Consider the following 64,016-nt stretch of genomic DNA (forward strand, 5'->3'; position numbering starts at 1 on the left):
AATCGATGAAAACACGAGGATTTTATGAAGGAATAGACTATCAGGCAATTTTATAGTCTAATTCAACAAAAGAGCTCGGACGACAAGGCATAATACAATATCAGGATCCCTGTATTAAAACAACCAAAATCTTGAACTCGAATGCCTAATATAATTGCTTGATCATAAGTTTTAACCAGAAGGAATCAGCTATCAGGCATCTTTATAGTCTAATTCAACAAAAGAGCTCGGACAACACAACATAATACAATATATGAAAAGCACCTGAATTTTTAAGAATGACTTAAAATATATGTATAGCTACTTGCCTGGTGACACCAAGTCCAACATTGTGAGGGAAGATTGTAGCTTTGTAGACATTATTATGGCCATGAACTGCATCAATGCCATAAATCATGGGAATGCCAAGGCGAGTCTTAAGAGCGCCCTTTTGAAACTCATTTACCATATTCACCCAATCCTCCGCGGAGGCATTAGGTTTTGGTACACTCCCTCCACCACTCAATAAGCTCCCTGCCAAAAAAGAATAATCGACGATGAAAAATGAATTCTCTTACTTATGAGCAGAAGTTATTTTCCTTACGACTATCTTAACTTTTAATTTCGTATTATTTGCTCCAACTAACACATAAACATTACTATTAATCTTCGGTACCAAAACGTTTCATTGAAGCATTCTTGGATAACTTATACTTTTCTCAAAGAAAATATTTTCTACTCACAACATAAGCACCAAAAACATTCTTCAAGGAAAATATTTTCTCCGAAAATCAAATTTTCAAGAAAACATTTTCCATGAGAGAGACGACTTCTGTCATATTAAACATTTTCAAACAAGTCACCCTCTTCCCTCTACCTTATTTCCTCTAAATGCAAATGTTGTTAGAAAGGGATTGCTCTTGTGTTGTGACTGTGCGTGCATGAGCCGAGGGTGTCTTGGAAACAGTCTCTCTAACTGCATAAGATAGGGGTAAGGTCTACGTATACACTACCCTCCCCAGATCTCACATATGGGAATATACTGAATATGTTGCTCAGACTCTTTAAAAATGCCAACAGGCACGTGTCGAATCCTCCAAAAGTAGTACATTTTTGGAAGATTTAACACGGATGCAACAACATTTTCGGAGAGTCTGAGCCACATAAACCAAAGACACAAATTATGAACAAATGTGGCCATTCTCAAACATACAATGCACAAGGTTTTAACATCAATTATCTACAAAAAATAATTCAAGAATGGCCAATTCAATCTTAGAAACTAAAAAAAAATAAAAAAAAATCATAAACATACCAATGAAATATTTCCTCATAACATCAGCTGAGGCAACTTTCCTCTCAATTTGAGTCATCTGACCAATTTTCTCCTCAAGTGTCATTCTTTTCATCAAATCTTTAATTCTAACACCTAATTTCTGTTTTGGATCCTTATATTTCATGTGTTCTGCCTCTGTAACAACAGCCAAGAGGGAAAATAGCATAAATCCCATAATTAAAAATCTCTCCATTTTTTCTTACAATCTCAAAATCCTTCTTCTAAAACAATATGGTACAAATCAATAGACACAAAAAAGAAGTATACAAAATATGAATTAACAAACAATAAAAGTTAGTTAAAAAGTAGGAAAGGAAAAGAAAACAAATGATCAAGAAGTCAATGTAGCAAATTTTTTGAGATTTTCTATTTTTCTATTTTTATTTTTTTGATAATGGGATAGAATTTAGTTGGAAAAAAAAATATATAGAGCTCTTAGTGATGGTTCACATATTATGTATATGAATTATATACAGAATATACACACATATATATACACAAAGAAAGTTACATGGTAATGGTATAGCGAGGTTAACGGGGAGGGAGTGGTTTTGAATGGATAATTTAATTTGAAAGAAAACTTTGTTAGTTACATTTTCCAAAGGGATTTTAATCTGACACTAAATTGTTTTGTCGTTGACATCCGATAAAATTAGAACGATACCAAAAATAAATTATTTGACTTAAAATTTTTTGTTGATCTCTAAGGATTATTTGGTATGATGGATAAATAAAAATAGTAATGGGATAAAAATTTAGTATCACCTTATCGTTCTTTATCCTTTGTTTGGTTACTAATCCTGGAATAAGTTATCTCAGATTTAAAATGGTACCGGTATAAGTTATACTTACCAGATGATAGAATAATAATCCCAGGATAAATCAGTGAAACTGACAATCCCAGAATTAATACAACATATCAAACAATCAATAAGAAATAATAATAGGATAACTAAATACATTATAACTAATCCCAACATAACTTGTTTTCAAAACGACCCCTTAGAGTTGTATTTATATTAATATTATGCCAAATCATGTCTTGATCTATTTTGTTGGATGAAATTAGGTTTAGTATGAATTCTACTCACAACACAAGCACCAAAAGATATTCTTCAAGGAAAATACTTTCTTCGAAAAAATAATTTTTCAAGAAAATATTTTTCATGTTAAAGACGACTTCTGTCATATCAAACATATTTCTTCTAAATGCAAATGCAGTTAGAAAGGAATTCTTCCTAATATTCCATGACAAGTAATCAAAGACGGTGTTGCTCGGATACTTTAAAAATGTCAACGGGTACATGCCTAATTTTTCAAAAGTAGTGCATTTTTGGAGGATCTGACAAAGTGCAATAACATTTTCAGGGAGTCCGAGCAACATAGTTTTTGGTTACTTGTCATAGAATATTAAATTTAGTATCGCCTTATCCTTGTTTGGTTACTAATCCTATAATAAGTTATCTCAGGATTAAAATAGTACCAGTATAAGTTATAATACATGTCAGAGGGTGAAATAATAATTCCAAGATAAAGCAATAAAACTGACAATTCAAGGATTAACACAACATACAAAACAGTCAATAAGAAATAATATCAGAATAACCAATCCCAGTATAACTAATTCTAGTATAATTAATCCCAACATAAATAATCTCAACATAACTTATCTTCAAACCAAAAGACCCTTAAAATTGTATTTAAATTAATATTATGTCAAATCATGTCTTGATCTATTTTGTTGGATGAAATTAGGATTAATATGAATTCCACTTTTACATTGATAAGATTAAAATTAGTAAAAATTCCAATTTTAGTATTTTTTTTAAGAAATATTGGAGAGATGTCTATTCAGCAAATAGTACTGTAATATGTACCTTCATGCGAGGGTGAAGTGGAAAGTTGGGAAGACACATATACTGAGATTCATTAATGTTGCAAGTTAGGAATATAGTGAAAAATAGAAACTCGTGAATAATAAAAGCTAGCTTAAGCATGCACGTTTTGGCATGAATATAGTGACTCTGCATTTGCGGCGGAGACAGGATTCTCGCTAAGGGGTTCAAAAAGTTAAAAAAAAAATAAAAGCGACTACAATCGATGGAAAATGAACCAACGATCTAACAAAGGTTTTGAAATCTGGTCGTTGAGCTATGTTTGTAAACTATGTCAAGGAGATTCAAAATTTAATATATAAAGGCACAAAATGAATTTTGTTTTACCTGTATAATGTAATTTTCCAGCAAAAGGAGTTTGGGTGAAACCCCTTTTCGCTCCCCTAAATCCGCCTCTGCTATGCATATGGTAGTGCCTCATAGGGATATAATTATAATAAAATAACCAAGTATCATTTGAAAGCTAACAACAATGAAGAAAAATATACAAAAAAACAAATAATTTAATAATCTTTAAAAACACAAACAATCTTTATTATAAAAGAGCGTACGGAAATATACAAACAGTAAATTTCTTTCCTAAAAAAGATTTTTTGATTTTCTGTTTTTTTGTTTTTCTGCCTCACATAAAACGAATAAAAAACCTTCCCCTCCCCTCTCCCCCCCCCCCCACACCACATAAAACGTCTAGAACCTTCCCCTCCCCCCTCCCCACCCCAAAAAAAAAAAAGAATTAACCAAATCTGAAAGATTTATATCTATATATATTTGTTAGGAAAGATAAAAATTATTAAGTAATCAGGCAAATACCTAATATTTAGAATCGTTACATGCGATGCAGACAAATTAAGAGATGAGGATATATATTGCATCATATTATCATAGAAAATAAAAAAAAAATTACATTAACCTGGATCATTTAGTTAGCGAACAAGTTCTGATAGGATTATGATTGTAAAAATTGCACGGGGCACCCTATTTGGTCGCCCCCATTTAACCTATACTTATTTTTTTTAAAGTTTTAATTTGTACTCACTTTTTAAATAACTTCAACTTCATTTCTCCTCCTTTGTTTTCTTCTTCTTCTTCTTGTGCTGTTGGTGCTGCTATGAAACTTCAGTTCATGGGATGATTGACATAAATATGTTTATCAGATTATTTAAAAATAAATTATAAATAATTATGTAAGTTAGTAGATAATAATTTGTGAATATTTTCACGTACATAAGTTAGTAGACAATGATAATATGTTCTTTTCACGTTTATTGTTTCCAAAATTTATGATTTAGATATTGTTGGTAATCTGATTATCTATATATCTATATTAAAGCAAGAAAGTTACCATATATAATTGACATTATAGTTAAGCCAAGTGGCAAACTAATAAATGTCAATAATATATGGTAACTTTATTCTATATTTGACTATTTTAGTTCAATACAAATATAATATAATACATACATACATACATACATATATATATATATATATATATATATATATATATATAGAATTTGAATTAAAAGATAAAAATTATAGATAAAGTTCTAAAATTCGAATTTAAATTAAAAATAAAATTTATCTTTTTTTTAATCATGTTATCATACATAATTCGGTTAATAATCATATGCAATCATGTAAGGAACTTTTGTTATTTTTTATAATTATTTAAATACTACTTCGCCTCTAGCAAAAGAAAAAAAACTACTCCATATAACGATAAAACTCTTTCACATTTAAAATTCTATAAGTATAGTTCTTTGAAACACTATAGCTAGATTTGAATAAAATAAAATTCTTTTAAAATAAATGTAATATATAGGGTACATGTCTATGTTTATCTAAATAACAAAAAAGATTTTAAAAAAACAAATAAAATTTTACTTACATATATAATAAAGTAAACATACATGCTGGAGAAAGAAACATCACAAAATTAGTCAATATTAAAAAAAAAAATTGTTTCTTTTTTCTTCTTGAAGAATATTTGTTTGAAGAGTCAATTTGCATAAATGGACATCAAACAAATAACAAAACTTTGGTTATACAATTGCTATCATTAATTCATTTTAGCACATTCAAGGAATTGAAGGGTACAAGCTGAAACCCCTTCATTTAGCTGTAGTCAAACCAATATTGCAAGGGTATACTATTTTTTTGGTTGAAAAATATTAGTTTTGAATCATTAGATTACGTGAAAGGTTTTTTTTTCAAACTCTACAAGAGAAAAATTGATTTCTAATTGATAGTTTCTATAGCGACTTTTAAGTGTAACAAAGATTATATATAAAGAAAAAATTTGTATGACGTGAAATATTTTTTTTAAAATGTAAACAAATTATTTCGAAAAAACTCTTTACTTTTTTTAATTTAAAGATAATAAAAAGGTAAGATATTTTTGAACATTAATAGAGAGTTTTAAAATTATTATAATAGAAGTTATATCATGAATAAACTCAAAAAATCAAAATCTTATGAAATATTTATATAATATCTGGCCATATTTATTGTTTACTTTTTATAGCTAATATAAATAGATGATATACCGACAACACAGGATTATACACATATTATATATTGATTATATATAAATTACACATTATTCAGTTTTTTAATTTAAATGGTCCGGTGAGCACCTATTTAGGCTGATTAGATAAAGCCAAAAGAAAAATATGAAATAATTTCAACCAAAGACTAAAAATATAATTAAAGCTCATATGTAGATAATTTTTTATTAAAACTCATCCTTTTCTAGTGAAATAAATTAATTTTTTGTAACAAAATAAATAATGACATAAAAAAAAGATAAAAATAAATAAATATTGAAAAAAATGTTAGAAAGATCTAAAAACGAGAAATAAAAGATGACAACAAATTTATTCTTATGTTTCATCTTTGTTGAGTATAAAAAATTTGAAAGTTAATCTCATCGATTTCAATTTTTTTTTTTCAACTCAAATACATAGATTATAAGATAAGGATATCTTCGAATATTTTTTTAGTTTACATTATGTGTCGTTTTTAAAAAATCAATATTACTAACAAACTGATATGATATTCAAATTTGAATTGGAATACAATTTGAGTAGTTTGCATTTAGGTTAAACCAAGTTTCGTGTCGAAAAATAAACTACTTGATAATTTTAAGATAATATATGCAATTTTTGATAATAATCAATTAATTTACATTTAATGATTCAAAGAACAAATTTTTTGTATATATAATGTATTAAAAATTCAAATTCTGAGGATAGAGATATCGATAAACTTAAAGTGGAGACATACTGGAATAAATCCGGCCAAAGAATCATTTAAATTTTTAGATAGCCGATTAAAGTGAATTTTAAATTAAGGATAATATCTTCACTTGCATCATTATAAAGATAATCATTATTATAATATATATAAAGTTTTAGAAATTGCAATTTCAAAATAGAAATATTTTTTGAAAGATAAAATCATACCAAATAAGAGTTCAAGTCGTAGTATAAGAGTCACGTCGTAATCAAAGAATCGTTTATATCGTGTCAACCTTTGTGCTTTGCCATAAATATGAGTTAAAAATTCACGTTGTGGCTATTTTTAAGTTTCACTGATACCTATGAGAATAGTGCAAAAATAAAATTATCACTACGAGAATTGAGAAAATGTTAGTCTTTTTTCATTAGTGTTTCTTAATTAATATCTGACGATTATATAAAATTATTTAGAAGGTCTAAATGTTAAGGTTATTTACATATAATTCAAATAAATCAGATATTTGACATGGTTAAAGTCAAATATCAAAATGGAGTAAGAGAATTCACTAGCTAAAGAATTTTTTATATTTTTAGATAGCCAACTAAAATGAATTTTTAATTAAGAATAATATTTTCAATTACATTATTATAAAAATAATTATTATTGAAAAATAATGTTTTAGAAACTGAAATTTTAAGAAAGAAATATTTTTTAAGAGATATCAACACACCAAATAAGAGTTCAAGTAGTAGTAAAAGAATTAAGTCTTATCCAAAAAGTCATTCATTGTCTCAACATTTGATTGTTTTGCCATAAATATGAATTATTATTTTGCTTTCTGACTATTTTTAGGATCCAATGACACCGGCAAAAATGATATCAAAAAAGAAAAATAGAAGAAATGGTTAATTTTTTTCATGTAGTTAATATCCAATGATTATCTATATTTAATGAAAAAGTGTAATTCTAAGATTATTTATATACAATCCAAATAACTTAAATATTAAATATGATTAGTGTCCGCGCATCCGCGCAGGCACTAATACTAGTTTATCTAGTATGTTAGAAATCTTTTTCAAAAACTTCAACTTATATAGTGCTAAAGTTTTTACAAATGAACTAAATAACTTCAGCATCTTCTGCAGAAGTTTTTGAAAAAGCTTATCCAGGACAAAAAAAACTTCAGCTTTTAGTGCTGAAATTTTTACAAATGAACTAAATAACTTCAACATCTTCTGCTGAAGTTGAAGTTTTTACAAATGAACTAAATAACTTCAACATCTTCTGCTGAAGTTTTTGAAAAAGATTATCTAGGACAAAAAAAAATTAGCTTTTAGTGCTGAAGTTTTTACAAATGAACTAAATAACTTCAGCATCTTCTGCTAAAGTTTTTGAATCCAGGACAAAAAAACTTCAGCTTATTTAGTGTAATTACAAACAAAAAGTTCAGCAAATAGAGAACAAAACTTCAGCTACTATGCTTAAGTTCAGCAATTACAAACAAAAACTTCAGCAAATAGAGAACAAAACTTCAGCTACTATGCTTAAGTTCATCAATTACAAATAAAAACTTCAGCACACTTGGTTCAGCACACTTGCTACTTCAGGCCCGTCTACTAGAATGCTGAAGTTTTACGTGATTGTCTTTGCTACTTCAGCCCCGAATGCTGAAGTTACGCGAAAAAATGGGTACACTTGCAATTATTTTTGCAAAGCGGGCACAAGTTAAAACGTGACTCAAAAAGCGAATATAAATGTAAATGCCCCATTATGATGTGTGGGATACACTATTAAATAATGGAATCCGAAACCTTTTTAATCATTTTTTGGACAAAAAACACTTTTGTACTACTTTAAAAAAAGTTACATAAATGAGTAAAACGCAGTATTATACTGTGAATTACGTTAACGGAAATTTTGCCATTAAAGTAATTCGCAGTATAGTACTGCGTTTTACTTTTAAAAAAAAATTTGGAAATCGCAGTACTATACTGCGTTTTACTAAGATGTTGGGCACAACTATATTTTATTAAAGCTGTTCGCAGTATTATACTGCGTTTTACTTAAAACGCAATATAATACTGCGAATAGCTTCAATAAAATATAGCCCTTCTTCTTCCTTGGACCACTGAACCGAAGGACCTCAAAAACCTTCGATTCTGCTGGTCCCCCCCCCTCGTGTCAAACTTCAAAAAAAAAAAAAATTGGGCCCCACCCGTCACCTAAAGAGCAAGGAGTGTAGGTCCCACCTACAAGACAAGCTTTGGATTCCTTCTTTCGGGCGCAAAAATTCGATTTCAATCAAATTTAAAAAATTTAAATCGAGGTATTTCAGTTTTGTTTATGTCGAAACTCGTATAGTACATGCATATTTGTATTGTTTAATGTTTTTCCATATTAATTTGTGTTATGTTTGTGTTTAAATTTATATCTTATTTATACCCGGATTGATTTATTAGTTTTAGTACAAAAAATTGTTAAAATTTGATAAATTATTTGTATTGTTAAAAAATTAATATTATTTATTTTGTTTGTTGTTCATATTTGTATTTTATGTTAGTTGTTTTTATATGTAATAGTGACCTTTTAGCGTAGTAAAATAAATAGCCTTTTAGTGTAGTAAAATATAGAGCCTTTTACTGTAGTAAAATATAGAGCCTGTACTTGTAAAAAAAATAGAGCCTTTTAGCGTAGAGTCTATGTAGTTTAAGTATGCAGTAACTGCAAACTCTATCCAATTACACTTTACAAAATTAATTATTTAATTATAACAATAAACTTACAAAAGTAACAAATTCCTATATGTTGTAAAATTAACTCAAATATCGAGCCTGGAACCCATACATAATTATTCTGTCCAATTTTAAATATAATTAATTATTTAATTTATTAATCTAGCACACACAATTCTAAAAATGTTAAAATTGACACGCATAATAATTAAGGATAACTCGGTGCTACCGAGCCTCAAAAATCGAGCCTGGAACCCATACATAATTATTCAGTCCAATTGTAAACATAATTAATTATTTAATTTATTAAGCTAGCACACACAATTGTAAAAATATTAAAATTGACACGAATAATAATTAAGGATAACTCGGTGCTACCGGGCCTCAAAAAATGAGTCTGGAACCCATACATAATTATTCAGTCCAATTGTAAACATAATTAATTATTTAATTTATTAAGCTAACAGACACAATTCTAAAAATGTTGAAATTAACACGCATAATAATTAAGGATAACTCGGTGCTACCGGGCCTCAAATATCGAGCTTGGAACCCGTACATAATTATTCAGTCCAATTTTAAACATAATTAATTATTTAATTTATTAAGCTAATACACACAATTAATTTTGTTTAAATTATAGTAGACGACATGGACTTTCCTCCGCCTGCGCATCCCGGAGCTGCCGAGGATCAGCTACTAGTGTTGCAGGGAGACCATAGGTCCTCATTTGTATGGGAGGGACAGCTATCGATGCAGCCTCTCCGCCCCAGGAGACCTGACGATTTATGGGAGTTCATCGGGGAGCATCCTTTCCATGCCCGCGTTGTTGCGCGCCTACAGGCTACGAGCTTCTATACGAGTTTTGAGCTTGGACGGATGCAGCTTGATTGGTCTCTCATCACGGCCTTGGTAGAGCGGTGGCGACCGGGGACGCACACTTTTCACTTGCCCACTGGAGAGGCCACCATCACGCTGGAGGATGTTCAGGTTTTGTACGGGCTGCGCGTAGATGGACGGGCCGTAGCACTGCCCTAGTACATTAGATCCATGACGCGTGCACAATTTTTGGATATGATGATGCATTTTACTGGTTATAGACCTCAGGGTGACGCTGGGGGCAGTCGCGTTGCTTTGTCAGCCATCAGAGATCATATGGCGTTTTTGCACCCAGACATTACCGGCGAGACGGAGGATCTCCATATTGAGAGGTACACGCGGTTGGCGCTGCTCCTGCTTTTCGGGTGTGTCTTGTTCCCGAAACACTTCGGGGAGTAAAGTGAGTATGCGCTTTCTCCACCATCTTCAGGAGTTGGATGGTTTACCCCAGTACAGTTGGGGTGCTGCTGTTCTCGCATACCTGTATAGGAGCATGTGTCGGGCGAGCATGGGCCCAGCGGTGGACATATGTGGTTTTCTGCCCCTCCTACAGGTGACAACATTTTCGAATACTCTGTTCATTTCTCCGAATTCTATATGGTCGAAATGACTCATAAATTTTACATCAACCTTTTATCTTAGGTTTGGGCCTGGCAGCGGATCATGCCGTTGCAGCCACCTCTACCAGCACTTGCGCCTGGTGAGGCTTATCCGTTTCTCCCTCTATCTTCTAGGTGGATTCTCAGGCGTGGGAACTACCGAGGGACCGATGCTCATCATAATCTCCCCCTTATCAGGGATGTGCTAGATATGCTGGTGGACAGACAGGTAGATATGTACCTACACTTACTTGTTGAAATTGAGTTGTGTTGCGCATACTCACTTTTATGTTATTATTTGTCAGTTCATCTAGACGCCATACATCGATGAGTTGGTAGCTCAGCTGCCCTTTTATTGCTCAGTCGATCGAATGCTTTGGAGCACCTCCGTCCCGATGATCTTCTTTGATATGGTTGAGTATCATGCCACAGAGCGTGTACTTCGCCAGTTTCACCGTCCCCAGCCTATACCGAGGGATCCTGGATGGGTGGCTATACACTATCAGCGGGATGACCGTGCCAGGCTGGACGATATATATATGGGATGGCTAGAGCAGCAGGTCCTTATTTGGGAGGAGCACCGAGCTAACCGTATTCCGCCAGCACCTATATTTACCCGGGAGGCCACTATTCATATGTATGCATCATGGTACCGCCGTCACACCAGACTGATTATCGGGAACCCCATTCATGTATTTGGCGAGCGCTACAGACCATACGCCGGGAGACACGAGGCACTGGTATGTTTTTTGGCTTATTAATATTGTATAATTGTGATATTGCGTTATTTAATTAATATTTTAAATATTTCACAGGCTATTTGGCATCATCACCTCTACCAGTTGGGACAGGAGATGCAGCAGCATACTGACATCCCTGCAGTCGTTGACTATGGCCGGCGGGTGGCACAGTTGGCTCGTCGGACCCTGTTTCAGGCGAGAGATGCCATAAGGTTGGACCACGAGGCTCAGTATACGGCGCCAGAGGATTAGCATAGGGGTAGGGGTATCCCACGAGGCAGGGGTAGGGCACGAGGTAGGGGTGCTTCACGGGGTCGCGGGGGACGGCGAGGAGGTGGTCCCCAGCAAGGGGGCGTTGAGGCACCTGTCGACCCACCTGTTGAGGGACATGATGAGGACTTTGGAGTTGTGGTGCTTGGAGATGATCAGGCGGGTTATATACCTCGGCAAGATGAGCCTTCCAGCAGCATGCCTTCGTACAGCCTTCAGCTATCTCTGCCAGCATCGCAGGTCACCCCGTCAGGAGCATTGTCGATCACGGGTACATTTGACGGGGATGTAGACCAGTACTTTGCATGCCCATCTACCGCAGCTGAGGATCGGCCCACCCGGGACGTGGATGGCGGGCGCAGGTTGAGTTATGCCTCATCCCCGGCGGTTGATGCGGATCTATTACAGGCGCAGGTATGTTTGTATTACTTTAAAATTTCAATTTTTTTTCCTTAATGAGCTGACATTAATTAATTTTAACTTTCTTATGAAGGCATCGTCCCAGCCCATCTTTGAGGCCACTACATGCTTTGATGAGGACACCACTGATGCGTATATTCAGGAGGCCGACGAGACCATGGTGGAAAAATATTTTTTGACTTAACACGTACAATACAAATATACTTTGTCACATGCTAAGTTTAGTACTTGTTTTGTAGGTTGCTGACGGCCCGACGGCCTATTCTTCTGATTCTGCCAGTTGTGGTGTCGATGCTGCTGCACATCCTCACATAAAGAGGCGGCTTGATGATGATGATCCAGATAGTGTACCCGGGCGACAGGGGATGCGACTCAGGCCAGCAGCAGCACTGAAGCACACAGGTTGCGGAACTCACTGATTTACTTAGGTTTTTAGTTTGTGTAAATAGTGCATTATGTATATAATGATAACAATTATCGTTTAACAACATTTATATTTTAATTGCATTTGAACAGCAATTTTACTTAAACAGTATACAAGAAACACAAACATTGCAAAACGTAGTACTATACTAGAACTAAAACCATCACTGCACAAAGGATAGCTGTACACAGAAAAACAAACAATAGAACTAAAACCATCACTGCACAAAGAATAAGTAAAACCAGCTTTTTTCACATGGTTTTCGTCTTTTTCAGAACGACAAGACAACTCCATAAAACGTAGTACTATACTACGCTTTATGTGTTAAATTTTTCTGCAATAAACCAGCTTTTTTCACATGGTTTTCATTTTTGCAGAACGACAAGACAACTCCATAAAACGTAGTACTATACTACGCTTTATGTGTTAAATTTTTCTGCGATAAACCAGCTTTTTCACATGGTTTTCATCTTTTTCAGAACGACAAGACAACTCCATAAAACGTAGTACTATACTACGCTTTATGTATTTTGTCTCGCCTATAAATAACGGCATCATTATAGTTATTTTGTGTGCTCAAAAATTAGTAAAAGCAAATATTTCATTAAAAGTAAGGTTTTTTTTTACTAAAAGCAAATATTTCATCAAATGGGTCAACCTCTTCGTGCACCAAAGTGCAACTGTGGAAAAGAATGCTCTATGCAAAATTGTTGGGACGATGGTAAAGTTGGACGCCGCTACTGGTGCTGTATGAACCAGTTATACAAGGTTTTCGGCGAACCTATTTGTGATTTTCAGGAATGGGTTGATGAACCATGTTATCAGGAATACTACAGAGAACAACTGCAGTTTCTTCATAATATGTGTTTATGCCAACGGGAAACACAAAGAGAAAGCGATAAAATTATTGTAGAAATGAGGGCGAAACTGAAGGAGGTGGGAGAAGAAAAATGGAAAGCACAATGGAATTGTGTAGCACAAAAGGAACGAAAAGAAAAATATAAATGGGAACTTGCGGAGGTGAAGGCGAAACTGAAAGAGGTAGAAGAAGGAAAAGAACGAATGGAAGAACGATTTAAGTGGTTGGAGCGGAGAATAAATGGCAACTGGGACTAAACATTTGCTTGTATGTGTTTAGTGTATTTTTCATATTTCATGTATTTTTATTATGTTGGCCTGTTATGTTTGTGTTTGTGCTGTAGTAATGCTTTATTTTAATTGAAGTGCAAGTTAAGTTTAAGTGCTTGTGTTGTTATATGAAACTATCAAACCACGCTTTACATATTACATTTCCTACAATTAAACAGCTTTTTCTTCACTCATTTCAAATTGTGGAACATAATTTTATTTGATATATATTGCAACATACACAAGTAAAAACATGTATTACAAAAAACAATACCAAAATAAAAGACTAGGGGTATCCTTGATAGTTGGGTACATTCGACGAACTTGCACCAGGAGCCGGATTACCACCGCCACGCACACCACCTGAAGGACATTTACGACGGTCGTGTCCTGTTTGTGAGCATATGCCACATTTACGCGCATAAATGGTTTCACCAACATCCATTTGGTTCTGTATACGCGTTCTCTTTTGCACTTGCAGCTTGCGCAAATAGTCCTTGTTACATACCATCTTAAAAGGTTCCGGCGGCCAATAATGCTCAGCACCTAATGGCTGCAACTTCCCACTATACCTGTCTATGTATGCATCAACACTGTATTGCCTATCAATATAGTTTGTTTCCCCATATCCAACTTGTTGAAAGCACTTCAACGCATGTGCGCACGGCATGTGGTAGATGGTCCATTTCCCACATGAACATAACTTTCTATTTTCATTCACCGTCTGTAGATTATTCCCACGGTGTCCGCGGATAGCGGTCTTAACTTCAAAAACACCTCGTTCATGATCGTACTGAAGAAATGAATGCCACTGTGCTCGCCTCCTGGACCTTTCAAATCTTCTCATGGGTATTGGCATAAATTGAACACCCTTGTCCATCAATGTTGATGCAGCTGCGTGCCTTTCAACAAACCTCTCTGCACTCTGTTTGAATGTCATGCGGACCATGGCAGTGACAAGCAGTCCACGGGCAGACTTCAACAAGCCGTTGAATGACTCTGACACGTTTGCAGTGAGGGCTCCCCATCGTCTGCCGCCATCAGCATGCAATGTCCACATGTGAAGCTCATGCCCCATCAACCAAGTATAGGCTCGTGGTTATAACTACCGGATCGCTTCCATGCGCCTCGTGAATTGCACTGCTGGTGCTCAGTTGTAGCCAGCCACATTAAGTCATGCAATGCCTTGTCAGGATATTTCTTCTGGAAATTGGCCTTCAGGTGACGCACACATTAACGGTGGTATGCATATGGTTCCTGCCATTCAGGCAAGTGACGTACAGAACTTAAAATACCACCATGCCGATCAGATATTAGATAAATACCTGAACATTGTTTGACAACGTGCTGCTTCAAGTGGTTCAAAAAAAGCGCCCATGTCTCTTTACTTTCGTTGGCACATATGGCAAAAGCTAGTGGAAATATTTGCCCGTTGGCATCTACTGCAACTGCAATCAAAAGCTTAATATCATACTTTCCATAGACATGAGTACCGTCTATGGAAATAACAGGACGACAATGCACAAAACCATCAATTGCTGGTTTAAATGACCAGAACACATAGTTGAAAATATATTTGGGTCTGTCCGGACTCCGCTCACGCCTCCATTCAACAACAGTCCTGGGGTTAAAGTGTTGTAGTGCGGTCATGTACCTGGGCAGATTTGAAAAAGACTTATCCCAGTCGCCATAAATAAGTTCAAAGGCACGTTTGCGACCGAGATATGCCTTTCTTTTGGTTATAGTACAACCATACTCCTGGTAGACGACTGTAATACACTCTTTAATCTTGGACCTAATGGACACTTCCAAATATGGAATCAAGACAAGAGAAATCAAGTCCACATCCAAGTTGAAGTGATTCTCATTGTATGTGTCCATTTCACATTTGTGCTCGCTAATAAATTTACCCACTTTCCACAAACCTGATTTCTTCTTGGTGGCACGCAACATCCAGTGACAACCCATAAAGTCTCTACGGCATACAGCCTTGTATTTCTCCCTAGTTGATTCACTTACCGTCATCTCACGGCACTCTCTTATACTGTGGATTTTTACAGCCCTAATTAAGCGAGCTTTATCAGGGAAATACATGCCCTTTGTCAGAACAGCTGGTCTAGACTCATCCCACATCGCTGACCGAAATTCATCATCATCCCTTGTGAGGGCATCCACGTTCGGCATGCTTGGCAAATTATCAAGGTAGGGGATATTCCGCTCATGAAATGGCACGTGGGACTCGTACACTCTTGGTCTAGCTGGAGGTGGAGGAACATGTTCCCTCGTCAACTCAGGTTCAACATTCACTTCCTCCTCCTCATCACCCCCATCATGGAAGGGTGTGTCATCCCCAGACTCATCCGCATTGTTGTCATAATCACTATCATCTTCCTGACTCTGCGCATCTGCCAAATCACGAGTAAATACGTCGTCTATGGGCAATTGTGTGAGGTCAGGAGCTTCAAGAAGCTCGTTTTCACTGCACATAAAGAACAAAATGATAAGTTACCCAACTAGATAAATACTTTAGATATAGCTATATCACTTTACTTACAAGTCGTACTGTCTTGACGTTTCATGATGGATATTTTCTTGTTGGTGATGACTCCCAGATGGACCACCATGGTCCAATACTCCAGAACTACGCATATTCCAACTAGGGGCAGGGTCATAACTTGTAAAATTCATATCCGGACGGTACCCCCTATGAAAAATATGAGTGTTAATACAAATCCAATTAAAACATAAATTAAACATCGCTAAAGCGTAGTAAAATTGAAGTTTACCAGTCGTCTTGTTGATTATCTAAAGTCAAAAAATTATTTTGTGGCTGCTCATTCGCCGGTGGTGACAAGTTTAAATCAAGGCAAGCTCTTTCATCACCAATCTGTCCGGCAAAAACTGCTCCAGAATAACCACCCGATGACTGGGGGTTATCCCTACTATGCACGCCCTCATTATTGGGAACGTCTTCCACCTTGACGTACATTTCCAATAATTTTATTACAATAAATTCCCTATATTCATCCGGAATCAGCAAAAAATCTCTAAGAGTTTCATCATCCTCGATGTTAAACTCAGAATAATAAGCAAACCCTTGCGGAGTCACTGAATACGGAAATCTACCGGTTATTTTAAGGTTAACCGAACGCCTCCTCTCATTCATTTTTTTACGTAACAACGATACCAATTTATCGTACTCCATAGTAAGCGGCAATTTAACATGACATTGTGGAGGTGAGCTATACCTCACAGAGTTATTCTCCAACACAACCTCACCCTCCCCCCCCCAATATAGTGAAACCCTTATTTTTTCCACTTCAGACATTGTAAAAAAATAATTGATAAGAAGAAGAGAGAAGTATGAACATAAGTTTGAAATAAAGTATTGAATGAATTTTTATAAAATTGAAACGCCTTTAAATAAGGCAAGTCCGACGTTGGGGTGTAGAATTTTTTTATGTAAAACACAGTACAATACTACGTTTTATGTATTGAATTATTGTTATGTCAGTTCATTATTGATGGGGGCAAAAACCAGAGTACAACGCAATTATTTAATGTAAAACGCATTATTATACTGCGTTTTACAAATATATCTTAGTAAAACGCAGTGTAGTACTGCGATTTACAAAAAAAAAAATTAAGTAAAACGCAGTACTATACTGCGAATTACTTTAATGGCAAAATTTCCGTTAACGTAATTCGCAGTATAATACTGCATTTTACTCATTTATGTAACTTTTTTTTTAAAGTAGTACAAAAGTGTTTTTTGTCCAAAAAATAATTAAAAAGGTTTCGGACTCTTAAATAATGATTGAATTGTTTAGTGAATATACAGAAAAATGAATGGATCAATCTTGAGAATGAGAAGATTATTCAATTTGATCTAATTTGTTTGTAACGAAGGGAGTAAAGCATTCACACAAATTTCTATGATAGTTTTCACACAAATTTCTATTAAAAAAATTAACGTGTGCTAATTATATTAATCCGGATGTGAACAAGAAATAATTTATCATGGTAATATGTGTACAGGGTGTATTAATAATGATTTATGATCTAAAAAGAATCCTAAGGCTAAGTCAAGTTGGAAATTATATGATGGGCTAAAGATTCAAATGAGTTTGCACAAGGCCTAATTTCAAACGAGCACAACTCCCAATATATGAAGATTTATGTGGTGTAAGCCCTATCAAATTAAAGATCTATGAGTCTAGTTTTTAATATTTTAAACCATTTGTCATTTGGATATTCCTACAAGAGGTTATGATCTTTTTACTGAAGGGTAGCACAATAGCCACGCAGCTACGCGAGTTATGCGTAGCTACGCTGCCTTGTGCGTAGCTGATTCTAGCAACTAATCAAATGAAGGGGAGCGTAGTTATGCTGGAGGTGTGCGTAGCTATGTATGTCATCAAAAACTATAAAAGTAGCTATTTCAGCGAGAGAAAAAAAGAATGAAATTTTGGACAAGGGTTTGGATTCTAGAGAAAAGGAGGAACTCTCCCACCATGAATACACTTCAAGGTAAGTATATTTGGTATAAGAATGATTATGTAGTATCATTTGGTATAACACTAACAGTATTATGGATCAAAATCCATAGGAAATGGGTTGAATCTTCAAGAACGCGAAAAAAAAAGGTGATATTCTTCCATCAAGATGTAATTTCTTTTTTTTTTTTTGGAAAATAAGATGTAATTTCTTTACTTGAGCTTCACATGTATGTTTTATTGAAGTATGAGTAGCATGTTTATTAAGTTTATTTGAAGTTAAAATGAAGTATTATTGAAATCCTAAGAGTGGATCTTGAAAATGATATTTTGGGCAAAGAAGAAGATGAATATTGATGAATTGATATAAATGGAACTATTTTTAGTTTCTAATGATCCAAATGGACTTGAGAACTTAACTGATGAACGAATTGAATCAGGAATCACCATTTGGATAAGATACAACACTAGTTCTTGAAATGAGTGTTCTTGAACCTAGGGTTTTGTTGGAGAATGCAACGAATAATGAGTTGATGATGTTGGATAATTAATATAGTATCATTAATGACTTCAAATGAGTATTAAATGATAAGAAGAGAATTGAATAGGCTAATGGGTGAACCTATTGGATAATTTGGGATGGTTGAAGACTTGTTGCAAAATTGAGAAGCCTAAATAGTTTTTTATGAATTTTTTTCGTGTTTGTTTTGATGTAGTTGGGATCTCTAATGGTAGATATTGAATTGTTGGCGATATTTGAGTATTTTAATCAATTGGAGCGGTGTAGTACTATTTGGAGCTTGAAGATTGAGGTAAGTTGATTATGACTTCCTCTTCTTGAGAGATTCTCTCTAAAGGCATTACTGGTGAAAGGTAAAGAAGACTTTCTTATGTTTAGGCCTAAGGAGCCGAAAGTGATTTCAATGACTTAATGAAATTGAAATGGTTTTGTATGATTTTTATTAAAAATCTTCGATTGATATAAATGTTCTAAGAATTTATATCATGGTTTATATTTCACTTGTCTTTTCATTTGAAATGCTAAAAAGCATGATTTATATAATTATTTATCACTTTATATCAGATATTGGTTTCATATTTTTTGTAAAATCTTATCCCAGAACTTGAGTTAGAGAGAGTCTATGATACTTATTGAGTACCGTAGTGGTGTACTCAGCCCTCAGGGCCTCTGCTATAGAGCTCCACTTACTTTACATTTTTTAGGATGAGAGGCATGATACGTGGCATGCAGATATGGCTAGGATGACTCTCTTCCCAATGTATACGGTGAGGCACCACTCCTATTTTATGGTAGCTATCATGTTGTCTTTTATTTTATGCTAGCCGAACATTGACCCAAATAATTAGTTTTATTGTTGGTATAGAGGCCCATAGATCCTTGTGGTGAGTTGTAATAACAAGATGGTACACGACATTTATAAAAAGATATCTGTTCCATTTTATCGCATTATTAACATGAAAGGCTTGAATTGGAAAACTATATCATAATTAAACTTGAAAATATATATGATTTTCAAAGAACTTCTGCAGTTAAATTGGTTTTCATGCATATGGTTCGGGTGCATCATATGGTTTAGTTCGCACAGGTCGGATAATGTGCCGAGTGCCGGTCACGTGATTTTGGGTCGTAACAAATTAGATGTTCTTTTACCGTATGTCCTTAATTATGCCAATTGGTTGATTAGTACGAAACCAATATTAATTTAAACGGTTGTATTTATTTAGCTCCGATGAGCTACAAAAAATTATATAAAACCCTCATTTTCTGGACCAAGAATCAATAAGAAAATATTCTCATTCTATTTTTAAAATTAAAAAGCGAAATTATAACACTCCAATTCATGTAATTCCATGTATGACGTGGGATTTATCATATTTTAAGTCATTCAAAAGAGGAATTGTTCCGAATAACAGTCATATTCAGATAATACATGTCTGTGTTTTTTCTTTACCATGTTTTCCAACCGTAAAAAGAAAAAATAATGATTACTTTTACCGTCTTTACCATGGCCAAAGGAGAGAAAATTACGTAAGAAAAAAAAAGGGAGAAATTTAAAAATAGTCAGATTTACAACTAGTCGTTCAAAAATAGCCCAATTTTAAAAGTAATCGAAATTTAGCCACTTTTCATGTAAAGAAAAATCTGAGCGAAAACACTGTTCAAAACCCGGAAAATACGTCAGTATATTATACTGGAGTTCCAGCACAAATATGCTTGAACTCCAGCATATTATACTGGAGTTCCAGGATAGTATGTTGGAACTCCAACATATTATACTGGAGTTCCAGCATAATTATACTAGAACTCCAGCATAATATACTGGAGTTCCAGCCAGTATAATTGTCCAGTATAATATACTGGAGTTTGGAGCACCGATTCTCCAATCTCCCGTATATTATACTGGAGTCAGCAAAGTATACCGGTCCAGCATAATATGCTGGAGTTCGTACACAAACGCACCCGAACTCCAGTATATTATACGGGACCGATCTCTGTTGCAGCAAAATAGTAGCTATTTTTCATTGACTTCGTAAACGGTGGCTAATTTTGATTGACCAGTCCGAAAACTGGCTATACCGTGCTATTTTGACAACAAACAAAAAAAGGGATAAACTTACCTCTCGAGCCCCTATGGAAAATCAGCACTTGGTGAAACAAAATTATTTTATGCTAATAAAGGTTATTTACTGGAATTATGGGTTGCAATTTGAGCCGAAACTCATTTGACCCGTCCAATCCATTTAAGGTTGGACCTGTCATTGACCCGCTCATTTGTTGAACTCATTCACCTTAACCTAGCCCATCTAAAGTTAAGCTGATTTTTAGCGCAAACTCCATGAGTAACTTTATAAAAATATCTTTAAAATAATCTTTTTTGTTTGATATGTTATATATGACCATAACAAAAGAAAAAACAACTTTATTTGATAATTAAACAATTCATAAGAAAATAACACATTCACTAAAACTTGATAAGAGTTGGATGGATTGAGCTATACCCCAAATTTTAGCCTATTTGGATCCAGTGCGTCATTGACCCGCCTATTTTAACCCGTCTAAAATCAACCCAATCCGCCCATTTGACACCCTGAATTAGAACTAAAGAGAGTCCGCACAAAAATTTTAAATGGAAAGAAGGCAACGCACCATTTATTGCCTTTATTCTTTAACCATATCTCAGATGGACATAACATCATTTTCTTCCTTTGAGAGAAGGTGAGCCAGCTTCCTTTGATCACCTCTCCAGTCTGATCGAGTAGCATTCGCTCCTTCCTACTTACTTTATTATAATATAAGCTTAACGCAAAAAATAATTACATTCATTAGCCAAATGTACAAAATAAAATATACTGATTATGTATAAAATATGTATATTTTATGTATATTACACAATAAATATACATTTTATCGGCTATTATTTTTGGAAGCGGCTATATTAGATAGTTTTTCCTTTTAAAGGCTTGTATACATGAATTATGGATTTTGCTTGTACTTCCATAAAACAGAACAAAAGCTAGTTCTTGTAAAAGCTAAAAGAGAATATCTTCTCTTCATATAATCCAGGCCACAGAAGAGTCTCTTCAAAAACTGGGAATTTGGGCATTTACCTAGATTTGTGATGAAAGCACAACACAACAACAGTCCCACAAGTAGGATATGGGGAGGATGGTATGTACATATCTTACCTCTACCTAGAAGGTAGAAAGGCCGTTTCCGATTTTGTGATGAAGCAGACTTTCCAAGTATTTCTCCGCATAATCTAGGCCACATTGTGTCTTCACAACAGGTAATGTGGCAGGAACTTCCAAATAGAATTCCGAATCAGACTCGTCAAGCTTGCCCCAAAGTTTAAGTTGTTTTCTTGCTGCTTTAATGGCTGCTCTTGTTGCACAATGAACTGAGGATGCCAGAAGTAGCGGCGGTTCACCAGATGCTGCAAAATGTTGTTATAGTCGTAAAGTCAACATTACGCACAAAAAAAATGGGCATGTAGCATTTGAGGAAACTTCAAAGTGATATTGATTCATCCCTGTAGTTGAAAAATGCCTCCGTCCTTTTTTAACCTTCTAATAATTTTTTGGAAAAATCATGGAAATTTCTTCACAAGCTCATTCAACCGATGGTTTCCAATGTTGAACAGATCCTTCAAAATCCTTACTGTAACCGTGTTGACCAACACGATTTTGGGTGTGGTTGTGGGATCCGCATAGGATTTGGACAACCTAACTTGGGTTACTACACTTATGACCAAGAAGCATAGGTTGATCGGGTATATATATAACGCAGATAAAGTACTCGAACACTTCACTATTATCCGAGATAACCTATGAATAAAATATTATGTGTTTAAAACGAACTTAATCACACCAGTTTTCATTTGTAACTTCAATTAATTGTCGAAATCTACACTCCTTATGTAGTAATATATATTTATTGACGGTATCTTAACGTTCATACCCATACTCCTATTTGTACCCCCTCCCCAGAACCCAAAACAAATCCTTAGATCTACGTAATGAGGAATCCAACTTCTAGATCGCACCTGTATCGGGTGCCCGAACCCATACTCGAGCAACATAGATGGTTTCAACAAGGTGTACCTTTTTCCAGCACAAGAGACATGGAAAATTTTGAAATCTCCTTTTAAGTGATGAAATGAAGAAATAACAGTACCTTTAGATGAGAGAACACGTTTCTCGTGATGTCCACTGTTTAGCACTTGAACATTGAAATTTTTCGGTATTGTGTCAATTGTTGGGATCTTGTATGTCCAAGTACTATCTGAAACTACCAACCCGTCTGTGTTTGTAAGATACTCTTCGAGCATAAAAAATCCAATTCCTTGTACAAAAGCCCCTTCAATCTGCAACAAACAAAATTCCCCACAACTTAAAACGTAACGTTATTGATTCATCACCAATTTAAAAGGATGGAAGTTTTTCTTAATTGTTTAAGGAAATCCACATTATAAAAGCTAAAACTTAGAGTAAATTGAGGCAAATTTTCAACAGACCTGTCCCATATCAACAGCTGGGTTCAAGCTTTGTCCACAGTCATATATAATATCAGATTGCAAAATTTTTGTTTCTCCTGTCAGGATATCTATCTCCACCTGCAAAACCAACATTTTTATTGTTATTTCCCATATAAAATTGCTGCTAGATATTCCAAAACTAGAATGTCGGTGAAAGTGTTTTGCAGTTGCAAGATATTGAGAATTGATGTAATCCTTGAGGACGAGGCGACAATAAATCTTTCCATAATTAAGAAATATATATTGGCCGAAATATCCAAAACAGTTAATCCAAAACCGAACTTAAAAATCTGATCCAATCTGAGCTTATTTGGATTGGATTTTGACTATAATTCTTCAATCCAAAAACTGAAAATCCAGATCGAAATTTTCATATGTAGTCCAAACTGCCCGAACGCTCGCTCCTACATGGAGCTACAAAATTAAGTGAATAAGAAAACAAGTTTACCTCGCTTACAGCAGCACCATAGTTTAAATATTGCATGGAACTGGATGCCGGCACATAATAAGAGTTTGCTGCTAGGTTTACTGCTTGCATGTGTGCCTGATAAGGGTAGAGGAGGACAAGAATTTGAATATTTCAACATTATTCGACTTATAGACAAAGAATGTTTTAAGAGGTTTAAATAACACAAATGGATCAGGACGTACATTTCATGCAATTCCCTTTCAACTTAAACCAAATTATCATGGTCTTCAAAATTAAGTCCAACACAGGATGTTTCCAATTGAGTCGGTTCTTTACCATATATTATCCTCTTGACTACTTCAATTTGACATCATTTTTAGTAACTGGAATTCTATTTGGAAAGGTTCTATATGATGAGCAAGGTATTCATAATATATGTTGTGCAGACTCTCAAAAATGCTGCCGCACCCGTGTCGCATTCTCCAAAGATACACTACTTTTAGAGGAACCGACTATCAAGTTCGAGCAACATAGAAACACAATTGACATGGTCAGAGGCGGAGCTAGAATTTGAAGCTTATGGGTTCTGAATTCTAGTTCTTTTAAGCTACTGGGTTCTAAAGTCAAAATTTATACATATTCAATAAAAAATTTAAGACAAATATAGGATTTGGACCAAAGCTAATGGGTTCAGTCGAACCTGTAGCCGAAAGGCTAGCTCCGCCACTGGACATGGTATAGGCTTGAGATAAATACGTCTAAAAGCATAAAACAGAAGCTCGATTGCATAAACAATTTTATCTTACAAAATTGTAAAGGAAGTCAAAAGAGAAGATTGGACAGAAAAGAGAAACCTGGCGAATCAATGTAGTCCAATCAACAGAACCATTTTTTTCTTGTAATGTCTTCTTCAGAGGGGTCAGTCTTTCAACTAATACATTACAGCAAAGTCTAACTGCTTCACAGCTCGATTCAGATGTAGTACTTCCAGCCGTAAACCCGCCTTGCACTAAGCTTAGAGTGTCTGCTTGCATAACACGTACTTTCTCCACAAGTTCTTCACTCCAACTACTTTCAATTAAACTAAGACCATAGGCTGTCATTTGCTTCACCTTTGTCCATAGACCTTGGCCAATTTCAATACCTCCGACCTCAACAACTATTGATCCGTCTGACAAAATGCTTACTTTTCCGGGCGTCGGTCGTTGTGTAGATTCATAAACAAGTGGCACTCGAGAAATACCCCTTTTCTTCCATATATTTTTCTGGTTATATTGTTCTATCATCTCACTTCTTTGAACGAAACTTGACGATGTGGCCAACCTATCCATCATACCTGGTAAAGTATAATCTCCTATATCACCTGCACTGCGCTCATAGAATAATTTAAGACTTTCAAATGTATGAATATTTTGTTTTCTGATTGAGTCCACCTCCGAAGACAGTACACTTGCTACATGCTCCATTATAGCTTCGGCAATATACGATCCTTGTACCTCCCCCGGGCCCCGCATAGCTGATTTGCTAGTAAGGTTCGTCTTACATACCTTTATATCAAAAGATAAGGCACCCCAATCATACTTTTTGAGAGCCCCGATAAAGTTCGACGGTATGATAGGGCTTACATCTTCAATGATCCCAGCATTTATCAATACATCAAGATGTAAGGCAGTGATTTTCCCATTTGACTTAAATCCAACACTGTATGTTATTTTCATGGGGTGTCTCCCTCCTGCCATTATCATGTCAGTCTTTCGGTTGACGTATATTCGTACAGGGCGTTGTAACTTGAACGCTGCAAGTGCACAGGCTGTGGAGACCTAACATGGCATACATAGATTTTTGTAACGGAACTAGAATTTCTTATGCAACAGAAAGAAAGAGAAGGAGAAAGAATAAGAGAGAAACATAGAGGGAGTAGGAAGTGAATGTGATGTCTTGAAAGTTGAGGGTAGGCATTAATTTCATAGTTTATCTGAATCCATGCATTTATATCTATCCTTTGAATATTAAAATTCCAAAGCTAATTAATGACATGAAAATGTTTCATACATAATAGGAAAATATAGAAAAAAATTATTAAAGAGAGCATCATAAAATTATAAAGAAAAACCGGGGAAGTATTTTTGTGCCTGCTTAGAAATGGAAAAAGGAAAGACTAAAGAGTTGATTTTAACCTATAACATATAAAACTTTGTCCAAGCAGAAATTTATGTTTTCATCAATGTCTTCTCTATTAGGAGTAACAGATACTCACAGGCATTGCTCTCACCGCCTTGCCTCCAAAGCCACCTCCAACCCTTCTTGTAACGACACGGATGTTGTGCTCGGGGACACCAAGACAACTAGCAATTACACTACCTGCATACTCAGGGCACTGACTTGACGCATAGACAACCATACAGTTATCTTCATCCGGAACTGCTAGAGCAGTCTGTGTCTCCATATAAAAATAGTACTGAGACCCAAGTCTCATCTGCATATGATTATTAGCAGAGAAAATCACTAATAAATTTGAACCGCTAGTATATTTTCACAGATAAACATATTATATAGAGAACTTATTTAGGAAAAAGCATTCGGGAACTAATCAAAAATACCTCAGCAGAGAGGATCTTGTTGTCAGCTTCAGCCATTCCTTTTGAGAAATCACCAACTTTTTTCGGATATAGAAATGGTGGAACTTGGAAAAAACTGGATTTCTGAACGGCTTCCTCGACGGTTAAAATTGGTGAATCTACATTTTCAGTGTCATATTCAACGACGGCCATGTTTGCGGCCACATCAGCAGACCTCTGACTTTCAGCAACCTAAGTTATTTCACCACAACATTGACCATAAAAGGAATAATTTCAAATAATCCTCTCTAGCAAAGCATATGAAAAATCACCTTGCCTGAACCTCTTCTAGCAAAAGGGCGATGAAATAAATAAGGGCTTACCACAAAAGCAATTCGGTCACCAGCATATTGGGCGAGATCATCTGCAAATAAAGGTTCGGGACCAAAAATGGTCTTAGATCCTACATTTGCTCCTCTGCTCGGGATATCTTTAAAAGTAATAATGCAACTAACTCCATCGGGTAATGAATTAGAACCAAAATGGATGCCCTTTACCCCTGCTAATGGTCTTGTACTATAGATAAACGCTCCATATAGGCAGTTCGGTGGTGATGGAATGTCGTCTACATAAACAGATTCACCTGAAAATTTCATGTTTTAAATAAGGTAATCAAATTCATTGATTTAAGGGAAAAATTCCCCCATACAGATTGTATACAACGAGAGAACCTACATACATGATTCTCTACACAACGTATTTAATCATCTATACTATGTAAAATATCATAGGTGCTCCCAAACATGTATTAATACAAACTTCCTCCCACTGTATAATTTTTAGTTCTTCGTCTTTTTGTTCCCACCGCCAGCCTCTCTTCTCCTCTACACTACTTGCTACCCCGCTGCCATTGCTATATCTTCTCTTCCACCCTTCTCTAGTTTCCCATATCCTTCCATTGTTTCCCCATTCTCCCTCTTTTCCATGTCATTTTACCCACAGAGATAACTGTCTCGCCCACCAAACTACTAATGGGCCAAATGGGATTATCTCCCACTTGTTTCTCCTTATCACGTTCACCTCACAAGGGAGCGAGTCAACAGATCCATCGTCAGTCAATCTCTGCTTCTCTTGTAGCATAGGGTCTTTTCCTTCTAGCAATTGACAAGATAACAAAAAGGTGATTTATTCAAGCATATAAGAACTTTCAATTAATTTAACTTGAAAATTTTGCAGAAGTAATACAGGTAGGCTTTTAATTAGTTTCCTTGTCACAGTCAATAATTTCAAAGCCAGAAAAAGGATGCAAAATGACATAAAATCGAGTTTTTATGCATGATGTGGAATAAAACACTAAAGGGGGAAACAGACCAGAAGCTTGTAAGGAAGCTCCAGATTTCTTCATTGGTTCACCCACCGGATAATACTCTTTACTCGATTCCACGACTTGCTTAGCAGATGATAGAAGTGTGTCAGCTTTCTCTTCACTAATACGACCGTCTTTGTTACTCTTTGAGACTTCCTCTACCAAAGTACTTTGGTTTAACAGACCACCAGATATCGCAGGACAAACATCGGTGAACCGAAATAGGAACTCAAAAAGAAAACCAACTGCCATGCTTGACCTGTAATCAGGGTGTGAAGTTCCATCTTCGGGTACCACTGCTTGTTTGACTAATTTAAGTGCTTCAGATAGCACATTAACGTTTAATATCTTCCCAGTTAGATATTCTTCTACTTTTTTGGCCCTTGTTGCTTGTTTTGTTCCATAAGCACCAAAAGCCAACTGGATATTGTTAATCAGGAACTGATTATCGTGGGGAGAAACATCAGCAAGGAAAGCAGCATTTACGTACGCCAATGCATTTCCAAGAGGTCGTGCTGCAGCTCGATAGGTTTCAAACAAAAACTTCGAACAGGTTTCAAGAGAACTTCCATCCTTTTTAAATGGAATTAAAAGACTAAGTAGCACACTCCTTGAGTCTAGCGGCGGCCTCGCTAAAAACTCCACGAATGTAAGTTTTTCATGTCTTTGACTGGTCATTATGCAAACAGTAGCGCCAAAACCAAGAAATAATGTAGCTATATCTGAAGGAAAACCATTCTTTTGTGACATAACCAAATTTCCCCCAACACTAGCGGTGTTTCTAACAAATGGTGAAGCAATCTTCTCCATGTGCTGAGCCAACTTTTCGCTAACCAGCTTTCCATATGAACTCAAAGTGACTTTGTTTTTCTCCTTCAAGAATGATATAAGTTTAGAGATAGTGACAGTAGCCCCCAATTTAATTCCTGTGTGATCTAATTCAATGATCGAAAGTTCAGATATATGTCTCAGATCAATATATCGGTCATATCGCTGGGTTTCCTTGTAATATCCTGTGCCTGTGTTACCAGAAACCAGCTTAATGCTTGCATCATTTTCAGCCAAATTGGAGTTCAACAAACATTGAAGCTCGTCGACAGAAACCGGAGAGTACCACGGATACCTTCTGGAGTCCAAACATGTGGCGAATTCACTTTTCAAGAATTGAGGAAATGTAGTTAAATTCTTACTTGGATCATAGGGAGGTAACTTACTCACTTTTATATCCCTAGAATCTTCCTTTTTCCAAAAAGAATTGAGCCCCAAATCCTCTATGTCAACATTGGCTGCAAATGTCTTGCACGCATCAGCAATGGGTCGGTATCCAGTACAGCGACAAAGGTTCCCTGCTATGGCCTTTTCAGCTTCAAATGCAGTCAACTTAGAGAATCCTGGAGGAGAATCTGTGTGGTTTGCTTTATCGGCATTGACAAGAGCCGAGTAAAAGGACATACAAATTCCGGGAGTGCAATATCCACATTGAGAAGCATGAAAACCCGCAAACCGTTCATGAATCGAGTGGTAACCATCCTTGGTGTTTCCAAGGCCTTCACTTGTAGTAATTGAGCAACCATTTAAACTGCAAAGAAGCGTAAGGCATGAACTCACACTAAAATCTTCAACCCGTTTAAGCGTCGGATCATACTTTGAGAGAAGAACAACACAAGCTCCACAGCCGCCTGCAACCATTTATAGGAATTGAAGAGATCTTTTCAAACTAAAGTTCTCAATTATCTATACAAACATCATAAAAAGATTGAAGAGCTGAAAATCACCTTCAAAGACTTCTAAAGAATAAAAGATTTTATAGTCTAAACTTACCAAATTGAAGAACCAGAATTCAGCATAACAAAGTATCGAACTGCGCAATTTTCTATAAGTAACAGAATGTATGAAGTCAGCCCAACAGAAAAGCAATAACTTAGCTAGCATTTGCATGTACATAACTATCTCTATAGAGCAAGGAGTAAAGTATTCATACTTAAAACTTCTTATCGACCTCAGGACAGCAAAAGTGCTTAATAACAGTAACTGAGAGTTGTATTTGCATGTACAGAATGAGAACTTCATTCTCCTGGATCACCTCCTGTTCAGGAAGAGCTAATGCTTGTTGGGTATTTTGGTTCAACACTACTTCACACTCGCAAAAAGGGGAAGGGAGCTACATACAAGACTACGAGCAGTGACAATTGTCCTATGAACACTGCTAAGTACACAATACATAGTTCAGGGATTGGCGACTTAATCATTCAGTGACTTTGGCATTGGACGTTATGGGTGCTATCAGGTAAATTCCATATATATGCACATATAGAAATACCCAGTTTCAAGGAAAAAGCACAAAAAATGATGAACAAGGAGCCAACCTATCACAACAAAAATATCAATATATAAAAAGTTCAAAGCTTTTAGCATTTCTTTTGCAATTGCACCAAAATGAACATATAGAGCACAACTTCACATAGCCCAATGGAATCCATTATTCACATATTTACATGTATAAAACCTTTGAAATTACAACAAATATTAGCTTTTGAACCAATAATTTCAAAATTCAACGAGTTCAATGCTAAGAATATAGATTAAAGGGCAACCTGGTGCACTAAGCACCCGCTATGCGGGGTTTCGGGGAAAGGCCGGAGCATAAGGGTCTATTGCACGCAGTCTTACCCTGTATTACTACGAGAGGCTGTTTCCACGGCTTGAACCCGTGACCTCCAGGTCACGTGGCAACAACTTTATCTAAGTTTTCCCTTCGCTAAGAAAATAGATTGACGTCATCAAATTTAAATCATGAATTCGCCTCTACGCATATACAGATAAGGGGAGAGGAAGGAGTATGACCTTCACCACAGCCAAGCTTGGGACTTTTGAAGCAAGTCTTAGTGCGCAAGAACTCAAGCAAAGTAGTTGAAGGGTCAACACTAGGAAGCTCAAATCTTTGCCCATTTACAGCAAATACCAAGATCCCATTTTTCACTGTCTCCCCCATTTTTCACTCTACAGAGAACTAAAAATGAGGTGTTGAAGTTCAAATTTTTGATTTGTGTACAGTAACCAATCTTGACTTCAATTGGGTGTTCAAGATTTTTTATTTTTCAGTGTCTCCTCCAATTTTCACTCTCCAAACAAGCTCAGAAGAGAACTAAAAATGAGATTTCAGACTTAAAATTCTTGACTTTTTGTGTTCTTTTGTGCTGAAAAATTGCACAACTAACCAATCTTGACTTCAATTGGATTTTCAAGATTTTGCATTTTTCAGTGTCTTCTCCATTCTTTACTCTCCAAAAGATTCTTGGCTCAAACAACCCCTTTAAATTTCATGTAATTATAAGCCAATTATTAAACTCTCCATACCACCCACCCAAACCCCTCTTTTTTTTTCTTTTTTTTGTTGGCTGCTATGCAGAAGAATCTGAGGAAAGGCCATTTATTTAAGAGAATCTGACAAAGTAAGCAGCGAAAGCACCGACTAAGTACGGAAACAGCTTGTTTGGATGGTTGCTTCTCGTTGTACGGTATTGTATTGTTATCTCAAAATAATACTTTGTTTTTGTTTTGATTGTTTTATTAAAATTTATTGTATTATATTATTAAATTTATTGTTTCAGGACAATAAAAAAATCCTTTTTTTAAACAATCGATTTGGTGTGGTAGGATTGTTTTCTGCTTTCTAATTATGCCCTAACTTATTATTCAACAATTCTATTTTACCCTTTATTTTTATTTTTTCTATTTTAACTCCAAATCTCCAATTTATAACCTACTTTATTTTTTTCCAGACCAATGTTAAAGGTGTTTTGCTGCCTTCTATTTTTTTTTCTCCTAATTTGTTTTTTAAGTCAATTCTAATTAGCTGTGCTCTTTTGTTTTACCTTCTTCTGTCTCGGTCTTATGTTCTGCTTTCTTAAGGTGTTTTGCTTTCTTCTGTTTTATTTTTTAAAATTATTTTTATGCATATATTGTTATAAATTTAATATTTAAATAATTGAGGGTATTTTAGTAAATTTATCAGTTACAGTACAGTACGATACTGTCAAATCAAACAACAAAATATTATTTAACAATATCAAATAATACAATCTATCCAAACATTATATTCATAAAACGATACGGTATAATACGAAACAATACAATATAATACATTATAAAACAATGGGAAATAATGATCCAAACCGAGTGTAAGGGGAAAGGAAAGCCAAGTTCTAAGACTATATACATTTTTTTCCCACAATTTTATCTCTTTCCCTACTTCTTTTTATTTAGCAAAAGAATTAAAGAAGATCGGTAATTTCAAGGATGATCACTTGACTTGTAATTCTTATTTACCATATTAAAGTCGTTAAATTATTTTGTATAATAAAAAAATCATTTAATTTTATTTAAATATTCTAAATATAAACTTTTTTTTCTGAAAAAACACTCAACTTTGTTTGAATATTATAGGAATTGTCTCATTTGCTTCCTCATAGTGACTTTTAATGATACTTAGAGCCCCTTTTTCCGAAAAAATTTCACATTATTTTCGAAATCAGTGTTTGGTCATAAAATTTTCAATTTTCACTTGAAAATGTATTTTAAAATTTTTTAAAAATTTGAAAAACTCCAAAAAACTGTTTTTCAAAATTTTTACTCAGATTACTCATAAAACTTCCAAAAAAAACCCAAAATTGTATTCATGTCCAAATACAACTCTAATTTTCAAATATCATTTTCACTTGAAATTTTTTTCACTTTTTTTTTGGAATTTTACAATTCTTATGTCCAAACACCCACTTAGGCAAAGTCAAATAATTGTTTCCATCACCAAAAAAAAAAAAATACAAAGTTAAGTAATTTCTTATACAAAAAATAGTTTAATACGAAATAAATACAATAAAGTGAAAGTCAAATGACCAACTGTAATATTAACTCTTAAAAAAACTAGTACTAAAAGGTTTTCTTTACCAATTAGAGAGTTTAAAGTTTTAGGACAATCAATCAATCAATAAAGCTATAGGATGTATACTGCAAAATTTAAAATCAGAATTAGCTATGAACTTTATCGTTAATCTATTGCTAAATCGTTTATAGTGAACAAAATTAATTAACAATTTGACCCTAATCTATAGCTAAATAGGATTAGCGACGAATTTTTTTGTGTAGCTACAGAATGTATTCGTCGCTAATTCCTATTTTTCAGTAATTAATATAAAAATTGATGTTGTCAACACCCTAATTAGCTTAGAACTTAGGCCTAGCTAACAAGTCCTCTACTCTACTTTACAAGTTACAACTTATAAATACTCCTCACTTGATTAATCGACCATTATTAGGTATAATAACACATCAACCAAGGGCGAAGCTACAATATTATGTATGAGTTCAGGTGAATTCAACAACTTTTGCTAAGATTATGTATTTGTATTAAGAAATTTATTAAATATATATAAATATTTAACAGTAAGTCTCTTGCATGTGAAAAAGGAATAACTGCAAATCTAGTAATCAACTAAAATAAATTATGATTTCGATGCAAGTTCAGAATTCATAAAGTTCAAATGTTAGCTCCGGTTTTGGATGTGCAACTCATATTAAACAAAAAAAAAACGAGCTAACTTTTTAAAAAAATGAATTAGAATAAAATGCAGAAACGAGACATGCAGTTCACATTGAATTATTCCAATTTCTCTGGTAACAATTGAATATATTCTTAATAATGTTTTAAAGGAATCTATATCTCTTTCCCATGCAGAAAGAATACGTAGTCAAAAGTTGACCAAAAGAAAGGCATGGAATTATGTTTAAGGAATATTTAAATCGAAAGTTAACACAGAAAGCATCTAAAAAAAATACTTTTTTTAGAATTTTCTTGTGTGTGTATATATATAACCTACAAACTTTCATCCTTTACAAGAAGAAAAGCCATAAAAGGAAATATTACAAAAATCTGCAAGAAAAAAAAAAAACATAGAAAATGGATATAAAGAGAGTTGCAGCTGCTCAAGAATATGAAGATTTTTTGCCAACATCAATGATGGTTCATGAAAATGACTATGACACTCTTCTCTTTAATCTTACAGGCGAGTTCTTGTTCTCTTTTTTTTGTCCGGTAGCAGTAGCGATAACGCTTTTAAACCAAAGGGTGTCATCTGATGCTGCTTCGTCAAAAAAATTCTACTTTATATAAAATATTTTTCTAAAAGTAACCTTATGTACATATACTATAGGATGACAACATGACAAAACTCAATGTATATTTTATTTTAGGAACAAGAAGTAAATCTTGGAACTTTAGACACTAACATGCCTAAAAGTTGAATTGTAACAATAGGCCGAAACCAACTACGCTAGGTTGCCAATGATTATTTCTAGGAAAAGAATTATAATAAAAACAAATGGGGTGCAATATTACTTGGCAATTCCTGAATGGGAGAATGATATTAACTTTTCTTGATAAATTGTTATAGTTGACTCTAAAATGAAAATTTGACTATATTGTCTATATGAGATATTTTCATAAAGGAAAGAATGAAGGAAAATTCCAAATTCAAACTTTATAGAAGGGGAGTTTTATCGTAACTGGTAAAATTTAGAGACGGATCCAGAATTTTAAGTTTATGAGTTCTTATAACAATCTCGTTAATCTACATGATAATTGGACCAACGAACTGGGTTCCAAGCTAAATATTCTTATACTTTTAATGAATTTTTTAGTACAAATACAGGGTCTATGCAAAAGCTACTGGGTTCATGGGAACCCGTAACCTTTGCTATAGATCCGCCCCTGGTAAAATTGTTGTCATGTGACCAGGAGGTCACAGATTCGAGCCGTAGAAACAGTCTCTTGCAGAAATGCAGGGTAAGACTGCACATGATAAACCCTTGTGGTCCGTCACTTCCCCGGACCCCGCGCATAACGGGAGCTTAATGCACCGGGCTGCCCTTTGATTGTTTTCAGCATAAATTCTCACACAAATATTTTATGTGATTAGATCAAATATTGAGAATATATGCTTAATTTCATTATCACATTGGATATCTGTTATTTCATACTTTTCATAGCCAACCTTAAAATATATTCTTTCTTTAGGGAGATAATGTTTTCAAGATTATGCGCTTCGCCTCGCTTAACTAGCACTTTAATATAGGCGTGTTAATATATAAGGCGCGTGCAACTTCACCAATGGTCTGTCTTTAAGAGCACAACAACATATAAATGGATTAATTATAATTTTTCCATTCTTTTGTCCAAATACTAATTGTTTGTGTTTATAATTTAATTTTCCTGCATTACATTTTTATTTTTATTTGTTTTCTTTCATTGGTGCTTTTTTCGTTAAAATCTACACTTTAATATCGCTTTGCGCTTAATAAAGCTCCAACATGTCTCTCTAGTTTTGCGCTTTTCACTTTTAGTATATACTCTGAAATACCCTAATGAAATTAAAATTCTACAGGTTTCAAGAAAGAACAGGTAAAGATTCAACTGTCCAAAACAGGAATACTAAAGATTAGTGGACAAAGGCCAGTTTATAAATGGCAGAGGTTTCAGAAGGACATTCCTGTTTCAGAAAATTGTGAAAAAAGCAAAATTAGTGCTAGATTTGTAAATAGCAATATTCTTTGTGTTAAATATCCAAAATTGATCATTTCAGAAGATAAAAAGATTAAAAAATTGCCTGCCTCAGCCAATGAACAAGCTACAATGGAAAAGACCACTTTAGAGGTGTGTTATTTTTCGTATTATGGAAGTTATTTTTCAATAAGATATTTTCTAGGAGGAAATTATTTTTTAGTGTTTGGTTGCTAATAACGTATTAATCTTTATGACTCAAAAAATTCATCAAATCGCTCTCCAATTCGCTAATATTGTTATTAATCTTTAATATATATATATACACACACACTCCCCTGTTCCAGTTTATGTGAACCTATTTCCTTTTTGGTCTATTCCAAAAAGAATGACTCTTTTCCAAATTTGGAAACAATTTAACTTAAACTTCCAATTATATCCTTAATGAGAAGCTTTTATAATCACACAAATACTCTAAACCCCTTTTTGACTTGTTTATGCCCACAAATTCCAAAAGTTTTCACTTTTTTCTTAAACTTTGTGTCTAGTCAAACATGTTCATATAAATTGGAACGGATGGAGTATATTTTTTAATCTTTCTTGAACCAAGGATCTATCTGAAATAGCTTCTCTACGTTCCCAAGATAGGGGTAAGACATGCGTACACATTACCCTCCCTAGATCTCATTTGTGAAATTCCACTGGGTTGTTGTTTCTATTATATATTTTCTTTTGTAAAAGGTTTTCTTCTCACCAACTAGAATACATTTTCCCGAAAAATATTTTTCATATAAAACATTGGTATTTTCTTGGAAAATGACTTTCTTCGTACCAAACACACGAGATGAATTTACTAAGTTGCAGGATAATGCTGATCAGAATGCTCCTGCTAAATAGCCAATACTGAAAGAAGAACCAAAGAACACTATTCCAAAAACCAGTGAACAAACAGAAGCTATAAGCCTTCCAAAAAGCAATTCAGAAGATGGAAATACAACAAGTTCATGCAATAAATCAGATGATCAATCGATAAACGATAAGGAATTCCCAGCCGGAGACGCTCCACTGCCTAATAATCCAGCCAGTGAACCACACGAGGATCAAAATACCACTTCAATTGATGAGCCAAAGATCAATAATTCAAGAACCATTGAACAAACAAGAGTTGAACCAGATAACGGAAACAACAGCAACAACAATAACAATAACAATAGTGTCTCAGTTCCAAACAAGTTGGGGTCGGCTAGTGATTATTTCGCAAAGCTGAAGATGCGAAAGGAAGTGATAAATATGACCCTAGTTGCTCTGTTGGTTCTTGGTGTCGGTCGCTATGTCATCAATGTGATGAAGTCTCCCAAGAAAGCTAAAGAATGAGACTAGCTTGTTTTCCTGGAAATCAAATTTCAAAGTTGGGATATTATTAGAAAAACTGTTATTTGGATACCTGCAATCATGAAATATATTACTAATAGAATACAGTGGATGATTGTTCTTAATGAAATTAATTACCTCTTCTGCGGCCACTGTGATTTCCAGGTTGGTGAATCCACAGTGTTGGGCGAAGCTCATGGTGTGGCACAGAGCTATTATTTCCATCAAGGTATTGGTGAGCCGGGACGTGTAGCCAAAATTTCAACTTAATGAGTTCGGATTTTAGAACGACTCTTTCACATGCTAATAATTGGGGTCTAAATTTTTTCTTTCTACATATGTAATGAATTTAAAAAGAGAATTTTTCACAAAGCACTATCTTTTAGTCCTAATTAGCCATTAATAGAAACCATTTGCTATATTACGTCCTATAGATATCTTTTATGCAATTATATAATGTATTTAAGGTAGTGTATTTAATAATACAACAAAAATTAGCGGCGTACAAAAAGGAAATCCAGCTAATCCTGATATGTATTTACTTGTATTCAAACGTATGTAGCGCTAAATACGTAATGTATCTGCGCAATATCTGGGTCGACGAAGATGTTAAAAACGGAAGGAAATCAAATCAATTCTGATTTCCCTAATTTTACTCAACAAACTTAAAAGTTATCCCATCAATCTGTATTCTTCTCAAAGTCAGAAATACAGAAACGTGAAAGAAGCGAAGAAACAGAGCAACTTGCTTCTATATTGTGCGATTTTCTTCTCCTCCTTATCGATTGCGACAAATTATATACAAAAGAAGGTATAACTCTTCTATATATATGGCAAGCTTGACAGTTTTGTTGCGTCATTCTGGAAAGTGGAACGATGAGGGCAATTATATCGACTTTTCCATTGAGGGAATACTGATTAAGGAGTATGTTTCCTTTAATGATCTAGTTGGTTCAATTTCTAATCAACTGGTATAGATTTGAGCACAAATACCATTAAAATACAATACAATGTTGAAGGCAATCGCACGCCAATGGAAATACACAATGATATGGGTTACAGAGTGTATGTAAAATTGAAAAAAGAGTACAAAGAATTTGGGATGTATCCTCTGTGCATTACAACTATGGAAAAAGAGCTTATCTCCGGAGATGGTTTAAATCAAGGCGACATTGTACAGATAGACGAAGCAGTTCAAATGTAAGATTCTGATACAGATTATACACTAGCTATAGAACTTGCCAATTCAGGAGAAGCGATTGGAGTGTTCGAACTCCACAAGGATTTGATAATTTCAAAAACTAATCAAAAGGAGGTTATGGCTGGACAAGTGTATAAGGATAAGGCTACATTGAAAGAGGTGATGAAGAATTATGCTATAGCTCAAAGGTTTCAATTCCATGTTGATCGGTCTAATGTTGTCAGGTTTGATGTTTGTTTAACTTTGTTGTATTTAGTTGTAGTTGTGTGTTTCCTCCATATGATGAACACCTTTGAAAATTTATATTTGTTTAGTGTTCTTAATAATATGTATTCAGGTGTATTTTACTATTGAAAAATACAACAGTGGCTATGATTATTTTCATATTATGTCTATAATGTTACTAAGTGTTTGATTATTCATACGAATGTATTTAGTTGTATTTATTGTATTTAATCACATCTAACAATATTGGAATTCGTTAGTATACAAAATTACATATACACAGATATCAATTTGGTACTTTATGAATAGGAAGTATATATGTCAGATTCGTTAAGTTGTCTGATGTATGAACTTTTCTTTCCAGCTATGCATTAATATGTATTTCAGAAGATTGTGATTGGAGGTTTAAGGCTTCAAGCATTAACAAATCGGAATTATTCAAGGTGAGAGAATTCAATGACAACCATACATGTCCGCTGAAGGATAAAGTGTATGAGCAGCGGCAGGCTAGTAGCAGCCTTATAAGTGGTATTATAAGGACAAAGCTTACAAACCATAAGAGGAAATACACTCCGAGGGACATTATTGATGACGTGAAATCAGATCTAGGTGTTGATGTTAGCTACATGTTGGCGTGGAGGGCTAAAGAAAAGGCAATGAATTTTCTTAGAGGTGAACCGGCTGATTCATACAAAAAATTACCAGGATACTAATATACAATGGATAACACATATCCAGGTTCTCACATAAGAATGGAAAAATCGTCAAAGAATGAATTCATGTACGTGTATATATCATTGTATGCATTTATAAGGGGGTTTGATCATTGTAGACCAATTGTTGTAGTGGACGGAAGTCATCTAAAATCCTACTACAACGGGACATTCGTTTCTGCAAGCACGTTGGATGGGGTAGGTGAGTACCTCAATAATAATACAATTTGTTAATATTTAAAGCATTGGAAAACATGTATTTAAAAACAATTATATTCAATTGTATTAAACATGTCATATATTGCCACTAGCATACGGTGTTATTGATTCAGAGAACGATGCTGCTTGGACGTGGTTCTTTGAGCAATTCAAGATAGCATACGGTGTAAGGGAAAACATGTGCATTGTTTCGGATAGAAATGAGAGCATCATTAAATCTGTATCGAGAGTATATCCAGATTTACCGCATTGTGCTTGCATATGGCATCTATGGAATAACGTATACAAGAAATTCAAAAAGAGCCATGCCAAGTTGAGTGAGATATACTTCTCGATGGCAAAAGCATACACACAAACTGAATTTGATAGTCTGATGGAGAAGGTTGAGAAGGTAGATATTAGGGTGAAAGAATACTTAGAGTTAGCTGGTTACGAAAATTGGGCTACGTTGTATGCACCTGTTAACAGGGGATGGACAATGACGTCAAATATCGCCGAGTCAATCAATGCAACACTAGTTTCAGTAAGGGAATTGCCAATATATGACTTCCTCGAAGAAGTTAGGAAGATGTTTGGTCGTTGAAATTGTAGTAACCGTAAATAAGCTACTCAGACATACAAGACGCTTGGGAAAAAATACCAGGAAATGTTGGAGTTGAAAAAAATGTATTCAGTTGTATACAACAATGCCATAAAAAATTAACTTACAGTTATACGGGTACACATGGTCTTTTTAGGCAGAACTACCGGTTAATTTTTATAAATATTTGCTTGAACTAGTAAATAATATAGATGAATACAGGTAAATACATGTTATTATTAAGACTGTATGCACGTGATAATGATTACAATGGAATTCAGGTGATTGATACAGTTTAAATTGATTGGAAATACCTGAATACAATTGCTAAAAAAAGGTTGAATACAAATGCATACAAATGCAGACTGTAGAGTAATACAGTTGAATACAGTTGCATACAATTGCTGGAATCAGCTGAATTTAACTGAAATTGGATGAAGTTGCAATTTTTGAAGTTGATAGTAACCATTTAACTCAGTAGTATATATTTGTTAATTCATGTAAATGTGTTCAAAACTTATATTTCTGTTTTTAAATGTAGGTGGTACCCTCAACTGAATACTTACATACTGTTAACGATGGTGGGAGGAATTACACAGTCTGCCTGCTCGAGAGAAAATGTATTTGTGGGAGATTCCAAATTGATGAATTACCATGCCCACATGTCTGGGCTGTATTGAAGAGCAAGTTTTTAATGCCTGAAGAATATTGCTCTAGCTATTACAAGCCAAGTACAATTGTAATGACATACGATGTGCCAGTGTACCCGCTACCGGACAAAAATGACTGGAATATACCAGAGCATGTTGCAGAGGAGGTTGTACTACCACCCAAATGGAAAAGACCTCCTGGAAGGCCAAAGAAGAAGCGCGACAAAAATTTAAGTGAATTGTTGTTGCCGAAAAATCAACATTCATGTAGCATATGTGGGCAGGGAGGACATAACAAGCGAACTTGTAGGAATGCTCCACGTAATAAATAGTTGTATTCTGACATGTATTGGTGACTCGACAATTTCTCAACACTTATTATGACATTATCGGCTATAATGAATTTTTTTTTCGAAGTAATATATTGTGGAATGACTTTCGTTAATATTTTCTGAATTTATTTAGTTGAAGTATTTTTATATATATAAATATATATGATTTGGTTGTGAGAGTATCTTAGTATAGTTGAATACAACTATATCAATTCCTTAATACAGGTGAATACAACATGTTGAACATAGTTGAATATAGGTTAATAATACAGTTTAATTCAATTGACTTTGGAGGAATACAATGTAATACAGTTGAATACAGATCTGGACAGCTGGTTGAAATAGTTGAATTTAACTGACATTGGATGAATATAGGTAATTCAATTGTTCAATACATTTGAATACAACATGTTCAATAATGTTGACTATAGGTTAATACTACAGTTCAATTAAATTGACTATAGCTGAATACATATGAAATCAGAGAAAAATACAGCTGAATACAGTTGAATAATACAACTAAATACAAGTTAATCAATATAACTTGTATTGTTTCTAGTCAATTCAAAGTTACATCTGAATGGATGCAGCTGAATATACTTGCATACCAACTGTAGACAACTGATAAATACACTTTAATACAACTGAATTGAACTGAATAATATAGATTAATACAATAAGCTAAACATAATAATACAACTAAACACAACTGCTTAATACTGCAAGATAAAGCTGATCTTATGCAGCTAAATACAATTCAAAAATTGGCATTAACAAAAATCATTCAGCATACATAAAGTTTCAGAGATTGTAACTAACATGTGCGTTAACTAAAACCTATTCAAGCAAACTTAACCAAATTTCAGCATGTAAGTAAATAGCATCTACGACCAAAACCACTACAATCAGTATCATTATTCAAGCTAAACTCAAAAAAAAACCTAAAGCTATTCTAAAACTATCTGCATCTTTGCCTCCGACTCAGAGATTTGCCTTTCAATCTTTGAAGGTGCTTCACTCTCGCTTATTACATCAGCATCTATCTTGCGCATAGCATAGTCCCATAACAGAGCACTATATCTTTGACGGAGAAGAGTGGCATCAAATGGTATTTTTTGTGTAATCTCTCCAATAGTGCTCAGGAACTCCGCGAAGGCTGCAACATGCACTCCACAATCCCTAAACAATAATTGATTGAAATAGAATATAAAATAATTAATCCATATACAGTGTATAAAACATATAAGAATGATGACTGGATACTTACATGCTGCCCGCTTTCTGTTGAGGCAGATTTGGAACGAAGATAACTTCAAAAGGTTCGTTATGATCCTTGTTTGTGTATGCGGGATAAGCATACCAGTCAATGCCTTGACTATCTTTGTAAAAGCCACTAATTGACAGATACAGAGGTAACAGCTTAGCTAGCTTTACAATCTCAGAGACTACGTATGCATCCTGACCGGAAGACGTGTACGAGTCGTACACTTTGATACATCTATCTTTGAAATTCACAACAACCAACACCCAATGAAGTTTTTCCTTCAAGTTCACTGGTATCAAGACATTATCCACTGTATGCCAGGGTACATTAGCATGCAATTTGTAGCCCCTAATATACTCACATACAACGTCTTCTTGTTTTGCTACATTAGCATTACTATCTGTATCTTCATACCTGTCATATATTTCATCTATTCTTGTCTTGAATATACAATCAACAGTAGTAAACGTGAAGTCCCTATGCTGATTGTACTTGCCCATCTTTCGCAAATAGTAGAATATGACATCCATATGCTATAAACAAAAGAGGTTGGTAGATAGTGTGAGTTTATTTGCTTGAACTAAGAAATAATATATATGAATACCTCAATACAGATGCTAAAAAAAGTTGAATACAAATGAATACAGAAAAAAGAGGAATACACTGTAATACAGGTGAATACAACTGTATTCAGCTTATGGACTACAGTTGAATTCAACTGACATTGAATAAATACAACTAATTCAATTCCTTAATATAGGTGAATACAACATGTAGAATAGAGTTGAATATAGGTTAATAACACAGTTCAATTCAACTGACTTTGGTGGAATACACTATAATACAGTTGAATACAGATCTGGACAGCTGGTTGAAACAATTGAATTTAACTGCCATTGGATGAATATAGGTAATTCAATTGTTCAATACAGTTGAATACAACAGTTTCAATAAAGTTAACTATAGGTTAATAATACAGTTCAATTCAATTGACTATAGCTGAATACATAGGAAATCAGAGAAAAATACAGCTGAATACAGCTGAATAATACAACTAAATACAAGTTAATAAAACAACATGTTATTATTTAAAGATAAGATTATCATTTTTGGGAAAGACTCACATTGTCATCCCATAACTTCCCGTAAATGGATAGAAGGTAAAACTAGTTTTTGGAATCAACTTGATCAACTCCAAAATCCAATGGAATGTGAAGTATAGACTTGTTTTTCTTGTAATGGTCGTCGAGATTACCTCTACAAGTATGATATAAAACTCATTATGTACATACCTTAAAAAAATGAAAACATAATACAATGAACGGGGGAAAACTCACTTCTGATCATGTCTTGCTAGAAGACCTTCACGAACCCACTTGTCATATTCTTGAATGAGTAACATAGGATGTGGACCCGTTATTGGATCTTCCTCAAACGGGTGTCTTTTTTCAAAGATGGGTGTCAACTTTATAGAGGAACACGCTGTAAATTGAATTTGTGTTTATGGACTACTATAAATGATTCAATCACGATGAATGCTTATTATTACTTTTGTAAAATCACTTACCTCCTGAGTCGAAGTTAGATTGATAAGGCGAAGAGTTCCATCTACTTGGTCGCCTATTTCGTTGAGGTTGCACTGGTGTGGCTTCATCTTTTTTTGCACTTGCATGAACAACTATTCTAGTTTCTGGAATTTGACTGGGTAGAAACTTGTCGTCCAGTTCAAATTCAGAAACATAGAATTCTTTAGATACATCCTCTTGGTTTGTGGTAGATGGTATGATGGACGGTACCTCTGAAATAGTTTTCTGGTAGTTGTATGTATCATTGTTAGCATGGTAACTTAATGTTAAAAAAAAGATTAAATACATATAAGTAGCTAGTATACATTACAGAAAATGCAGATTAACCAAGCAGAATACATATAAATACAGTTGAAATAAAAATAAATACAGCAGTTTAAAGTGATATTACAGATTAAGTGTAACACAGTTATGAATACATTTAAAAAAATATGCTCAATATGTTAAGATTTAAAAGTCAGAATACATATATATAGAGCTGAATAACAGTTAAATACATCAGTAAAATGGCTAGATTAAAACATATATGAATACAACTAAATACATATGTTCAATATGATAACTGCTTTTATACCTCATTATTATCTCTGACATTTGTGTCAATGCCACCATCATGTCTCACTATGGGTTCAGTTTGCTGATTTTGTTGAAGTTGATCTGAAAGCATCTTGAAGTTATCATTGATCAATGTCCTTAGAGACTTGAACTCTCCAACAACCTTAACAGTACAAAATAGTTAGAAAAATACTAAAACACATAGCTATCAAACTTTATTGATTAATCGGTGGGTAAATACTCACGTATTCTTTGAATGATTTTAGGTCTTTCCTCAAAGAAGATACTTCCTCATTTTGGCCTTCTGGGAGCTGATGGTCATGCACAAGTTTATGTCCAATGTCAGAAACACAAACAGGAGGGACTTTGGGCTGATATTCTGGTTCTTTTGTAGGAATCTTGGGTTGTTCCTTGACCTTCTTATGTGGCAGTGATGAAGATGGACCAACACTTTCAACATGTTTCTTCTTAGATTGAAGATTGGGTGTAGGAGAAAAGTCATTTGTATCCTGTCCCGATTTGTCTGAATGCGCAGGAGTAGGTATTTTCTCAATATCGGCGCACACTTGAGGAATTTGAAAAACAGCAAGCTCTATATCTAGAGGAGTGATGTCCTTGAACACAATCTGTGACCAAAAATAAGTTATGACTTACAAAAAACATATTAATGCATAACTGTATAATGCTATATTCAGGTGTATTTAACTCTGTTGTATTTAGAATGTATTAAAATGTATTAATATGTATGCAAGTATTCATGTATATAAGCTTATGAATCCAATGTATATTACAGTAGGCTTCCCTCTAACTGAATGCAAATGTATGCAAATTATAGATGTATTTGTGTTCAATTATCTTCAGAATATTGATAACATTTGTATATTACCGTGTTTCCGGTGTCTTTGAACATGCCGTTCGTCAGTTAAGAAAATGTTGGCTGATTTCCGGTGGTTCTCCAATTGAGTATTCTGGGGACCACGTCGCAGACTCGGACTGCAATTTTGGAATCAATAGAAGAATAACACTCATAAAACCACACCTGCATAGTTAGGGGCATCCCAGCTATCCTGTAATACTTCTTCAAAGCATCCATCTTCTTGCTAATCGAGTTTATCAACAGCTCAAATGCTTTAATACCCCAATGATATTCAGAATAGCGCCCACTCTCTACTAAGTCAAAATCTAGCCTCGGTATAGTTGCACTATTCTTCTCGGATGAAAATATAAACGTGTGGATGAAATACAACAAAGATATCTTCAAAGCATCCTCATCATTGTCGGGGCCCCATGCCTTGTCATTGAAGCATTGTCTCAAGTGTTTCTTCTTTACAATATTAGCACTTCCAAAATAAGTCACAATAAGCCGGTTAGGAGGAGTTTCACTAAACTCAAAATCTTCATCTTTACCTACACATTTGAGGCCAGTCACAAGCGCAAACTCCCTTAATGTGAAATGTAATTCAGTACCATTGACGTATACTGCAAATACATTGTTTGGAGTGCCGTTTAACTGTCGAGCCATGAAGCATCTGAAGAGTTGATGTTGAACATCAAATCGCTTCATTTGAAGAAATGAGCCAAAACATGTATTGCCGAATTGTTGGAACTGATCGGGAGTAAGCTTATCTTTTAGCTGGGATACTATATCAGTGTTAGTGTAACTACTAATATGGGGTGCTAATTTTGGCTGGTGTTTCACAAACAAATCAATTCCCTGCAATGAACATTGAAAGATACATGTTAATACAGATGAATACATTGCAAAAATACATATTAAGATTTTTTGGAATACATGTAAGACATGATACAGTGACAAAGCCAAATGCATGTCAGACAACTACAAACACTTACAGAAGACTAGATACAGTGACAAGGCTAAATATATGCTAACATACTTTGTAACATACAGATATAATACAAAATATTTAAGATGAATACAACTGAATACATATGAATGCATATGAATACATTTGAGGTCAAACTGGACAATTGAATTATCGCAAATATACATTAGCAAACGCTAAATACACATGAATACATATGAATACAGGTAAGATTACATTAAAAATGAACTGTTGGAAACAACCAAATACATATGAATACATAAACATACTATAGAAGAAACAGAATACACTATACAAAAAGGTACAAAAATACAAGAAGATACATATGAATACAACAGAATACATGTAACAAATACCAATTACCTTTTGGTTTCTTGAATCTTTCATAGGTTTTTTCCTCTTTGAGCCAACTTGATTTTTGGTTTCTTTTGAAGCTTCGTCAACTTGGACTTCTTTCAACTTGTCATTGTGTAATTTACTTCTTCTTTCATCAACTTTGGATGCTGATAAACCTGCAAAATCTTTCTCCGCTTGAGTCAGTTGCAACGAGAAAGAGGGCCCATCAAAATAGAGAATTTTGGTGGGTATACCTCTAGGTAGTCTGTTGAGTGGCGTTGCATCCGACATTAGAGAGAAAACTCAAAGAATCCTGGTGATTAACAATACAAATGGAAGATATATCAGAAAATTGTGTAAATTCGCTAAAAAAACTTATAGAAACAAACTAATGAAAAAGCAATTTCGAAGTAGTTGAATTACCTACGGGGAAAAGATTTCCAAAATACAACTGTGAAGCTTGCGAAGAAGAATGGCGTGTGGGGTGATAATGGCGGAGGAGGGTTTTTGAAGTGTATGGAACGTGTGTTTGTGGGAGAAGAGGGAAAAGTGTATTGAAGAAGAGAGAAAAAAGCTGATGAGAGGAGATATACGCAAATTAGGTGAGAGAAAATAAAAAAAAATGAGATAGAAAAATATTTTGTAGCATATATTAAGCCTTAATTTTAGGATGGAACTAAATTTAAATTTTTTGCTATAAGCTAAAAAAGGTATTTATAGAATGTAATATTTTAAAAGGGTATTTATAGAATATAAATAGGGTACTAACCTATTCTATAGGTGGTAAAATTTCCATTTTAAAACACATACGCGCGCTGTTTGAGCAAAAGCTATTAAATTTGGCCAAACTAATTATGGGCTTCTATATTCGCCCTGTTGGTAGCATATAGGAAATTGTTGGAAGTGTGTCAGGCTAATAGAAGGAAAAAATATCTAAGAAGAGAAAAATAATAAATTGCACAAGACAAGATAAGATTTACGTGGTTCGGTAATTTTTGCCTACTCCAACCCTCATAAAGAATAACTCTTTATTGATATTGAGAGAGAAAGAAGAATGTTGTGAGGATGATTTACAATGGCTTTTTAATATATTTTGATCTAATTAGCTTCATATTGATCTTTTAGACTTATTTTGGGAACAAAACTAAAATTAGAATATAATCCTCTAATTGCAATACCGTGGAATAAAATGATTTGATTTGTTTACACATATCTATATTATCTTGCTCATAGAAAAATGTTGACAATTCCTGCAACCGAAAAATATTTTTTAAGAATGAAATTAATAAGATCTTACCTGAAATCAACAATATCTTAAGGATGTTGGAATAGATTGGTCATACTGTCAATAAGGAAAAAAATTATGGAAGTTGATTTTTTTTTAAAAGTAACATCTTTAAATCTAAAAGGTTAGAAGAATAAAATTCAAATAACAGTGTGTGTATAATTATATTCTATTTAATAATTTTAAGGCCTCTAATAAGAGATGTAGCTTTAGGCGAGGGGGGTGGCGGTTGTCAGTCACGAATTGTGACGATTCGATAGGTCATTTTGTGTATTAGCCTTTATTTTTGAGTTTCGAGACCTCCATTAGTTTTATTTGATATTTTTTTATTTGCGTGCATGGTCCATTTCTTTTTCCGAAAAGTTTTTACATAAAATTTTGAAGAAAAAATAAATTTTGATTTAAAATGGAACTTGAGTTGACCACAGTCAATATTCTTAGTAAATGACATCGAATCGATATTTTGACAATTTCGATATGTTTGTATGAAGTTTTTGGACTTATATGCTCTTTTGGTTGGGGTCCGGAGCGACCCGAGCATATTTCGGCGCGTTATATGGAAAAAGTTGAAAATCACTTAATTTTTATGACTCAAAAAATTCATCAAATCGCTCTCCAATTCGCTAATATTGTTATTAATCTTTAATATATATATACACACACACACACACTCCCCTGTTCCAGTTTATGTGAACCTATTTCCTTTTTGTCTATTCCAAAAAGAATGACTCTTTTCCAAATTTGGAAACAATTTAACTTAAACTTCCAATTATATCCTTAATGAGAAGCTTTTATAATCACACAAATACTCTAAACCCCTTTTTGACTTGTTTATGCCCACAAATTCCAAAAGTCTTCACTTTTTTCTTAAACTTTGTGCCTAGTCAAACATGTTCATATAAATTGGAACGGATGGAGTATATTTTTTAATCTTTCTTGAACCAAGGATCTATCTGAAATAGCTTCTCTACGTTCCCAAGATAGGGGTAAGGTCTGCGTACACATTACCCTCCCTAGATCTCATTTGTGAAATTCCACTGGGTTGTTGTTTCTATTATATATTTTCTTTTGTAAAAGGTTTTCTTCTCACCAACTAAAATACATTTTCCCGAAAAATATTTTTCATATAAAACATTGGTATTTTCTTGGAAAATGACTTTCTTCGTACCAAACACACGAGATGAATTTACTAAGCTGCAGGATAATGCTGATCAGAATGCTCCTGCTAAAGAGCCAATACTGAAAGAAGAACCAAAGAACACTATTCCAAAAACCAGTGAACAAACAGAAGCTATAAGCCTTCCAAAAAGCAATTCAGAAGATGGAAATACAACAAGTTCATGCAATAAATCAGATGATCAATCGATAAACGATAAGGAATTCCCAGCCGGAGACGCTCCACTGCCTAATAATCCAGCCAGTGAACCACACGAGGATCAAAATACCACTTCAATTGATGAGCCAAAGATCAATAATTCAAGAACCATTGAACAAACAAGAGTTGAACCAGATAACGACGACAACAACAACAACAGCAACAACAATAACAATAATAATAGTGCCTCAGTTCCAAACAAGTTGGGGTCGGCTAGTGATTTGTTCGCAAAGCTGAAGATGCGAAAGGAAGTGATAAATATAACCCTAGTTGCTCTGTTGATTCTTGGTGTCGGTCGCTATGTCATCAATGTGATGAAGTCTCCCAAGAAAGCTAAAGAATGAGACTAGCTTGTTTTCCTGGAAATCAAATTTCAAAGTTGGGATATTATTAGAAAAACTATTATTTGGATACCTGCAATCATGAAATATATTACTAATAGAATACAGTGGATGATTGTTCTTAATGAAATTAATTACCTCTTCTGCGTCCACTGTGATTTCCAGGCTGGTGAATCCACAGTGTTGGGCGAAGCTCATGGTGTGACACAGAGCTAGTATTTCCATCAAGGTATTGGTGAGCCCGGACGTGTAGCCAAAATTTCAACTTAATGAGTTCGGATTTTAGAACGACTCTTTCACATGCTAATAATTGGGGTCTAAATTTTTTCTTTCTACATGTGTAATGAATTTAAAAACACATACGCGCGTTGTTTGAGCAAAAGCTATTAAATTTGGCCAAACTGATTATGGGCTTCTATCTTCGTCCTGTTGGTAGCATATAGGAAATTGTTGGAAGTGTGTCAGGCTAATAGAAGGAAAAAATATCTAAGAAGAGAAAATAATAAATTGCACAAGACAAGACAAAATTTATGTGGTTCGGTAATTTTTGCCTACTCCAAGCCACACAAAGAATAACTCTTTATTGATATTGAGAGAGAAAGAAGAATGTTGTGAGGATGATTTACAATGGCTTTTTAATATATTTTGATCTAATTAGCTTCATATTGATCTTTTAGACTTATTTTGGGAACAAAACTAAAATTAGAATATAATCCTCTAATTGCAATACCATGGAATAAAATGATTTGATTTGTTTACACATGTTTATATTATCTTGCTCATAGAAAAATGTTGACAATTCCTGCAACAGAAAAATATTTTTTAAGAATGAAATTAATAAGATCTTACCTGAAATCAACAATATCTTAAGGATGTTGGAATAGATTGGTCATACTGTCAATAAGGAAAAAAATTATGGAAGTTGATTTTAAAAAAAAAAAAAGGTAACATCTTTAAATCTAAAAGGTTAGAAGAATAAAATTCAAATAACAGTGTGTGTATAATTATATTCTATTTAATAATTTTAAGGCCTCTAATAAGAGATATAGCTTTAGGCGAGGGAGGTGGCGGTTGTCAGTCACGAATTGACGATTCGATAGCTCATTTTGTGTCTTAGCCTTTATTTTTGAATTTCGAGACCTCCATTAGTTTTATTTGATATTTTTTTATTTGCGTGCATGGTCCATGTCTTTTTCCGAAAAGTTTTTACATAAAATTTTGAAAAAATAAATAAATTTTGATTTAAAATGGAACTTGAGTTGACCACAGTCAATATTCTTAGTAAATGACATCGAATCGGTATTTTGACAATTTCGATATGTTTGTATGATGTTTTTGGACTTATATGCTCTTTTGGTTGGGGTCCGGAGCGACCCGAGCATATTTCGGCGCGTTATATGGAAAATTATGAAAATGAGTTTTCAAGTTGAAAATCATGAGTTTTGATGATCGGTTCTTGTTATTTGATGTTATTTTAATGATTTGAGGTAGCAAACAAGTTTATATGATATTATTACACTGGTGTATTTTTTGTTTGGAGCTCGAGGGGCTCGAGTGAGTTCGGGTGTGTATCCAAACCAAACATGCACACAAGTCCAAAAGTATCATACAAACTTGCTCGCGCGATCAAATCACCAAAATAACACCTAGAACTATAAATCAGACACCAAATCAAATGAAATTTTCAAGAAAACTTATGAACTTCTATTTTAACAATCGGACATCTAAATCACATCAAACCAACTCTGTTTCTCACCAAATTTGACAGACGAGTCATAAATATAGTAATGGACCTATACCAGGTTCCGGAACCAAAATACGGATCTGATATCAATAAAGTAAAATATTGGTCAATTCTTTAAAATCATTTAACCTTTAAACTTTTAATTTTTGACAAAAAACGATAACTCGAGCTAGGGATCTCTGAATTCGATTCTGAACATACGCCCAAGTCCCAAATCACGATACGGACCCACTGGAATCGTCAAAATACGGATTCGGGTCTGTTTGCTCAAAATGTTGACCGAAGTCAACTCAAATAGATTTTAAAGGCAAATTTCTTACTTTATCAATTTTTAACATAAAAGCCTTCCGGAAAAAACACAATGACTACATACGCAAATCGAGGAATGCTTAAAGGAGCTAAAGGAGGCTTTGAAACACATAATTAAGGTTTAAAACTCTAGATGACCTATCGGGTCATCACATTCTCCACCTCTAAAACAACCGTTCATCCTCGAACGGACATAGAAAAGTACCTGGACTGGCAAAAAGGTGTGAATATCTACTCTGCATATCTGGCTCGGACTCCCAAGTAGCTACATCGACCGGATGACCTCTCCACTGCACTCGAACTGAAAGATAACTCTTAGACCTCAACTGTCGAACCTGCTGACCTAGAATAGCTACCGGCTCCTTTTCGTAAGTCAAATCCTTATCCAATCGGACTAAGCTGAAATCTAACATATGGGACGGATCACAGTGATACTTCTGGAGCATGGACACATGGAACACCGGATGGACTTCGATAAACTAAGTGGCAATACGAGACTATAAGCCATCTCACCCACTCTCTCTAGAATCTCAAAGGTTCTGATGTACCTAGGGCTCAAGTTGCCCTTCTTTCCGAACCTCATTACACCCTTCATGGGTGAAACCGAATCAATACTCTCTCTCTGACCATGAATGCAACATTACGAACTCGACGATCGACATAACTCTTCTGCCTGGACTAAGCTGTGTGAAGTCGACCCTGAATAATCTTAACCTTATCCAAGGCATCCTGTACCAAATCTGTATCCAACAACTGAGCCTCTCCGGGATCGAACCATCCAACTGGCTATTGGAACAACCTCTCGTATAATGCCTCATAGGGAGCCATATGAATGCTCGACTGGTAGCTGTTATTATAGGCAAACTCCGAAGTGGCAAGAATTGATCCCACGAACCTCTGAAGTCTATAACACAAGCACGGAGCATATCCTCCAATACCTAAATAGTGCGCTCGGACTCTCCATTCATCTGAGGATGAAATGTTGCGCTCAACTCAACCTGTGTGCCCAACTCACGTTGTACTGCTCTCCAAAAGTTCGAGGTGAATTGTGTACCTCGACCATAAATGATAGACACGGGCATACCATGAAGACGGACGATTCACGGATGTAGATCTCAGCTAACCGTTCTGAAGAATATGTAACTGCCACAGGAATGAAATACGATGACTTGGTCAGACTGTCCACAATAACCCATACTGCATCGAACTTCCTCTGAGTCCATGGGAGTCCAATAACAAAATCCATAGTGATACGCTCCCACTTCCACTCAAGAATCTCTAACTTCTGAAGCAAACCACCAGGTCTCTGATGCTCACACTTTACTTGATGACAATTTAGACACTGAGCTACATATGCCATTATATCCTTCTTAATCCTCTTCCACCAATAATATTGCCGCAAGTCTTGATACATCTTGGCGGTACCCAGATGAATAAAATACCTAGAACTGTGGGCCTCCTTAAGAATCAACTCACGGAGTCCATCTACATTGGGCACACAAATACGACCCTGCATCCTCAAAACTCCATCATCTCCAACAATAAACTAATTGGTACCACTGTGCCGCACTATGTCTCTAAGGACAAGCAAACAAGGGTCATCATACTGTCGCTCCCTGATACACTCAAACAAAGAAGATCGAGCACTTGTACAAGCTAGAAAACGACTGGGCTCTGAAACATCCAACCTCACGAACTGATTGAACAAAGCATGAACATCCGATGCAAGCGGTCTCTCACTGACTGGAATGTACGTAAGGCTTCCCATACTCGCTACCTTTCTACTCAAGGCGTCGGCCACCACATTAGCCTTCCCGAGATGATATAAGTTGGTGATATCACAGTCATTCAATAGCTACAACCACCTCTTCTGCCTCAAATTAAGATCATTTTGTTTGAACAAATACTGAAGGCTCCGATGATATGTGAAAACCTCGCATGACATGCCATAAAGATAATGCCTCCAAATCTTCAGCGCATGAACAATGGTTGCCAGCTCCAAGTCACGGACAAGGTAATTCTTCTCATGAACCTTCAACTGCCGCGATGCATATGCAATCACTCTGCCATACTGCATCAATACTGCACCGAGCCCAATACGCGATGCATCACAATATACCGTATAAGATCCTAAAACTGTGGGTTACACCAACACTGGTATTGTAGTCAAAGTTGTCTTGAGCTTCCGAAAGCTCGCCTCAATTTGTCTGACCATCTGAACGGGGCACCCTTTTGGGTCAACCTGGTTAATAGGGCTGCTATGAATGAGAATCCCTCCACAAATCGACGGTTATAACCCGCCAAACCCAAGAAACTCTGAATCTTCGTGGTTGAAGTGGGTCTAGGCCAGTTTGAACTGCCTCAATCTTCTTAGGATCAACCTGAATGCCCTCACCTATACGACGTGCCCCAAGAAAGCGACTGAATCCAACCAAAACTGGCACTTTGAAAACTTGGCATATAATTAGCCGTCTCTTAGAGTCTGAAGTACAATCCGAAGATGTTGCTCGTGCTCCACTTGATTGCAGGAATAGATCAAGATATCATCAATAAACAAAATCACAAAGGAATCCAAATAGGCTTGGACACTGGTTCATCAAATCCATAAAATTTCATCGGGGCATTCGTCTGCTCAAATGACATCAATAGAAACTCATAATGCCCATATCGGGTCAGAAAAGCTGTTTTAGGGACATCAGATGCCCTAATCTTCAACTAATGTTAGCCATACCTCAAATCAATCTTCGAAAACATCTTGGCACCCTGAAGCTGATCAAATAAGTCATCAATCATCGGCAAGGGATACTTGTTCTTAATAGTGACTTTGTTGAACTGTCGGTAATCTATACACATCCTCATCGATCTATCTTTCTTCTTCACGAACAATACAGGCGCACCCTAGGGCGAGACACTAGGTCTAATGAAGCCCATATCAAGCAAATCTTGCAATTTCTCTTTCAAATCTTTCGACTCTAGCGGGGCCATACGGTATAGTGGAATAGAAATGGGCTGAGTGTTGGGGTGAAATCTCTATTGGGTGGCATACCTGGCACATCTGTAGAAAATACCTCTGGAAACTCACGAACAACTGGTACTGAACCCATGGAAGGAACCTCCGTACTAGAATCGCGGACATAATCCAAATAAGCTAGACACCCATTCTCTACTATATGTTGAGCCTTCACACAAGAGATAACACTGCTGGTAGAATGGCCAGAAGTCCCCCTTCACTCTAATCGAGGAAACCTCGACAAGTCTAAGGTCAATGTCTTGGCGTGACAATCTAATATAGCATGATAAGGTGACAGCCAATCCATACCCAAGATGACTTTAAAATCTACCATATTGAGAAGTAGGAAATCTACGCTAGTCTTAAAACTCCCAATAGTAACCATACACGAATAATAGACACGATCTACAATAATAGAATCTTTTCCACAAGTGTGGACACATACATAGGATCACTCAAAGAATCACGAGGCACAACTAGATATGAAGCAAAACAGGATGACACATAGGAATAAGTAGAGCTCGGATCAAATAAAACTGAGGCATCTCTTTGGCAAACTGAAACAATACATGTGATAACAGCATCAGATGACTCAGCCTCATGCCTGGCTGGGAAAGCATAACATTGGGGCTGGGCCCCACCACTCTGAACTAAGACTACATTTAACAGGATGGAATCTACCTCTAGCGGCCTGACCTCCACCTCTAGCGGTTTGGCCTCTACCTCTAGCTGTCTGACCCCTGCCTCTAGCTGGCTGAGTGGGCTGTGGTGCAACCAGTGCCGGAACCATGGCATGAGAACTGTGTTGTGGCGTACCGCCTAATAATCTCGAACAAGTCCTCCTTATATGCCCAAAACTACCATACTCAAAACATCCATCCTAGTGATGTGGTTGCTGAAACTCAGACTAACCAGAACGGGCTGGATAACCATGGTGATAACTTTGAATCGGAGGCACACTGATAGGAGTTGATGGTGCACTGTAGCCTGGCTGCCCAGAATAAGACACATAAGGACCACGACTCCCTGAAGCACTATGGGATACTTGAAGTGTCGACTGGTAGGCAAGCATAGCGTATTGCACATATAACCAGGATGAATTATATAAGTCGGTTCATTCGGTGCGAATAGAATACTAGGTGTTAATCTGATGGTAGGCTAATAACCCATGTTTTAGTCATATTTTACACTCTAATTACTGCACTTTTTGTGCGTTTGAGCTTAAATAATAGTGAATTGTACTTATTATGTATTTTACACCTTGCAGGAAGTGGCTCTATGTTAAGATGTTAAATTGGAGCTAAATTGAACAATTTGGAGCTTTGAAGTCCTTTTTTTCTCACTTACAAAGAAATAGAGAAGGATTACGATCCTCTAGAAAAAGGGTGAATCTGAACAAACCTCGTATCTTTTGTAAAAGTCGATGATAACCTGGTCCAAGGGGCCTAGCGTGAAGGGATAAGTGTAAACACTTAAAAATCCCTCGACGTGGGTGGTGATGGCTTCATCAGGTTTGGATGTCACCACATGTTTATCAACCTGGTTGTAATCCTTTTTTGACTTCGGAGAGAATGTCCTGGTATGGAGGAGGGCTTTTCGACCTTAAAATCATCATTGACCAGGTACCCCTCAGGGATAAACATTTTTAGAGGAGGTTCTGATATTGGTTCCTCGACTGTAGTACGTGAAACGATCTCCTCGGTAGCAGGTCGCGAGGCAGAAGGAGTTTCTTTTTGGGGAATAGTTTTTTAAGTCTTCGCCATTTCTTTGAAAGTGAAGGGAAAAGCAGGAAAAAGAGGAAATTAAAAGAGTACACTTGATGGTTTGGGATGAAGACAGAACATAAGTTCTTATAAAAAGATTTCAAATAACTGAAATATAAGTGCCTAAAAATATTAAGATGCTAAAGTACGAGGGCAGAAGGTTTGAATGTAAAGTTTGAATGAACTAATGAGTGGATATTGATAGTTTTTCAATGACGGTTCACATTTGGGAGTGGTCGACCAGCAACTAACAAGCATTTAATGCCATTAAAGACTTGACTGACGAGACATTTTATCTATTTTGTCGTTTCTGTCACGGGGTATCGAAGTCAGGATTGGAAGCTCATGTCATTTCTCGTCGTATGCTCTCCAAAAAATGAGAGGACTATCTGTATACGATCGAAATCAAGCTCAATTACGACATGGTAGGTTAGGCTTGGAAGATGACAACCAAGGACTGAAGATCGATCCTGAGTCCCACCGAGTTAGAACTCGGGGTAAGGATGCCTGCCTTCGAGAACATTGAGTCCGGAGTCGACCTTAGTCCTGAACGAGCAACATTGTTAGCATAACCAATAGAAGACCGAAATATCCGTGACCGGTCGGATTTTACATCAGGAATCTTGGCGTGTATCAGTAAGCAACCGGCAATTAGCAAATCAAGGTTGTTGTTTTTTACCTTTTTATAGAATTGTACCTAATGTAGGACTCCACTAATATATAAAGAGGGTCTGGTTACTTGTAAAGCACACGGGTCTGATTCCAAAGCAATATATTATTACTCTCTTTAAGTTTTTATTCTTCTATCTTAATATCGATCGAAATACGTTCGGCTCGAGGGTGGCTAACCTTCCAAGAATGAAACTGTTTAATTTGTATGGTTTGTGTAGACAATAAATTTGTATCGAGAAAATAAAATCAAGACCGAAAAATATCGCAACAATCGTAATATTTTATTTCAAATAATATGAGCGTACATTCTCTATGAATCCTCTGGTTCTTCTTTCCAATAGTAAATAAATTCAAGAGCTTTTGAGCTTGATCTTGAATCTATATTTGTTGTCACGAACGATGATCTTGAATTCAACTAGCACGAACTTTGATTTGAACTCGTATTCCTTGAACCTTGATTTGTTTTTCGTTCTTGAGCTTGAACTTAATTTGTTCTTCGTTCTTGAACGCGAACTTGATTTCTTGAACTTGTGCTTGAAGCTTGACACTTGTGGAGGAATTTGCAGCATTTGATCAACGAAATCTTTCTTGCTTCTTGTTATCACTTCTGGTGTCTTTTCTGAGTTATGAAGACCCCTATTTATAGTTGTGGAAGGGAGGAGTTGTGATAAGAATAAACTCTTTCCGACCAATGAAATTGAAGTATGACAAGGTCGCATTTGATTGGCCAGAACATATCACTTGCACACGTGACGCGGTTTCATTAGCTTTTTAATTTGACTTGGCATGCCTTGTGATTTTGACATGTGACACAATCATATTTGAGCTTCCGCTTGACTTGGCGCGCCACGTCATTTGACACTTGCACCAAACTGGGCCTAATAAAGTGGGATCATCACTTTAACCCAATTAAATGGGCTAGCCCAATAGATTAAAACTTATTTTTTAATCCATATATTGTATTTATATAGTTAATTCAATTATATTAGCTCATAATATTTATTTGGACTAGTATATTTAAAATATAATCCAAATTATTTATTGAATTTGAATCAAACAAAATTTTACATGCCTACAAATACCCCTACTTCAAGACTTGCTGGGGTATGAGCATATTGAATTCAAAAAAAGCAAGGATTGAAGTATCATGAAACTCGAATCCGCCCGCATTTGAATTTTAGAAAGCATGTAACTCATAAAACTTATTAGTAATGCTAGAACCATTCCAGATTACTGTCTCAATCCATATTTGATTAAAAGTATGGGTAATTGACATCACTTTCTTGGCACTTGAACTTTAATTTTGCCAAATATTTTCACTTTTGCATAATTAGAAAATTAATCCTTTCCAATTGCGATGGCTAGGCCTAGTATTTGTCGCACATTCTAATATTGCACGTGACACTCCTTTCCTCAACTTCAGGCAAAATCTTTTCCTTTGTACAAAAGTTCCACTGCCCAGTAAACCAAATTCCAGTAGGATACCAATTGTTCCATCCAAAAGATGGCAGGCGTTTTCCTACATCGAGCAAAACCAGTTTTTCTCAACCTCTCCAGCACTTTAAAATAAGGAGAATCTCATTAGAATTGTTATTAAATTCAAAACACTTTTCTTTATGCCTGTCTGTTATGAATCACAAACCCCTGCCCCCTTATGTGTTCATGCTATAGTTTAGGCCCGTACGTCGAGGAGCGTCATGACTTGCAGTTTAGGCTCATACGTCGAGGAGCGTCATGACTTGCAGTTTAGGCTCATACGTCGAGGAGCGTCATGACTTGCAGTTTAGGCTCATATGTTGAGGAGCGTTGCAACTTCAAGGATAATATTTCTTCAAAAACTTGCCAATGATAGGGCCGATTCTCATGCCATATGCATCAACCAACTTGTAAGCCCCACTTGAGTAATCGTCTTGTACGATATATGGTCCATCCCATTTTGAAGTGAACTTCCCTACAGGTTTATGAGAAGTAATGATGGGTCTTCTTATGGAAAGGACTTGATCACCTACTTGAAAGGATCTCAGACGAACTCTTTTATTGAAGGCGCGAGACAGTCGAGCTTGATAACATTCAAGACTTTGTTGAGATTCCAACATTTTATCATCAAGAGCCTCCAATTCTGCGAATCGAAGTCGAGCACTTTCTTCATCAGTGATGCCTTCTTGAATAGCTAATCGTAATGAAGGTATTTGACGCTCGAGTGGCAAGATGGCTTCAACTCCATAAACGAATGCATAAGGGGTCACTTTTGTTGGCGTGTGGTGTCCTATATGCCCACGGAGCTTTCTCCATACGATCATGCCAATCCCGTTTGGATTTGGAGATGACTTTCTTTAACAAGTTGCATAGAGTCTTGTTGAATGCCTCGGCTAGACCATTAGCAACAACATTGTACATAGAAAGTTATGTTACTTGAAGCCAAAGAGTTCACAAATCTTGTTCATCAACCTATTGTCGAATGACTTGCCATTATCCGTTATTATGTAATGAGGAAGGCCAAAGTAATAGATAATATTTACTTGGATGAAACTTGCAACATTTTCCTTCCTTACTTCCTTAAAAGCAACGACTTCAGCCCATTTTGAGAAGTAATCAGTTGTATCCAAGATGTACAGGTGCCCACCAGAGGACTTTGGCAGTGGTCCAACAACATCCAATCCCCAAGCATCAAATGGCCAGGATGCAACAGTCAGGGGCAACACTTCAGTAGGTTGATGAATAAAATTCACATAGAATTGACAAGCCTTGCATCTTTGAGCGTAGTCCAAGCAACCTTTTACCATCGTTGGCCAATAATATCCCATTATTTTTATATGGAAGTGCAGCTTTGGTCCAGACTGGTGTGACCCACATACTCCAGAATGTGCCTCTTGCAAAACTTGGAGTGCTTCTTCTTCCCCTAAGCATCGCAAGAGAATTCCCTCGAATGACCTTCTGTATAGAGTATCCTTGTAGTAAAGGAAGCGAGGTACACGACGGCGGATTTAAGTCCTTCTCCTCGGATTTTCTGAAAGCATCCCATAGCATAAGTAGTCGATAATGGGTTGTCACCATTCTTCTTTCCCACCTTCAGAAACAATGATAAGATGCTTGAGTTCATTTTCCTAATCTTCAACCTTATTTGGCGGCGGTACTACCCATTTTTGGCAGACAGTAACTTGCGCTTGATCACACAGGGTTAACGATGAAGCTAGGGCAACTAAAGCATCAGCCTTCTTATTTTCTTTCCTTGGAAAAATCTGAATAGTGACATCACCGAGCCACCCTACTATTTTTTTGCATAATCATGATATGGGCGTAGTTCAGGCTTCTTGACCTCGTAACTACCTAAAAGCTTATTGACCACTAACTAGGAGTCACCAAAGACTTGCAATTGCAATTGCTTCATATCAACGGTCATTTCAAGCCCAAATATTAATGCTTGATACTCAGCACCATTGTTAGAATAGAGTTGTGTCAAGGTGAAGGAGTATGGCAAGACTTCACCCTTGGAAGTGACAAGTACTATACTAGCACCAGCTCCTCCATGATGCGCAGCACCATCAAAGTACATCTTCCAAGGAGGTTGAACTTCAACGACCATTGCATCTTTATCAGGTAGTTCGTCAGTTAGCTCCCAGTAATCAGGTATCAGATGATCTACCAAGAAGTTTGCCAATGCTTATCCTTTTACATCCTTTTGAGGGATGCACAAAATCTCGAATTGTTGAAATTGGAGGTACCATCTCGCTAGTCGATCACTACGAACATGTTTTGACATCACGAAGTTGATAATATTTGCTTTAGAAACAAGACGGACAACATGAGCTTGAAAGTAGTGCTTCAACTTTTAAATTGAGAAGACTAGCGCCAAACACAACTTTTCAATTGGCGAATAATTCAGCTCGTTTGGTGTCATCATCCTGCTCAAGTAGTAAAGGGAGTTTTCTTTCCCTTCACTATTTTCTTGGGTCAACAACGCTCCAACAGACCTTTCTTGTGCTGAAATGTATAGTATCAGTGACTTTCCAAGTATAAGGGCTGCCAAAACTGGAGGCTTCATCAGGTAGGATTTAATGCTCTCAAAGGCATTGCTACACGATTGATCCCATTTGAAAGGGACACCTTTCTTCATAAGACGACTGAATGGTTGGTACCTCTCAGCTAGGTTTGAGATGAATCTCTTAATGTAAGCTAACTTTCCTTGCAGACTTTTCAATAGGGGTGGGCGTCGGTCGGTTCGGTCGGTTATTATGAAAGTACGATTCGATTTATCGGTTTTGTAATATTAATAACCAAATTAAACCAAAGTATTTACGGTTCGGTGCGGTTTTTTCAAAGTTCGGTTCTGTTATTTTTGGTTTATTCTTTTGGTTTTAAATGGTTCAAAACAATTTTATGCTTCTTTGGAAATGCCGGTTTTAAGAAAAGAATTCATTCTAATTTCTAACTGTCTAACTGGAAAACAATTCCATTTCTAACTGCCTATCTCCAATAGCAGTTGTTCGTGCCTATGACACTACTGTTTTTTCACTTGAGAGGCCCTTCTGCTAAACTCAACTTCCCACAATTCTCTGCCTCTGATAATTATATCGCCCGATAATTATTGGCTTTCCAAACAGACTAGAAAAGTCAATATATTTATTGTTTTAGGTAGAGTTCAACGAATTGGCAGGTATATCGCGTATGATAGGTATAAATCTTGTTCCATTCCATCTAGGCAGTTCGCATCGTGATCTTCAAATGTACTCAAGATTCATATCTAAATTAACATCTTGCAAGTACTACGGAGGCCTACAAGAATTTGCAACTATACATAAAATAAAATGTATAATCTCTAAAACATTAAAAGACTTCATTTCCTCTCTCTCCCTATCATTTTGGTAAACTGTTTGGTTTAGTACTGACGCAATATTATATTTTTTTCAATTCGAAACCCGTCTTTTTACAAACAACTTAGTAATCAAAAGGTTCCCAATTTACCACGTATCAAACGACCCCTAAGCTACCAAGTCAAGAGGCATTTGGGTATTTGAGCATGGAAATTATAGTCATACTTTTCAATGGGATGGGAGAAACAGAGAAACTATTAAAATTAAAAGAAGAAAAACATACCCATAACCCCAACTACCAACGACTCAGTTTTCCCCCATCTTGATTAAAGCCTTAACTCCTCATTCATCCCTCGTAGCATTCCACACATGACTCAGATTGAGTATAATACTTAGCTTTGACTCAGATTCTTAATATTAAATTGAATGAATCCTTAACTAACACTCAACACTATAGTGAACACAACAGCAAAGCCTGCAACAGGACTTCACGTCCAAACTCCAAACTCCAAACAGTAGCAAAATATCGCACAATCACACTCGCACACAGCCTCAGAGGAAAAGAACCCTAAATCTAAGTTGGGAACTTGGGATTTGGGAAGTAACGTAAGTGACTATGGGGATAAATTGGGTGGGGTGGGCTTGGACTTGGACTATTGGCATTTGGGCTTCATCCTAAGATCATAAAATGGGTTATAACTTATAAGTTTTGAACTAATGCCTGTGAATTTCGGTTTTTCGGTTTAACCAAAAACCAAAATACAAAAACTGTAAACCGCACCGAAAAACCAAAAATTAATTTAAAATCGTGTACCGACCGAAAAACTGATTAAACCAAAACTAAAAAATCAAAATTTACGGCTCGGCCAATTTTTTTGGTTCGGTCGGTATTATGCCCACCCCTACTTTTCAATTCATGAATATTCCGAGGCTCGGGCATTTTCAAGATTGCATCTACTTTGGCTTGATCAATTTCAATCCCTCTATATCGAACAATGAAACCAAGGAACTTTTCGGAAGTAACTCCAAAGGCGCATTTCAATGGATTCATCCTAAGTTGGTACCTCCGGAGCAACTCAAACACCATTCTCAAGTCTTTCAAGTGACCGCCCTTCTCTTTTGATTTTACCACCAAGTCGTCAACATAGCATTCGACATTCTTATGGAGAGGATCGACGAAAATATTCTACATAGCCCTTTGGTAAGTAGCACCAGCGTTCTTCAAGCCAAAAGACATTACCTTGTAGCAATAAATACCCTTGGGGTGCGGAATGCAGTAAGCTCTTCATTTTTTTAGTGCCATGAGAATTTGGTTATAGCCCGATGAACCATCTATGAAAGACATTGCCTCGTAACTAGTAGTAGCATCGATTATCATCTCTAGAATAGGGAGCGGGAATTCATCTTTGGGACACACATTGTTGAGATCCATGAAATCAACGCATACTCGAATCTGGACATTCTTCTTCCTTATAGGGACAATACTTGAAACCCATGTTGGGTATTTAACTTCCCGAAAAAATCCAGCTTCAATGAGTTTGTTAACTTTGGCTTTGATCAAGGGAACCAAGTCCGGCCTAAAGCACCTTTGAGCTTACTTAACAGGACGAGTGCCATTCTTGAGTGCAAGGTGATGGACTGCTACTTTAGGGTCCAAGCCAGGCATTTCTTTGTAACTCCAACCAAAGACATTCCTAAACTCCTTGATTAACTCAATATAAGCGCTTTCTTCATCAACTTCTAGTGAAGCACTTAGGTAGGTAGGTCTTGGTTCTTCATCAGTGCCAAGGTTAACTTCTTCTAAGGCATCAATCGTTCCCTTCACCCCTTCTTCAAATTCTAGCGGAGCATCTTTTGCATCTTCATCTTCTTGAGGGTCCCCATCATTGAAGTATATGTGATAACATGGTGAAACATGCTCCAATTCTGCATTATTCTTCGTTGAAGATGGAACACCATTCTCACCTTTTACAATAACATGATATGAAAAACCCACATTTTCTTTATCTTTGTCACGTTTCTTAGTGTAGACGAGAGTATATGGCTTTACCTTTAGTACTTATTTACATGAAACCATAAGTTTTCGTTTGTCGCCTCATTCTAAAAGGAACCAAACTTTGGAAATCCTTAGAGAACTTCTGGATTTTAGGTGAAGCGAGCGTTCTTATGCTTTGAAAATTTCTCTGGAACTTGTTCCCCTTCTTTAATGGACCCAATCTCTCAAACACGGAAGTCTGTACAGTTGATTTTCCAAGTCGATAAAAAATAGAAGGCTTGTTAGAAGCAGCAAATTCATCTTCTACAATGATATAATTTATGCTCTCCCTTCTTATGGAGATGCACACTAGTGACGGTTGCTTGTATCTCAAACCTTCACGTGGTTGTCTTGTCGCAGTTTTTGATGGTAGCTTCCCTAACTTTGATGGCTCATTAGGATTGTATCCAACTTTTTCTAATATCTTGTAAGCGTTAGGATCAAAACCTTCACCTGTTCGCTTTGTAGGGAGTGCCACATTCTGTAAATGATTTTGGGCCACAAACATTGCAAATGGCATTGAGGACGACTTTACTGCCTCAATTCGTTTGACCGGAAGAGATAACCCCTTTAGCATATTAGTTTGGAGATTATATAATTCACCTTTATCTTTCTTCTTTTTAGGGATGTATTGGAGCGCATGAGTTACTTTCTTGCCGTGAGACTCAATGTTCCCTTTATGGGACTTATTTGGGTTGGGGTGTACCTTCTC

General features: G+C 35.6%; 6 protein-coding genes across 6 annotated transcripts in view; 3 read left to right on the forward strand and 3 right to left on the reverse strand.

The window, feature by feature from the left end:
• LOC104213198 (uncharacterized) overlaps positions 1 to 1,736 on the reverse strand; it is a 5,584-nt gene extending 3,848 nt beyond the window's left edge. The window contains exons 1-2 of the mRNA XM_009762644.2: positions 1,295 to 1,736; positions 309 to 513 (exon numbers count right to left, since the gene is read on the reverse strand). Of these exons, the coding sequence (XP_009760946.1) occupies positions 309 to 513; positions 1,295 to 1,508 (419 nt within the window). The 5' untranslated portion in view covers positions 1,509 to 1,736. The remainder of the gene's footprint in view (positions 1 to 308; positions 514 to 1,294) is intronic.
• A 19,758-nt stretch (positions 1,737 to 21,494) lies between these two features.
• On the reverse strand, positions 21,495 to 30,942 carry LOC104245435 (indole-3-acetaldehyde oxidase-like). Its single transcript, XM_009801044.2, has 10 exons — positions 30,373 to 30,942; positions 27,534 to 29,207; positions 26,546 to 26,805; positions 26,205 to 26,414; positions 25,862 to 26,080; positions 24,459 to 25,424; positions 23,644 to 23,739; positions 23,175 to 23,273; positions 22,835 to 23,024; positions 21,495 to 22,094 (listed from the first exon to the last, which is right to left on the reverse strand). The coding sequence occupies exons 1-10, from the start codon at positions 30,518 to 30,520 to the stop codon at positions 21,853 to 21,855; spliced, it is 4,104 nt and encodes a 1,367-aa protein (XP_009799346.1). The 5' UTR covers positions 30,521 to 30,942; the 3' UTR covers positions 21,495 to 21,852.
• A 2,484-nt stretch (positions 30,943 to 33,426) lies between these two features.
• On the forward strand, positions 33,427 to 36,452 carry LOC104245426 (inactive protein RESTRICTED TEV MOVEMENT 2-like). The gene is made up of 3 exons (XM_009801036.2): positions 33,427 to 33,590; positions 34,968 to 35,236; positions 35,948 to 36,452. The coding sequence occupies exons 1-3, from the start codon at positions 33,485 to 33,487 to the stop codon at positions 35,978 to 35,980; spliced, it is 408 nt and encodes a 135-aa protein (XP_009799338.1). The 5' UTR covers positions 33,427 to 33,484; the 3' UTR covers positions 35,981 to 36,452.
• A 2,147-nt stretch (positions 36,453 to 38,599) lies between these two features.
• On the forward strand, positions 38,600 to 40,733 carry LOC104232655 (uncharacterized). Its single transcript, XM_070156773.1, has 4 exons — positions 38,600 to 38,795; positions 38,905 to 39,335; positions 39,934 to 40,363; positions 40,600 to 40,733. Exons 1-4 carry the CDS (start codon positions 38,600 to 38,602, stop codon positions 40,731 to 40,733), a joined length of 1,191 nt encoding a protein of 396 aa, XP_070012874.1.
• A 7,663-nt stretch (positions 40,734 to 48,396) lies between these two features.
• On the forward strand, positions 48,397 to 48,963 carry LOC138877184 (uncharacterized). The gene has a single exon (XM_070156774.1). It carries the CDS (start codon positions 48,397 to 48,399, stop codon positions 48,961 to 48,963), a length of 567 nt encoding a protein of 188 aa, XP_070012875.1.
• Positions 48,964 to 58,272: 9,309 nt separating this feature from the next.
• On the reverse strand, positions 58,273 to 58,758 carry LOC138877185 (uncharacterized). Its single transcript, XM_070156775.1, has one exon. It carries the CDS (start codon positions 58,756 to 58,758, stop codon positions 58,273 to 58,275), a length of 486 nt encoding a protein of 161 aa, XP_070012876.1.
• Positions 58,759 to 64,016: the final 5,258 nt, after the last annotated feature.

This window comes from Nicotiana sylvestris, chromosome 9 (genome assembly GCF_000393655.2).
Source record: "Nicotiana sylvestris chromosome 9, ASM39365v2, whole genome shotgun sequence".
Lineage (NCBI taxonomy): Eukaryota > Viridiplantae > Streptophyta > Magnoliopsida > Solanales > Solanaceae > Nicotiana > Nicotiana sylvestris.

What these genes read in the sequence shown, in the direction of transcription:
- LOC104245426 (XM_009801036.2), top strand. Translation starts at nt 33,485, where the DNA reads ATGGATATAAAGAGAGTTGCAGCTGCTCAAGAATATGAAGATTTTTTG. An exon ending in TCTTCTCTTTAATCTTACAG is followed by an intron (nt 33,591 to 34,967) that starts GCGAGTTCTTGT and finishes AAAATTCTACAG; the next exon opens with GTTTCAAGAAAGAACAGGTA. An exon ending in TGGAAAAGACCACTTTAGAG is followed by an intron (nt 35,237 to 35,947) that starts GTGTGTTATTTT and finishes ACTAAGTTGCAG; the next exon opens with GATAATGCTGATCAGAATGC.
- LOC104245435 (XM_009801044.2), bottom strand. Translation starts at nt 30,520, where the DNA reads ATGGGGGAGACAGTGAAAAATGGGATCTTGGTATTTGCTGTAAATGGG. An exon ending in CAGCTGTTGATATGGGACAG is followed by an intron (nt 23,025 to 23,174) that starts GTCTGTTGAAAA and finishes TGTTTGTTGCAG; the next exon opens with ATTGAAGGGGCTTTTGTACA. An exon ending in ACGTGTTCTCTCATCTAAAG is followed by an intron (nt 22,095 to 22,834) that starts GTACTGTTATTT and finishes AACATTTTGCAG; the next exon opens with CATCTGGTGAACCGCCGCTA.
- LOC104232655 (XM_070156773.1), top strand. Translation starts at nt 38,600, where the DNA reads ATGGATAACACATATCCAGGTTCTCACATAAGAATGGAAAAATCGTCA. An exon ending in AAGCACGTTGGATGGGGTAG is followed by an intron (nt 38,796 to 38,904) that starts GTGAGTACCTCA and finishes TATTGCCACTAG; the next exon opens with CATACGGTGTTATTGATTCA. An exon ending in AACTTGTAGGAATGCTCCAC is followed by an intron (nt 40,364 to 40,599) that starts GTAATAAATAGT and finishes TCCTTAATACAG; the next exon opens with GTGAATACAACATGTTGAAC.
- LOC138877184 (XM_070156774.1), top strand. Translation starts at nt 48,397, where the DNA reads ATGACTTTCTTCGTACCAAACACACGAGATGAATTTACTAAGCTGCAG.
- LOC138877185 (XM_070156775.1), bottom strand. Translation starts at nt 58,758, where the DNA reads ATGATCGTATGGAGAAAGCTCCGTGGGCATATAGGACACCACACGCCA.